General features: G+C 45.8%; 1 protein-coding gene and 1 long non-coding RNA gene across 4 annotated transcripts; one reads left to right on the forward strand and one right to left on the reverse strand.

Moving 5' to 3' along the window:
- Positions 1-24,387: 24,387 nt before the first annotated feature.
- On the reverse strand, positions 24,388-40,872 carry LOC144175773 (uncharacterized). Of its 3 annotated transcripts, none has more exons than XR_013323680.1 (6): positions 40,591-40,872; positions 39,789-39,840; positions 35,730-35,880; positions 28,688-28,779; positions 25,157-25,319; positions 24,388-24,587 (listed from the first exon to the last, which is right to left on the reverse strand). XR_013323680.1 is itself a non-coding variant. In XM_077704787.1 (5 exons), exons 2-5 carry the CDS (start codon positions 39,803-39,805, stop codon positions 24,530-24,532), a joined length of 330 nt encoding a protein of 109 aa, XP_077560913.1. In that variant the 5' UTR covers positions 39,806-39,840; positions 40,591-40,871; the 3' UTR covers positions 24,388-24,529. The 3 variants fall into 3 exon arrangements, 1 of the variants encoding a protein (XP_077560913.1); XR_013323681.1 differs by having other exon boundaries at positions 35,730-35,840; positions 40,591-40,871; XM_077704787.1 differs by lacking the exon at positions 35,730-35,880 and having other exon boundaries at positions 40,591-40,871.
- Positions 40,873-65,241: 24,369 nt separating this feature from the next.
- Positions 65,242-69,066, forward strand: LOC144175774 (uncharacterized). Its single transcript, XR_013323682.1, has 3 exons — positions 65,242-65,381; positions 67,453-67,712; positions 68,978-69,066. It is a non-coding gene; the product is annotated as an uncharacterized LOC144175774 (long non-coding RNA).
- The last annotated feature ends 3,023 nt before the right edge of the window (positions 69,067-72,089 follow it).

A 72,089-nucleotide genomic window follows, 5' to 3' on the forward strand; every position in this document is an offset into this window, starting at 1 on the left:
TAGTCCCTAGGATAACATAAGGGTTAAGTGAGAAAGTAGCTGGTAAATCGTCACTACTTCGGCTCTTTTCTTGAATATATACTCTGATTGCTTAGTGTTGTCTTTAAAATTGCACAACTTGTATTAAAAAAAGCAGTATTTCGAATGCACCAAAAATTGCATTTAGTTTCTATGGTTATAACTACAAACATTTTCTCGCATTGCGGTAATATAACTCGCCAAACCGGTTCGCGAACCGGTTCAAGCTTGAAAACCGGATCGCTAGTCGGTTCGGGTTGTGATTTTTGAAAAAGAATTAACGATTTCTGAATCCGTATTTTTTTCGGTTCGACACACTGCCAAGGTAAATATAACTGGTAGCGAAGCTTCCATAGAAGCCCATACGTTCAGAAAATGGCGGCTCTTAAGCTGCTCATGGGGCTTAGCGCCATCTGTGTGAGGAGGGAACACTTCCGGCGGAACAAAAAATAAACAGGATGTGACGCAAGATCCGGTCAGAAAGTGACGTCATTTTGGTGGCATTAGCGGGAAAATTTGTACTTCAAATAGCCTTAGCAGGCCTCTGATCGCTTAGGGCTCATGTCATTGCCATCTGACGCAAGTTGGCGAGCCCTTGGCGTGTGCTTCAAGTCAACGCCAGCTTATACTCGTGACTAGAGAAACGTACTTTAGCATTCTGTCGTATGATTCGCCTCGGTGTTTATAAAAACATCTTGCAACTTCTCTGAACCTTTATTCTGTATTCATGCCTTCCACTGCTGTATAAAAGCAATCAGTTGTTTATTTTGATTGCAGTAGGTGGCAAACGTAGCCCCCCCCACCCCCCCGCCCCCCGACCGGAATTTTTTTTCTGCCTTGGGATACAGAGCACAAAATGACACTTGACAACTCTCAACGGCCCCCCTTTCATATAAAAAACGTGCCCACTTCTTACCCCGATACCAATTTCTACCGACGTCACTGCTGGGTTTAATTGCGTCCCACATACGCAGGTTGCGTGCGCGCCTTAAAGGGACCCAGAAAAGCCTTCTTTAAAAGTTACGAAAGGCCTGTATTGTCACGTAGCACCAATATAGCGATGCAATGCCGTTGGAATTATTGATCTACATTCAGTATTAGCTGCGCCAGAAGCAATTAAGTGCACCTCTCCCCACTTGCCGATCGACTCCTCCTCCCTCTCTGCCTCCTTCAAAGCAGCTAGCTACATTCCTGCGCCTAGGCTCGCATCAATCACTGCGGACTCGCCTTTGCCGCCTTTGCCTCGGGATCGCGCAGGAAGGAGGAAGAGCAGCCGGAAGCCAATGGCAGTGACGCCGCCGGCGGCCGACCTTGCCGGCGATTGGGCGAATCAGGGGGCGCCTTCGCCGTTGCGTCAGCAGCGATCGCCGTTGCGTCACCCGCGGTCGCTGTTGCGTCAGCCGCGATCGGCTCGCTGCGGCGTCGCGCTCATCGGCTGACAAAGGCGATCTTCAAAAATTGTTTACAAATTATCTGCACAACGTATGGGGCTCACACTTGGCTCAAAAATCCCCCGTTATGTGTTCTACCACCTGAATGCATTTGATTGCCACCTTCACAAAGCTTTTCGGGGTCCCTTTAAGTATAGATCAAGGTTATATAATGCTTGCTCAGTTTGTGTACTTCTGTTCTAAGAGAAGAAATAACGCATAGTCATGCTATAATCAAGACATTTGAATTTTATTCCAGGATAAACATAAAACAAATTTACCACACTGCACAAAATCAGCACGTATACAATAAGTACGAAATGTTCGTGGGCACTTCATGCATTATGATTTTCCTTACGCACCGAAAAATTGACTTTACCCGTAACACATAGCGTTATGAGCAATGAAAGCGTCGACAGCAGAAATACTTCGAAACAAGAGAAAAGAACTAGGCACTGCATCTTGACGCAGAAAACCGGGCCGCAGGAATGCCGATTCACGAAAGTGCAGCGAGCACACCGCAGCTGTCCCGGCGTCTTATCAAGTAGACATGGGTTTCTACAGAACTTCACTAAGCATTCGCGCCTGCAATTTCCTGGTTGCATTACTAGGCAAGTGTCGCAACAGATAAGTAAAAAGAGGAAAAATGGATCAATGCAAAGGAAAGCGACGGCAGTATGTAAAAGCAGCAGGAAAGATCTGGAAGCAGCGCAGCACGGAGCAGCACAACACAGTACTGCGATGGAAATAATGCTTGCGCATACAAGTGCGGGAAGCAACGAGCACTACAAGCGTTGTAATGCAAAAGAGAAGACACTGAGATCGACAATTAAAGCGACTCGTTTAAATTCGAGTGGTACGACGCTGAGAAGTCCTAGAAAAATAGACACCACTTGCCCCGAGCCAGCCTGAGGTGAAATCAAGAGATAACTGTGACATAACAAAGACCCATTTTTTTTTCGAAGCACCACCACGTCCCCTTACACAACCCCCGTGCACGTATTAACAGTACTATAGTTTCGCGTTACCTGTGGAAATGAGAGGAAAATGGTGCAGTAAAACACCAGGCGTACGGGAGTTGCTGATGCAACCTTGTACAGCACATCGTTTCCGTAGGTACCGAGGAAAGCACTGCGCTCCAACCGTTGGCAGCATCGTCCCGTAGTTCACTGTGCCCGCCGGGCACGATACTGAACGTGTTCACCGAAGATACAACGCACCTCGCAACTCCACGCACAGCAAAAATTAAGTGCACACCAAATTAACAAGGAAAAACGAATGCAAATGCGCACCACCAAAACACGCGAGCGGCGTTTCCTAGCAGACGAACTTTAGGAGCGCCTTTCCGAACACTACAAGGACTTCATCACAGAGCAATGGCATGTGCCATTCTTCAGAGGGCGCTACAAAAAAAGGTTTTTTAGAATGAACAGCATTTTCGTGAATTATTTACACACTGTGCCTAAATAATTGTGATTCAGGAATAAATATTGTTCGTAAAATATAAATGTTGTTTTATTGTTGAACAAAACTTGGTTTTTTGTTACTAGTGTTTGTTCCCTCCTCACCTAGTCGCTCATCAATCGCCACTTTCATAAGCCCCCATGCTGATGTCGCTGGCAATAGGTTCTGAACCGCTTTTCGCCCGAAGCTTCGCTACCATTTATATTTACCTTGACACTGCTTTATTCACATAATATATTCATGGAAACCTTACGAACAGGCATGGCAGAGCATGAAGTAAGAAGGACAGTTGAAGCTACAGGCGGAAAACGCACAAGCATCAGACAGTAAATATGGTACTATGCGCAATTAGAGGTACTAAGTACACGGTGCAATATGCGTAAAAACACGAACGTGTTTTGCTATTAACACAGCAAAAGGGGATACAATTTGGGAAAGAAAACTGCAAGAGAACAACAATTTGCGATAATATGCATGACACCAGATGCACGTGAACCGCACTAAAGGCGTAAGTGCGAATAGCTGATAGCGAAATGTCTGGAGGTAAGATCAGAAGGCTACCGTTATGAGAAAAGTCATCGCAAGGATGAATGGGGCAAGCCAGAGCTTACAAGATAAATGCGAACACGGAAATATTAACCACAACACTCAATATTGAAAAAAAGTGTCCGTGGTGATTTGTATATTTTGAAATCAGATATTCCTACTGTGATACTGTGAGAAAGGAATGCGTCAATTTGACCTGCATGGAAAGAAATCGCACTACTTCTGTGTTTTGGTTCATATTTGCGTGTTCACAGTTCATTTGTCTATGACTGCACGTGAGCATGACACTTACCTTATTATGCAGTCTGCGCGAAAAAGACAGCGATGTTTGAAGTTGCAGCCGGGATCGTTAAATGGTAAACATATATTTGCGGAACATGTACAGCGGTGAATGTTCCACAAATATATAGAGAGATATTGCGGCTCATGTTTCGTGGCGGCAAGAAAGGGTCCCTTGTTATATTTGTCATGATTAAGTTGATATCTTTGTTATACGTGATTTAAATGGGGCTGCTATATTGTGTATACTTTGTCTCACATTGATTAGGTAGTTTTTGTGGATCAGGTAGTTTTCAGGAGGTGAACTCAGATTGTAGCAGAATAAATGTTTCGAAGGCGAGTTTTCAAACGTAAGCAGGGGAGTTTCGCAAGTTCCGGCGTAAATAGCCTAGCCAATGTCATGCTCTGGCACATTTAAACGTCTTGTGTGGGACACATCAAAGACTCGCTGGAAGAATAGCACCAAGGTGGAAGGAGTGGGGCAAAAGTGTGTTTATTTAGTTGATGGGAAACTTCAGAATTTACACCTTTACGGCCGAAGCTCATTACCTCGCATTTTGTATATTTTAATGTCAGCAGCCGTTTGTTAGACACATTGAAAAGAACAATAACTGCTTGAAGCCCCAAGTGACCGTATTATCTATCATCAGAGGATGGCAGATAAATATATGCCGGACAAAAGACACACGCAGTAAGTAATCCGGGTGGGTAAGCCGTTAAGGTAGACTAAGAAACGTAAGTGTCCCAGAACACTAACTTGCGGCACACCCGCGCTATCGAGAGAAACTTCATCAAAAGTACCTAATCCACAAAACTACCTAATCAATGTGAGACAAAGGATACACAATATAGCAGATCGGTTCATATCACGTATAACAAGGATATTAACTTAAGAATAACAAAAAATTGCGGTGCACCTTTTCTTACCGTCATGCTAACTAAAGGGAAGCCATTGCACCTTCTTCATAAAGATGTGCGTTAGAGACGTGCGCTGATGCCCGCAGAAGTAACTTGAGCATGTTGATTACAGAAGCGGCAAAGCACGTTAGCGCAATTCGTGTATAAGAAGAAAAAACAACGGCGATAGGCCAATCCTGCCAGTCACAGCAACCGAAAGAGGAAGAAAGTAACTCCGAAGAAATTATCATGACGATGGTAATGACTGGACACGATCGCGCCACACTGGACACGTTTCTTCTGTCTGTGCTGTCTCGTGTGCGATGAGCATTGAAAGACGGTCACCCACACAATAACGCGTCATACGAAGATGCAAAAGAACACCAAAAATTGGCTGCGTATTAACTCACCTCACTGCAAATATCGTCAAAGGACGTTGTATCTTGCCGCCCCTGCCACACAAACGCCTCTCTTCGCTTTCCCGTCCACCTCGCACTGTTTCCCTCCCGTCTCGCCGTTACCACTATAAAGACAGTGCAGGTGTGATCAAATCAATTCAATTTTACCGCGTTCAACTACTGCCGCGACATCTACGTTAACCTTTCCTTACTATTCGCCCCGAGATCGAACACAGGCGGCCACTGGCGGCGACAGGACGAATCGCTAGTGTGGACGGCGACCTCGCGACGCCTGCTCGTTCACGTTGCGCGTGCCGCAAGAAGCGTGCTGCACACGATAAATAACAAATACGTGCACTTGTTTGGCACTAAGGGGTGGCATAGTTACCTCTGCTTGCGGATTTTATCTACAAACGCAATAGTCAGCGTCTGCTGCGGGATAATGCGCGTGTTTGGTTCCACGAAACATCGTCGCCGTTGCCACCACTTGAGTGTGAAACGTGTCATAAACATTGCTTCGACACATTCACTTTTCTTCAGTCCTCTGCCATTTCGGAAACGACAAAGGATGCTTTTCGATGGTGGCGTGGTGGTTATTTAAAGTATAAAAGTTTACTACATGAAACGGCTAAGAAGCGACAAGAGCTGTGTATACTCGTGCATTTGACACACCCTTGTAAAATTGAGCTGTGTCCATTCAGAAATAAGAAACAAACAAAAAATAATCGAATTCTTCCCGTACGTTTTCCAAAGTAAATACCGTTTTTTGACAGTCGTTGCGTATACGTTGTTGTTAACTTCACGTAATATTTACAATTCGTTTCTGTGGATGCCCAAGACTATTTCAGGGGGATTTCTGGGTAAAATTAGGCAGTTGTAAGTTTGCGTCGGTCTTGTGGCATTTCGTGTGAAATTTTTATATGTCCCATTTTCAAATCACTGCATGAATCACCTTGTCCAGAAATGTGTCTCACTCAGCATAACCAAATGCCTAATGTGGTCCCGTCTTGACTTTTAAAGGTGCACCTAAGTTTAAAGGAGAAAAAATAGCGTAATATAATGCACGTTGCTGCCCAGATGTGTGGAGGGTGTGTGCCACGGCTCGCTGGCTTTTTTTTTTATTTTTTCCCACGATGTTCGATTTAAATACCATTTTGAAAAAGGCGAGCCACACTTCCTAAATAATCTCGGTCCAGAACGGAGGTTAATCAGTTTTGAAAATACTAGCGTCTATTTGTTGCAGTACTTTTAGTTCACCGCTACGGAACACGACGCCTAGCGTACTTTCAATTGCAACTAACACTGATAGCCAACTTTTAGCTTTTCGCGTTACATGCGTTTTCTTCTCGCTGCGTTTGGAACGTTGACAGAACCCCCCCCCCCTCCCCTGAAAAGAAAAAAAGAAAACTAAATGCACAGAAAGCTTTTATCCGTGCCTTTTTTAACCAGCCGTCTAAAATTAAATGCCAAGCCAAAAGCGAGGTTCAGTTTACAACACACAGCAGTTACCGGCAACCCATTGCGCTGTTTTGTAACGAGAAATAAAAAGGAACGTTTTGCTACATCTGCAACAGGGCAACTCCATTTGTCATCTTTATGGTTCGTAAGCGGCATTACGCCAAAATTCAAACACATCTCGCTGTTCTAGGCACCTGTTAGATTTTAAAAGGAACGGAAATGGCCAACAATGGTCAACATAAAATCAAGTCAACTGATTTTCTGGTCTACAGAAAATCTGTGCTCACTCTGAAGTCCCACAAGCTTGGTTTAAACAGTGTTAAACTGCTTGTCACTTTGCAAGTCTAGTTAACATGAGATGTTGATGCGCGCGTTAGCAATTTAATTCGCACATTCACTTGCGATGAAAGCTTTAAATAAGTGATCCGACACCGCTATTCATCAAACCCGCCTTCAGAGTCACTAAAGTTTGATTTAACTAAAGCGGCGCGCAAAAGACCCGCTAGAATGGTTGCACTTATATCTCCGCGCTGGTTAAACTTCAGTAATTTTATTTTGTCTTTCGAACACACAAAAATATCGTGAGCTCTTACAAAAAATGTTGGGGAAGTTAAGTGGTGGTGCCATTTCAGGGCATCCCACAAATGCAAGAATGCGTCACGCTACCACCAATGAGAGCAATTGAAACTGCTGTCGTAAACTCAATTCCAGAGATCATGGCCTCCTGATTTGTCCAGGTTCCTGATGTTATTTTTTATTTACTGTTTCAAAGACATTCTCAAAAAAAAAAAAAAAAAAAAAACGAGCTTGCTGCCAGCCACGGCGTACAAGCTCATTGTCATTATTTCGGCCGTTCTGAGATTCCCAATGAGTCGCCTTTTTTTGTCATAGTAATGAAAAATTATTGCCGCTGTCATGCAATACATTGAACGTTGAGGAACCGAGCCACAGCATATCCCTCTTGTCTGCGGCTTTCATGCTCACATACGGCGCCAGAAAGGCACGGAGCGCGCCCACAGTGTGCATTCTCCCGGGCGGAGCATCCACACCAGCAGCGCGACGCTGTCGTCACCTATATGTAGATCTCGCGTCGAATCGGTCTTGTTGGAATGTCGCTACAAGGTCAAGGGCAGCGCGCGAGCGCTTTTTGTATCCGTAGATGAAAACATTGTCTTCGACAAGTATTTGTTAGTTGCTATTGCAAACATCAAGCAGCCCAGTATTTGTAAATGAAAGAACGTAGAAACTGCCACTTATGTACTGATGTTTAGCATCAAATATGCCTGACGTTTCGTTTTTACTGAACATTGTTAGAAGGGCGAAGTGCGTTTCCAGATTCATTGGTTTGAAAGTTTTGCCTATATAAACTTATCATTCAAGCATTCCATTTATCTTTTGTCCGGACGTCTTAACCGGGGGACAGACACACCTTCAGACAGACAGACCGACAGACAGACAGACAGACAGACAGACGGACGGACGGACGGACAGACGGACGGATGGAGGGACGGACTAAAATATTCGAGTCACTATCATAAACTATCAGAGTCACTATCATAGAGTCACTATCATAGACTATCATAGACTATCAGAAAGACTATCATAAAACTGCCGCATGGCGAGGAAAGAGGCTGACATTTGCTGAACCTAAAACCACCGCCGATCAAGACCACTGCACGCGTTACAACGCGGAAAAACAGACCAGACATACATCCCCATGATGGTGAAGCTATTGTTGCAAAAGAAGGTAACGGAATCCTTACTCTCCTACCTTTACGCATAGAGGATCGTCTAGCTTGAAATAAAATTGAATGCTTCCTCTCCAAAGGCAAGTATTATTCAAGTCTCGTGACTTTTTAGTCACAATGAGCACTGGGATAGGTTTTCGGTGAAGTTTTCACCTAGACGTGTCACAACAGCCTCACAGGTCGACATTTCTACAATTTTGAGTTGGAAGCTGTAATACTGGCTTCCGCTCTTACATACCTGGTTTATACATTTATGTGCACGGCTTTAAAGGAGTGTGGTTTCTTCGCAATGTCCGCAATGGTATTCACTGAGGGGGTGGGAGGCAAGTTGGGGCAGCTGCTCCTCCCGACACCTGTGGCTGTAGTCGGGGTGCAAGCACAAAAAGGACAAGTAGTTTCGGTTAGCTTTGGGCGGAAATGGTAGTAGGTTTTGTATATTGTTCACAATTAGGTGAAAGTTTTTTCTTGTTCCATTTTTTGTTTCAACAAGCGTACGTTATTTCACACCCCGGGCCTTCCCGGGCATCCTTTTCAATGTATGCCTTATCTTTTGGAAAATTTCCGAGGGTTGCCATGGTTCAAAAAAGGCCAGCTTATAAGGTGGTTCCACGATTTTAACGATTCGACTCTAGAAAGGAAAGTACGGTACCGTTATTGTGGTGCCTTACGTGGAGCGTGATGCCGGTTTTGTGGTTCACCACTAGATAACACCACTGCCCTTATTATAACCCGAGGCATGATCTCCTGCATGTACTCAAGGCTGAATCGGATGTGCCTGCGTGCCCTTGGCAGTAGCAGCAATAGTAAACAACGCGTAGGGGTATTTTTGTTTACTATTGCCGCTATTGCCAAGGGCTTGCTCGAGGATTTTTTGTATGCACCTCCGCTGAGCGTGGCGCGTCAATTGAATACACCGCAGGGGGTATACGCGCCCAGGCGTTTTCTCCTTTGAGGAAGACGTCGGGTTGCTGCGCTGTTCGGAACGGACTAAAACGGAATCACCGTGCGCGTGGCTCTCGACGCGTGCACACAAAGGCCGGAAGGCGAAAAAGCCCTCGGCGCAACGGCGGCGAACTCGAGAATGGCTGCCGGGGAAACCCCGTTACACGGGACCGGCCCGTGTTGATCGCTGAGATCCAAGGCCACGAGGTCTTGCAGTCCGTAGGTTTACTTCCGATTTTTTTCCCATTTGCGGCTGCTTGGAACGAATCGCGGGGACCCGAATTGCGTCGTGCGCAGCGACAGAAGGTGACCGCGGAAAGTGACATCGCGGCACACCCACTTCTCACTTTAAAGGGCCCATTAAGACAAAGTTGAGGCTTGTTTAATCTCAAACAGTTAGCCTCTGGTAACTCACTCAGTGCCATTCCATCCCGGAAATACGGTTTATAACTGAAAAAACGAGAAAAGAAATGTCGACAAACTTTTAAATTTCGCGCTTCAGTGACGTCTTACAGGCAGGAGAGACGTTATATTGGCCAGCACTAACCAACGTTTCAGCGACAGACTTGCCTTCGTCAGGGCCTTTTATTTTCACGAAACAAAGGTGATTGGGAAACACAAAAAGAAAATAACTGGACAAATCATTGAGGCCGCAGAGATAGACAATCAAACAGAAAATTTTGTTACTAAACCCTCCTTATCCGTCTCCCAAAGAGAGATTCATTTACTGTCCCACAGATAGTTGTGTACGTGTTTGTGGCATATGATGATGGTATAGTGTGATGACCGCTCGGGGCATCTGCAGCCATCATGTTTGTCTCGTTTTTGCTTTTTATTTTTGCGACTCTCAGCGTATATATGTGACGTGCCAAACAAAATAAAATGCAGTTGTAAGTCAGCGCTGGTCGTTGTCCTTTTTCCTTCGTCTTTTGAATCGTCCGTTTCGCACATTTCTCCTCTTTGTTAATTATGAATCAACTCGCCAAACACTGAGCCATAGCAAGCTCTCTTCAACACCGTTTAAACACGCTGTTTTGATTATCATTTGCAATTGTAAAGAGCCGACGCAACGCGTATTCTTAATTAAAATACCCGGTGTGCTCTCGTTTATGCAATCATATTTGGCTAGGCGAATGCTCGAGGTTTCATTTGATCTGAATAGTGTATACATATACGAGCCACTAGCCGTAGTCCCCGGATAGCCCGGGTGTGTCCCTATGCTACTGACACTAATAGGTAAAACACGTGTTGAGTTATTACTTATCATATTCAGTTAGCTCACCCTGGAGTAGCGCATAGTAACTCCCACCTGCGCTCAATTCACTAGGCGTGTGGTTATGGGAAACGACTCGAACTCGTCTTTTATTTGAACTATCTTGAACCAAATTCTGCAAGCGACAGCTTACCCTCGTCTCTGCGGTGAAGGGGCCACGGTTCTTCCTACACCAACTGTTGGTTTGTTCAGAAGACCCATTCTCTCCTATTAACTACCCCGACTAGTGGTGGATGCAGGCATTGGGCCACTCGTACTCCCAGCACCAGAAGAAGCTTGTTTCTAGAGCAGCTGAAGTCGTCGCGACGCTTAGAATGGCGCTAACCGCGCCAGGATCTTTTATGTAAAAAAGTCTTCTCTCTCTCTCTACACACGGGAAGTGTTATCTCAGTAGTGCAATGAATAACTATGACTCCCCGTTTTATGATAAATAACATGGGATCGTAGGGTAAGCGTGCGTTACGGAAAGTCTCAGGATAGGGCACGTTATTCGAACGCGAAAATTGAAATCTACTGCCTGGGGGGTGTAATTTGAAAAATTGTGCTCACCTCTTCCTGTGTCTGTTAGGACAAGACCGCGAAATTGGATTTTGGAGAATTGTATGGGCAGCATTTGTAAACAAAAACGAATTGCATAGATCAATTGATTGATTTATTGTAGGGTTTAACGCGGCGACGCAACGCGGGCGATGAGGCGCGGCGTAGTGGAGGGTTCCCGATTAATTTTGACTACCTGGGCATTTTTTAACGCGCGCCGAAATCTCGTACGCACGGGCGTTTTCGCTTTTCACCTCCATCACAAAAGCGGCCGGCGCGGCCGGGAATCAAACCCGTGACCTTGCGCCCAGCACCGCAACACATTGCGTAGATCTACAGGCTGAATAGTTAGGGAGAAATCTATATTCATGGCTGTAACTTTTGCGCAACTTTAGACGGAGACAGATACAAAAAGGCAAAGTTGCGCAAAAGTTACAGCCATGAATTCAGAATACCAACTAGCCCCTTTAACCGTGTTATTGGAGAAATCTGTAAAAAAGGCGTAATTTCCCCAACATCCTAATTCTTTCTATCACGTGGCTGTTTCGGAAAAATGCTGTAAATTGCTTTTCAAACATATATATGGGTTACCTATTGAATAAAACCTGTTCGTTGTGTGAACAGAGCCGCGATAAAAAGATACCCGCCCCGGTGACTCAGTGGTTAAGGCGTTGTGCTACTGAGCACGAGGCAAGGCGTTCGATTCCCGGCCGCGGCGGCCGCTTTTGTGATGAGGCGAAAAGCGAAAACGCCCGTGTTTTCGAGATTTCGGCGCACGCTAAAGATCCCCAGGTGGTCAAAATTAATCCGGAGCCCTCCACTACAGCGCGCGTCATTGCCTCCACTGCGTCGCCGCGTTAAACCCCGCAATCAATCAATCAGCGATAAAAAGATTAAAAAAAATTGCGGAAAAATGTTTCAGCGCTTTTCACGCTCTGATGGGGGTAATGTTTTTGAAAAATTCCGCACATATTTAGCTCGTACCCCTTAAAAGAAATGTGCCCCTGAAATTTCAAGCCTCTAGAACCTCAAGCTTGGCTTCACATCACCTGTTAGGCCTTTTCGGCCCGTCAGAGGGGTAATTTCAGAAAACAAATTGCGACCTTTTAGCGGCATCGCAGGACGAAATCCTTAAGGTTTCTTTCGTGCGTTTCACTGAGTAGCAATTACCAGCAAAAACCAAAGGAGTGTATCAATCAGTGAAACATATTTTGGGAAATATTCAAAACTCCCGATTTTCTCCGAAATGCGCAGATTCGCACCAGTAGTGTTGCTTAGGGCAATACCGTAAAGATACTTTTTCGCGATTTTTGCAGGCTACGTATATCAGCACAGATCACTTCGATATCCTAAGACGTGATTGAGATAATAAGAAAATTGCGAAAACACAATTTCGCTCTTTTCCTCTGTGAGGGGCATAATTTTTGTAAATGACGCCATAGTGAGCCCCCACATCATGATAGAAATGTACTCCCGAAGTTTCAAGCCGCTAGTTCCATCAGTCTTGGCTGGGCGTTGATGAATCGGTGGGTCGGTCGGGCACTTCGTTTTATGCTTACAGAGGGCAGCAGTCTTAGTGCTCTAAATATTCTTGCATGTATAATTGGTGTTCAGTCAGTTGTATTTGTTCACTGCTTTTGAAAGAGAATGGTTGAATCAAGTGACAAACTGAAGGATAAACACAGCAAAAGTTTCGCTTTTAGGTAGCCCAAGAAGGACAGTCGTTTCTAAAATACTATTGCAAACAGTTCGAAGTGTTGCCCAAATGCTTTACGGAGTGCGTGAATTCTCTTCCGGTGGAGTGGAAGCCCGGCATGTGCCTCATACTTGCTTTCAGGACACTTGTACGTGCTGGGGTGGAATTCTGCAAAGTCGTCGCACGAACCTTGTGACATTTCTTCTTTTCATGAGGCGGGGGGGCGAGGAAGGAAAGTTAAAATAAGGATTTAAAGCGCCGTAGCTACACATGACGTAATAAGTGCAGCATAGCTTCACGTTATGACGTAATATAACGTGCAGGTGCCGCCATAATTTTAACAACGATTTGTGAATATCACAAAATGTCTGTTTTACTGGCCTAATGACAGCCATTACGGATTTACAAGAAGCTTTATATACTAGGGAGGACTCCTTTAAACGGACACCAATGCTGCCAGGCAGTTTCCGGCAGAAGAAATTCCTCTAAATTTGCAGGAACGCGTCTCGATTAGTTCTGACGGCACCTGCACCTAATATTCTGTTGCGTACGGCGAAATTTACCTTAAAACCGCCTTGTTCGCCTCTGCACGATGGCCAGTCCCCGCACCCCAGTGGGAATTGATCGTGCTCGGCTGAACAAAGCCAGTGACACCATGGTTAGTGTGTTTCCGGCAAATACTCCTTGCTTGGAATCACAAGCCAACGGTTTCAGGCCTGTTTAAGCCATTCAATTATAAGCTAAACAGGTGCCGTTTCATCTGCGTACCTTATGATGACGCCTCACACGGGGTCCTCATTCTACACCATACAGGCGTGTGCCGGGGACATTGTTGGACACTGAACAAGAGACTGCTCATATAAGTCGGTAGGTACCTCCACCACACTGTCTGCTTTGGGTAGCACATTTGTTAATTTGCCAGAAGTAGAACGTGCCTTATACGGCAGCGGGCTGCCCCAGACGGGGATTTAACGGAAAGCTAGAAACGGCCCTTTATTATTAGAGGTGACCTTCAACCCCACAATCAGCATTCACCTACCGTGGTGGTCGTCGTCGCTGCGAAAGACATGACATTAAACGAATAGAAGAGTGACTAATGGCCTTACTGCCTACATATCACCTATTGGCGCGCACTTAAAGTTATTGTGGTACGGTCTCAACTAATGATTGTGATTTTAGGGGTTTTACGCGACGACGCAACGCAGGCGATGAAGTGCGCCGTAGTGAAGGGGTCCGGATTAGTTTTGGCTATCTGGGAATTTTGAACGTGCGCCGAAATCTCGTGCACACGGGCGTTTTCGCTTTTCGCCTCAATCAGAAAAGCGGCCGTTACGGCCGGGAATCGAACCGGCGTCCTTGGGCTCAGCAAATGACCCACCGCGGTGGGTCGGTCTGAAATCACGTGTGAAATCATATTTCTAATGGTAAATTTTATCTGATATCGCTTTAGTCGTAGGTGTGTTGCCTTGTTTTTGGGGGGTGGGCAGGGATGTATGGACGTAGACCAAAAAAAAATCACTGTCAGACAAAGAAAAGAGAAAAGCGCAACGTAAGGACTTTCCAGGCGTAGATTCCCCTTCCAAAGATCCCCCTTTTCTGGACGCTAAGGTGTTCAGCGAGAGCGCTTACAACCGTGCGCATTTCAAGCAGTAACACCACGTCTACTCGATGCTGCATTTTTAGCAGACGTATCTCAAGGAACCGCAGCCATCTAATCGACAGAAATCCTGACATAAAGGCAATCAGCGACAGTCGGATCTATGATTCCCATAGACCTTCGTAATTCACGGCTACATTCGCGTCCCCTTTTGTGACATAACAAATAATTGGTGTTTTTTCGTATGACCTCGACGACGGCGGGTCCGTCCACAAGAATGATGAGGTCACAGGTGGAGAGTCCTTGGTAGTCTCCCGTCGCCGCCGTCACGCCTCGATGAGTATTTCTATTCATCGTCTACTAATCGTGCCGGAAACGAAGATGCGCCGGCTGGCCGAGCGAGAAGATGGAGCTGGCGCTGGCAGGGGAAGGTGACGTCACAATTAAATTTGTACGAAGAAATGACACCAAGACTGAAGTCCAGAACTCCCCTTAGGCCTCTGGGTATCTTTGTATTTTAAGTGTTTTATGTTTCGTGAGATGTGTTTTTCTCATTCTTTTCACCCTCACTCCTGTACAGGGATACACATGTATATAGTCACAAACTTTCCATCCACGTTGCAGAGTTCATTCATTGGTACTACTTTGTGTATAGGACGTGTGTAAAAATGAACATCTGTTTTTGTATTGCTGTGTTTTTGTCCCTAGTCCATGTATTTCTATGTACTTGCTCACTAATCGCTTCCAAACCGCTTCCAGAGTTCAGCTGCCGCGCGGCCGAATCGTCTGCAGAGTGGTGGACCGAGACGAAGGGCAGGTACGATACCTTTCAGGGTATCACCAAATATTATAGAAATTGTAGGAGGGGCTGGCACCGCCTCACCCCGAGCTAATCAGGGAGGAAGTGTCCACGTTCAGACAGCTGCAGACGAATTCACTGATGACCCCGGTCGTCATGAAGCACATACAGCCAGAACTCTATACGGACGACACGTGCGTGTTATGTAGCAATTCTAGGGCCTCAACCGCCCACTTACTCTGGGACTGTGAAGTGCGACCTAACGAGGCGGCAACAACGACAGACCTACCGCCGTGGATTCAGGAAGAAGTGCGCAGTTGTGACAAGGACACCCAACTATCAGCCGTCCAGCAGGTCCTGGCGGCCCTCGAAAAGCAGCACCGGAGCGAAAGCTGCGGGCCGACGCCCTCCCTTACGGGGCAGCGGCGTCCAACCCCGTAGGGAGTAGCGAAGGTGTGGTCCGAGTAGGGGTGACGTCGGGATCGACGAGTGGCTACGTCCGGGCGCAGTGTACACACTGTGTCTGTTGCAGGCACTCAACAAAGTCTTTCTTCCTTCCTTCCTTCCTTCGAGAGTTCAGGCTCCTCGTGGCCTCTTTCGCTTCAGAAAAGAACAAATGAACTTCAAACCTCGAGATAAACACGCTAGACAATGGCAAAGTGAACACCGAAATTTTAGTTCAAGGGAAATAACACTAATATTTTCGAGCGAATACCAAAGAAATTTTTAACAAGAATAACCTGCTTTCAAGATGGACGGGTCGTCCAGGTTACACTGCCAAAGCAAAAAGCGTAACTTGATGGAGTGCTTAAGAACATGTGGATTTATACAGTGCCGAACTTTTGGAATAAAACCAGAAGACGCAGGAAGCATTCCCAAGTGCCTGCCTCCCGTGGCTAAGGCAAGTGATGAGCATCTGCTGTGCAAGTGCATGCGCAGGCGAAAGGAATCGGAATAATGCGCGCCGACAGACTGGTCTAGGATTGAATACGTCGAATGGCTATAAACGCTGCGTGCAGGAGAAGAAACTTTTAACAGGTTGCTACTGAACTATACCTGCACAAAACTGGACGGCATGCCTGCCTATTGACCTGCTTTTGCACTCGACCACTGTTCTTGCTTTCGTCGCTACCTCTGAATTTATAACCCCCCTTTCTCTGACATTCGTGCTCCCTTCGCTTTCCCAATCTTTAAATACTCTTTAGTACCCCGAATATGAAAGACACGGAAGTGAAAGAAAAAGGCTCTGCTGCTTTATAACTTACCAGCCTTTCTAAATTCTAGCAAGAAATCAATACGAATGTAAGAAAAGCAATATAATTTTCCAAGGACCGCAAGAGCATACCTTCAGAGGAGAATGTTCTGCTACTTTGTTTTTTGCACATGCCTTATCTTCCACATCGGGTAAACAGGGTAAAGTACCGGAAATTCCCGCTGATAATTGTCCATCTGTTAACATAATAATTACAATTTGGTAAGTTTTTACAAAACAAAAGTTTATAACTTTCCCGTCCTTCCCACTTAAATAACATAAAAATGGGAAAACACTCTATCCAACAAGATACTATCGATATATCCTTACAATATGTGCTCTTCAGGGTGACTATAAAGTGATGGAAATGGTGACACCCTATATCCTGATAATTGAGGAGCAATGTAGAAATTCATTTACAGAGCTGAAAAAATCCCATCGAGGGAAGTTTGGAAACACTTTACTTTCGCTCAGTATGTAAGTTTTTTACAAAACATTTCCATTTATTGATGCTATGAGGATGTATATGGAAATAAATACACTCAAGCCGAATACACGTGACGTCACCCATCAAGTATTAACCTTTAGAAGTTAGTAAATCTTTCCTTGTTGATTACATCGTTATTGACTTTACTGTAGCCTGCACCACTGCTTATCATAGTACCCTACATTCAAAACTATGTGAGCTCAACCTTCTCCACAACCTTTTAAAATATGTCCAATGGTTTTTGTGTAAAAGCACACTATTTTTTACGTTAATGGTGATGTCTTGGTTATATGCTGCTTTATTTTTCACGTTTACAACGGTGCGTTCTTGAAACGTTACTCTGGCCAAAAAACTTTGGCGTGTTGTCAGGTATCATTTTAGTGAGCAGCACTTTGTCGCCCGCCGCTTTAGTTTGACGGCAGCGTTGTCCACGTTGCCGAGCAAACGAAGGGACAACCGAAGGCAGAAAGAAAACGGAGGAGGAAAAGTGTGGCGAAAGGGGGGGAGAGCGGTATGCCGAAACGGTGCGAGACGCTCCTTGGTGGCGACACATGGCGAATGTGTGAGGGGGAGGCAGTGAGACATGTTGAGCAGTGGCGACGCGCTGCGAGATGACGCTACAGCAGCGCGCGCTGTCATGCACTCGACGATGACGCGTTCACTTCCTGAGACGCAAGTTCCGGTCCCTTCCCGAGGCACAGATTGTGATCACTTCCCGAGACGCAGTTCGCGCAGCCGACGCAGAGGCTGCCGTCGCTGACGTTTGCGCGGGAGGTTCGAACGTAATTTAAAACAAGCTCGGCGGCGGCTACGCGCTGCGAGATATCGGCAGTACAGCTAGCGCCGCCATGCGTTCGCTCATGAGCCGTGACCGAAGAGTCTGCAATTCAGGCTGCACACAAATTTCGCATTAGGGAGCACAGTAGTCGTCAGCCGTTTTCATCTATTAAAGTGCTTGCGGACGCGCTGCCGGTTGGCCACAAGGTATTAACTAGTGGCAACCTCGCAACATCTTTTTCTGTTCTGAATAGTAATTAATGTTAGTGCGATGCCTCCGCAGTGAAGATTGATGTACCTAATTGAAATTTGACCAGAACTGTCCTGTTGCTTCAAGCTGTTACTGGTGAAAACTTACTAAACGATGTTTTCTCACGAAATCACGCCACATGAAAAATTGCAGTTTATGGTTGTTTTTAATACAAAAACTGCATAAATTTAGGTCTTGGCTCACTGTGAGGCGGATGTTTTAAACGACTGAGTTAAAATGGTGACAGAAAGTTTTACAAGCACCACACGTAATAATAAGAACGACAAACAAGAACATCTCGTTCGATAGCCACAGAAAACACACTTACCAAAAGTAAAGTTTTGTGTGCTTGGGTAAAAATACAAGAAACTAAAAACAAAACAAACACATCTCCTCGTAAAATACAGTGAACACATTATTTTCACGGCGTGGGTAAACATACAAGTTAGTAAAAACAAACACCAACGACTCGTTAGAACTCACCAAACAATATTGCCGTATGATCAGAATACTGTGCATTATTGATAAGAAATCTCAGCTATGGAAATACGGCAAAATGCTCTTAAAACGCAATTTCATCAATTAAGACAAAATAATGCGTTTCTAGGGCTATAGGGCGCGGCAGTTATCTCTTAGCGCTTCGAAGGTGTTTATGAATCTCTAATAGTAATAATAGCAGTAGTAACGGTAGTAGTATTAGTAATAGTTGTGGCAGTAGTAGTAGTAATTGCGGAGCAGGATTAAGCGATGTCCACTTAGGAAAGGGAAATTGGACAAGGTTGAGTCTGGCTCGGTGTAAAAGCCTTGCAAGCGAAGCTACACAGGGAGCAGAGTGTCGCTTTGGCGTCGGTAAGCTTTACCAAGTTCCTAGGAAACCGAGACCGCAGGGCGATGGTTTTAGCGGATCGCCCTTAGTTTTGCATTTAAAAAAACGAAGTTATGCACGTTTATTTGTGGTATATGCCTAACACATTACTGGCGGGGGCGATGGTGGGTTGTTGGCGTCGCCGTTGCCACAACCCGATTGTGCGGTCAGTCGTGGCTTAGCCAGAGCTGTCTTGATTGAACAGGACCTGTGCTCTATCGGAGACCATGTCGAGGGCTTGGGGGTGGCAGCCAGGTCGTCTGGTTGACGTTGCTTCAGAAGACCTTTTAACGTTTCATGCCTTTTCGTAGACCACCCGAGTGTGAGTGTTTGTACGCTGTTGATCGTGTTTTGCCTCGCTTGCCAGCTTTAGGGCCTGCTCATTACGTATGGAACAGTACCTAATGGAAAATTCACTGCAATATATGTAAAGAGTAACAATAACCTCACGCTGGGTTGTGTACACAGGAGCTTTCTCCATTTCTCCTACTAAACTGAAAATTCATAGATTGCAGGGGAAGCGTCAACTCGTGTATTATCACCAGTCGTCGAGACTCGTGCGAGATTACTCATAGGTAGGCCAAAAGAAATGCAGGGGTGCTCCCCGCGTTTTATTCGGGGAAACTATTTTTGTAGGCCAAAGCGAGTTCAATAAAATGGAGCGGTAATGTCCGTTTATGCCTTGATTGATTGATTGAATAAACTTTTATTAAGCCTGCAGAACTAACGCTGACGTCGAGACGCTAGCGCTCGTCGATCGGGCCTAGATCATCCTCGAGGGGACGGCTGGGCCGTCCCTTTACGGTCTCCCATCAGGTTCCTCCGGGGCCTGCCTAGCCATTGCCTCTCGGACCTGCTGGATGGCCCAGAGTTGGTCTTCTTGGTTGTATGATGCCAGCGCCGCTTCTAGCCGTGGCGGTAGGAGTCCTGAGTTAGCTTCGTCCGGGTGTGTCTTGCAGTCCCACAGCATGTGCGTTGCATGCTGTGCACTTGCTGTCTGGGTAGGCATCGGGATACATCCTGTTCATCATTTGCGGCGTCGGGACGGTCCTCGTTTGCAGTTGTCGGAATGTAACCGCCTGGGCTCTGTCCAGCTTTTCGCTGGGTGGAGGGACATTCCTTGGAGCCAGGCGGTACGCCTTCGTGATCTCGTTGTATCCGACTAATCTGTCTTTGGCGCTATACCAGAGTCGCGAGGCCTCGTCGTCGCCGTCGGCGCGGAGGGATAGCGCGCGCGCCGCGGCGTGGGCCGACTCGTTCCGATTGATCTTGCTCTCCGACACTTTGCCCTCGTGCGCCGGGAACCAGATGATGCGTTTTTTGGCTCGAGTATGGGCTCGCTCCAGGATGCGAGCAGCCGTCGGTGAAACTTCGCCCTTGGCGAAATTTCGCACTGCTTGACGCGAGTCGCTGAGGACCGCGGTGCATCCCTCGTCGATTATCGCCAAGGCAATGGCCACCTCCTCGGCTTCTTCAGCCTGGTCGCATTTTGCGCTCGCCGCCGATCTCGTGTTGCCCGTGCCGTCGAGCGCGACCGCCACGTAACGGCGTCCGCCCGCGCATTCCGCGGTGTCGACGAAGCCGGCTTTTGGGTCCTCGCCGTACTTGTCGACGGGGGCCTTAGCTCTTGCTTGACGTAGGCCCTTGTTGTGCTCTGGATGTACGTTTCTGGGTATTGGATCCACTCGCAGGTCGCGGCGAATCTCTTCCTTAAGCGAGGTCTTGCGTCCTTGTTGTTGGTGGTACCCAATGCTCAGCTTCTCGAGGATGGTGCGTCCGGCCTTGGTCTTCGACAGTCTCTACAGCTGAGACACTCTCGGTGCCTCGATGATTTCCTCGAGCGTGTTGTGTACGTCCAACTGCAACAGTCTGTCGGTGCTCGCCATTTCCGGCAGGCCGAGCGCGATCTTGTGAGCCCTGCGTATGAGGATGTCAATCTTTTTCTTCTCGTACGCGTGCCAGTGACGAAAAGCTGCCACGTACGCTACGTGGCACACTACGAAAGCTTGTATTAGTCGGATGAGGTTGTCTTCCCTTATGCCGCCGTGTCTCGAGGTCACGCGCTTGACCAGCCTGGTGGCGTTGGTTGCCTTGCTCACAAGTCGGTTCACCGTGTCTCCGTTTCTTCCGTTCGCTTCTATGACCATACCGAGTATCCTTATCTTGGGCACCGTGGGTATGATGGTGCCGTCCTTGGTCCGGATCGTGATCTTGTCGCACTCTCTGCTCGACTTGCTCTTGCGTGTTCTCACCGGATGGTACACTAGTAACTCTGACTTTTTCGCATCTGAGGCCCGTCTCCTTGAGGTAGTACTCTATTTCCTCGACTGAGTTCTGGAGCGTCGACTCGATGTGTCCGTCGCTGCCGCGACACACCCAGAGGGTGATGTCGTCGGCATAGATCGTCTTCTCGACGTCTTTAAGTTTCTCGAGTCTTTTGGCCACGCTAATGATGACTGAGTTGAAGAGCATTGGGGAGATGACCGACCCCTGTGGGGTGCCCCTGTGCCCCATGCTCCTTTCTCCGACCTTGAGGTCCCCCGCCACCAACTCGGCTCTTCTGTCTGTCAGGAAGTCCCTGATGTAGTTGTAGCTCCGTTCGCCTAGGTTGAGCCCGGACACTTGCCTGAGGATTGCGGCGTGCTCGACGTGATCAAAAGCGCTTTGTAGATCAAGCCCCAGGATGGCCTTGTTTCCGCTCGTCTTGCCGTCAATCACGTGGTGCTTGATCTGTAGCGTAGCGTCTTGGGTGCTCAGGCTCTGTCTGCAGCCTATGGTCGTGTGAGGGAAGGCGTCCGTCTTCTCTAGGTACTACCCGCCGCGGTGGCTCAGTGGCTAAGGCGTTGCGCTACTGAGCACGAGGTCGCGGGTTCGATTCCCGGCCGTGGCGGCCGCTTTTCTGATGGAGGCGAAAAGCAAAAACGCCCGTGTGTACGAGATTTCGGCGCACGATAAAGATCCCCAGGTGGTCAAAATTAATCCGGAGCCCTCCACTACGGCGCGCCTCATCGCCTGCGTTGCGTCGGCGCGTTAAACCCCAACAATCAATCAATCAATCAATTCTCTAGGTACTTCTGCCACCGGTTGTGGACGACATGTTCGAGGACCTTTCGTCCCAATATCGTTCCAATCCGTCCAATCCGTCCACCTTATCGTTCCAATCCGTCCACCTTACCTTGCGTTTTTCTTCCTGATGCTTGCCTTGAAATATTTTTAGAGCGCTTATTTTTAGAAGTGTACATTCTGAATCAGTATCCCAGCTCCCTACCAGTTTCGGCTGCCCTAATTTATATAGTAACAAACATATCACGAATAGAAAGGTTATATATCCCACTACTTACAGTCATGATTACGACTCAGTTTTATCAACACCATCATTCTCTGTAACTTTCTCCCTAGCACGGTCGTTTTGATCTAAGTTTCTCAAGTATGCATTTACAACTGCTTGGGGTCTTTTTTTGCTTTAGTGACGTATTTCTCTGAATTTCTTGAGTGACCTACTTAATAGTCTTCCAGAGTTGCTACTGAAGTTCAAGAAAATTATTTGTGGTCATTATGCAGTACAGGAGATGGTTGTACCAGGTACCACAGAGATACAAGCCAGGAGGTGTACGTTTCCGGCAGCAACATACGAGAGCTAATTACACAAAAGATTTTGATACTTCGACAAAACACCCTCGTGAAGATAGCATACAAGGAGAACGCTTTCGGCGTGCACAATATCGTCTTTATAAAAGCGGTTCGACTAAGGTCCTGGGAAACGAGAGAAATGTTGCGTATAGGGTGCATACAACATTCCACTGTTGTAAATCTGCCAGCAGTGTTCAGGCTATAGTTTGCTGCACACATGAAGTGTCAACATCAAATGGGAAGATTTTCCAGTATCCCTTAAACTCAGCAAATAACGTTTTTCACCAACACCATTGCCAAAACCTCATACAGCCTTTACACGGAAAGTCTGCTTTATGTTTTACCAGTGGCCTCATTTCCGGCTTCTAACAGCTAGCGGGCGAAAGAAATTGCCAACGCCTCTGAAGACAGAGAACATCCATCAGTCTCCCGCGGCAATTATGGTGGCAATCGCCTCGTTGCAGCTTCGCGCGCAAGTTGGCTCGCTCGTTCATGGTCGATGTTCAGTGTCCATCTCTGAGTGAAATCCAGGAAAGTGCATTTGCAACGCGGGATTACAGCGGAAAGTCGGTAAAATGATGTATTGACATCACACAGCCCGTTGATTGTAACTGGCGCTTTGAGATGTCGAGACCGCGTCTTATTTATTCCTCGATGAGGCTACTAGACACATGGGTTCAGCCTATGTCCCAGATTTTGAACTTACCAATGAACTTCCTACGAATATGAGTTGAATACCAAGTCGCAGCAGTTAAATATGCAGGGTAAAGGAATTTGCGTAGATATTATTTAGCCCTGGCTGGTCAGCCAACGGTGCAACGCAACCGGCAGAAATCAATTATTCTTACAGCGCGGTTCGTAATGGTACGCTCCTGCCCGCTTGTGACTGTCGAGGCTCAATCATGCAGGTGACTCGGTGACCACCACTAGTAGTATGTAATGACAAAAGTGTTTGTTACTAGAGCAAGACGGTAGCACTGTCATTGCTAAAGTAACCGCGACTAAAAATTGCTAAAGTAAAGGTGACTCGGCAGTGAAGTGCGCTCGACGCAGTGAAGAGTCGTGGTGTGCTAGCGTGGGAGCGTAGTAGAATCAGTTAGCGCACGAAATAACGAAACCTGTTGACTTCGTTGTGGGGCATCAAAGTATTGCGCATAGAATAGAAGCACAACGCAGACGCGGACGGGCGATATGGTCAAATGAAGCATTTCAATAAAATCGTGATCTATTCGGAATAGTGATGCATCTTCGTTCAAACTTCCCCACGGAGTACTAGGTCGTCGCCACAAGTCTTTGGGAGATCGCGCACTTGTACTTGGAACTCCCATTATGAGATGGAACACTGATGTGCCAATTTTTGTTAGTTACAGCAATGAAATGACTCTACAATTTTAGCTGTATTCAATACCCAAGCAGCACAAGCCTGTACGGCTTAAAATCAGCCGAAGAACTTCAGCCAGGTAATTTCTGCCCGGCCTTTCTCCAGTCAAAGTGTAAAGCGCGCACTCAAAGGTGGGCCTCTGCCGTGTGTTTAAAGTTAACTGCTGTACACCCAATGGCCACTCTCCTTTTACCAATTCACTGCAGAGGGGTCCACAACGGTCTCCGGCCGTACAGCTTTGCCGGAGATCAGCCATTACCTTTTGCCGGAGGCTGGCTGATGAACCACTGCCCGAGGCCGGCTGTTAAACTTTTGCAGGAGGTCAGCTGTTGACCTTATGCCGATGGTCGGCCGTTGAAATGTGTCTAATCAATGGCCCATAAGCTTTTGCCGAAGTACGGCCAGTCAGCCTTCCCTGGTGAGCGGCTGGTGCCTGGCTGTTCAACTTTAGGTATATACTAGCTGTTCAACCATAGTAGACATTCTGCCATTTACATCCCGGCTGTCCAACCCCAGCAGCTTTCAGTTCGAATTGCGCACATGGGTTCCTAAAAACGGGACATGCTGTAAATTCGTAATGCATGCATAAGCATTTGTGCCCTTTTAAAGAGCACTGTTTGCCCTTTCAGGGACAAATGTAGTGATTTACAAAGTCTGTGGTGATTAGGTTTTTTGACTTAATTTATTTTGCTCAGTTCATGCTGTCCAGTGTCTTCCGGTTCGTTATTTTGCTCAGTTCATACTGTCCAGTGTCTTCCGCTTCGTGCGGCCGCCATCCCAGTCACCGGCGGAGTATAGCCGTTTCTTAATAACAGCTGCCACAGCGACCTTGTTTGCGTCGGGGTACCTGGGCTGTATTGACACTGAAACAAAATTGAAAACAGACAAATAAGTAACATACTGCACTGTAAAAATGTCCACAGGCTTAGCAATGGCCTTCCTGAAAAAAAAATTCAATTGATTGATTGATTATGAGGTTTAACACGCCGAAACTACGCAGGTTATGAGGTGCGCCGTAGTAGAGGGCTCCGGATTAATTTCGACCACCTGGGGATCTTTCACATGTGCCGAAATCTCAACACACGGGCGTCTTTGTTTTTCGCCTCCGTCAGAAAAACGGCCGCCGCAGCTAGGATCGAACCTGTGACCTTCAGCACAGTAGCACAACGCCTTAGCCACTAAGCCACCGCGACGGGTGAAAAAAAAAAGTATTACAAGCTTGCTTAATGCAATGCCTCTAGTTTTCACAACGTACAACTATTCCGGAGAGCCAATATTTAATACGCATTACCAAACAGTATCCGTATTCATTCCTGTAAACAAGAACATTAAAAATAAGCTCTAATGGTCGAACAAATACCCTGAAATAAAGTAGCCCCTGAAAATATTATAATGAATTCCTTGTGCATAAAATAAAATCAGGGCAGCTTACCAAGAACAAGAGACAATGTTGTCTAGCTCGTAGAAGGCCTCTTTCACCCCCTTGGACCCTGCCCAGCTGCAGGACAATGCCACTGGCTGCCCAATCACCATGCCCAACACCGTGCGGGCCCCGCCTTGAAGTCGTAGCCACCCATGTGGCAGAAGTACTGGGCCTAACAGGAGAAAGGAAATTTGAAATACACTTGTAAGTTGAATGCATCGAGGCTGAACATATGACGCAAAAGCATACCTTTAACGTGAGCACATGAGAAAGCAAACAATTTGTTGTCGTAGATAACACAATCAGTTCTGCTGCCTTTTGGTTATGGCACGGCACAGAGCTCTGGCCTTTTCTTTTTAACAGCAGAGCTGTCAAGCTTGTGCTCCTCGGAGGGATGTTACCAGGGCGCTACAGCACACAGTCCGGCAGCCGAGTTTGTGAGGGGGAGGAGGGAGGAGTGGAGACGAGGACCGGTGCACGTACAAGGGTCCTCGTGCAAAAGGTTTAGCCTTGCCGAGCGCACATGGTATGACGTTAGCAATGACATCAGCATTCCGCGCATAACTTTCGCGAGGCTGTTTGCGACAGCAAGGCCACGCCTTTTCTCGCCTCCAGATCGTTTTCGCGGGTCTGCACCTTGTTTCCCGCAGCGGACTACTTCGATGGCGAGTCCGCCGGGATGATAAACCCCGGGACATTAGTTTCCCTCTCGGAACGCGCTTTGTCGGGCCGCGCTCATGTTTAAGTTGCTCGTCGCAGTTCCGGGTAAATACTACGGCGTTGTCGAGGTAGACTAGGAAGGTGTACCATTTTCTGAGGCTTCCCCCCAGCTCCACTGGTCACTGCTGTTTGCAATAGCAAAGCCACGCCTCAATTTTGTTCATAATGTTTTTGAAGTCCACATTCTATGAAAAAAATTCTACATGCGCAAAAAGAATGATCAAAGCGGCGCAGATATGAGAAAGTTATTCTATTTTTTAGTCTAAAAATACAAGCACATGCAGTACTGGCAACGTCACACTTGAGGCCTCCAGATATGACGACAAAGAGCGGTGGCCCTACAGTTGGCTCAGCTTGAAAGTGTGTATATACCATTATTTTGACCAAACGAGCCTAAATGTTGCCTTACTGCTTGTTTTCTTTAAAGTAAGCATAAAAGCTTAACCGTGGGCTCAAAGAATACAAAAATCTATAGAGACAGTAACAGAGCCACACTATGGATCCGCTTCGAGCACGTGTGCCTTTCCATGGCGTGTTACGATGCACCACTGTTGATATCGCCTGGCGTCAGCGCGCGTCGCCGAAATACACGCGAACTCGTTCATTCGCACGCCGTATGCTGATGTCTATTCACGGCAGATATTGGCATCGATGGTAGAGGAGGCGTGGTCAGGGAGCATAGCAAAAGTGGACGGCAGCTTCCAGGTTATCAGTCCGTCTCTATGTCTGGGGACATGTTTTAGCACTGGGAAATGCTGTTTCGTTCACTGAAAAACAGCAACATTTTTTTCTCTAGCGGTGATTGGCTGCCTTGAGACAAATTGAACCAAACTGTTTTTGTTGGCAAGCTATTATCCCTTGGAGACGGATATAATTCTGTGTGGCACATTCTGTACTTCGCTACCTTTGCTTGCGCCGGAGAGATTGCGATCGGGTGATGCTTGTTATGAGGTAAATATGGAAGCTCTAGCTACATTGCTTCTAGTATTAGCAAGATGGGGGTTGTCTGCAAGATTGGTGCGTGAGACACAAGCATTCTCACTGCCAGAATTTCACAAACATGACAAGAAACAGACACTGCTCAATTTTTGCAAGCCTCACAGCTTGTGTATATGGTCGAGAGGTAAGAAGCTGGAGTACTGGTTTGCAAGTCAGTGGTTCTAATCCCGCGTTTTGTTTTTTTGCTGCGAGCGTTCTATAAGGTTTTTTTTACCAGAATATGCAGCTGTTTCTTTAACCTTTCTTTGAACCCACAAGTGACGTTCACATGAAACCTCAATAGCAAGGCAGCGCTGAACATGGCTTCACACTAAATTAAAGAGAGGTAAAGATGGTACAGAGTTCAGACAAAGAGACATAGCAACACCCATCGACGCAGCAGCAGGCATGTCACTTTGCTAGTCTCGTGTGGCTGCTTGTCCTCTCCTACTTTCCGGCACAGTACCACCGAACGACAGCGTCACGAAGCGCGGAAAGGAGCTTTCCAGGTCAGGCCACCCTGGGCTTAAAACTTCCAGGACGTATTTTTTGCCGCCCTCATTTGTCCCGCCATATGACATCGGGGTCAGTGAGAAAGTGAGCAGCAGATTTCCGGTTTTCGAGAAGAGGGCAGTGCTCTATTTGCTTGTATTTTTAAATTTAAAATTAAACAACTTTTTTATTTCTACAAGGATCTTGGCAATTTTTTTGCATCTATCTCTGCACGACACCAAGAACAGATGTAGTGGACAAAAAGTACCTGAAAGAAATGTGCTCGAGAAATTCACGAGGGACAAACCCACACACAAAAAAAGGAAGCAGACAAAATGAGATTTGACGGACTAGCGATTGAATTTTAATCATGAGTGATAGAAAGATTCCACTTTCCTGCAAAATGTCTTATATAGGCAATTGGGGCGTTGCTTTAATTAAAGGTTTAAAGAGCACCCTGCGCAATGAGTTGAGGGAATGATTATGTGCATCTTGCATCGCACGTACCTTCCATCATAGCGAACATATTTTCATGATTCTTGTGGGAGGTGATTGCTGGGACAATAGACTACCCCAAAATACATTCCGAGTAGACGAGGGAAAGTGCTACGGGTCCCTTTGATAGGCAAGGGTGCGAGAAAAAGCCCACTAATGCCTACGCAAGTTGCTGTGTAGGGACATTGCTTATGAGATACCTCTTTCATGTGGAAAGGTCTGCATTGGGCACACTGGAAGGTGTGTGAACGTGCGATTGCGTGAACATGAACATAACCTCTCAGTTGAGAACTGCACAAGTGGGCATAACCCCATCCATAGCTCTGCAAGCGCATGCATGACGCTCTTAAAAAGCAAGTGAAAATTGTCCAGGTGCAGTGATACATGAGAAAGGGAGATACAGGAAGCTTACCACATAGGAAAGAACGGATGCGATTGTGTCAGTGACATTTCAACAGGTCTCCATATGAAAGAGCGTATTTATTAGGCTGTGAATTTTCCTTATCACAATTTTTTTTTGCATGCAAGTGGAGCCACGTAACTTTGGCCTGCAATTATGTGTTCTTACGCTGCCTAAAAGTTAGTTGCTAGTCATTGCCTGTTATCACCAGCTACTTTCTGTGATTGTCAATATTTCGCGCCAAGTTCAAGTATCGTTAAGATGCACCAACTCGCCAAACACATCTTTCTAAGCTTGGAAGAAAGGATGAAATAACCTAAAACACAAAGCAATCACACTGTGCTTCATGACTATGCTAAAGAACCCACCAGTAACTATTAACAGCAGGTATTGTCTAAAGCCTAATAAACTGCATGTCAATTTCCTTGATTTTAAGATGCAGAAATCCCACAAACCTTGTGAGATTAGCAGCAGTGATGCACAGATTTCACCCACTCTCATCCACAGCGTTTGTGGCAGGATCAGTAGTAAGAGCTCATGCCAGGCACTGCAAGAAAAAACAAGACCACACATAATATACGGTACTTTGAAAATGAAAAACAGACAAGCAACCAAAACGAATAGAAAACCGGGCAAGCATTTTGATTGCTTGAGCAGGGTCACAAACTGTTAAATTGTAAAAACAATTCTTTCTTAACATCTTTGCAGCAGCCAAAAAATTTTGGAATTTGTTAGCACCAGGAAACTAGACTGTAAACAGGTCCTCTCACACAGGGGTTCCCTCTCACAAGTGTTGCAACGTAATGAGAGCATGCTTGCCAATCTTCCCACGAAAACCTGCCTTGAGTTGTTCGCAACACCCAGAAAGTTTCCATAGATGCCACCCATCCCTGTCACAAATGAAGGCATCTAGAACTGACAACCTTAGGTAGTCCTGTGCTTCATGTTCAGACGATATACGAAAATGCTATAAATCAGGGGTTGGCAACCCGCAGCCCATGGGGCAGTATTATGTGGCCCCCGGCACAATGGTAGACCCCTTCTCCTCTGTCACTTTCTACCTGAAGGCTGACATGGCAGTTTTGACCTCAACTGGCATGAAAGCTCGTGACATTCGTGTTGGAAATAAACATGATAATGATTGCTATTCTAGTTTTGTACACTGCTTTCAATTTCCTCCCCAAAATTTATTTGCCTGCAAAGCCCCCCTTCCCCTTCCAACCAATGTGCCCTCCGGCCCCCTTCGTGTCCATTGCATTAAACCCGGCTCTCCGCCTGAAAAGCTTGCTGACCCCTGCTATTCAGCAAAAGTTGCAAATTTTTAACCTGTCACTGCTTGTTCAATTCGAAGTGAATGAAAATAAGTAAGATCTCTCGTTTGTATGCATCACGCAAGCATACAAACCCATTAAACCCTTCGTAATTTCAATGAAGGGCCCATGAAGACTTGCTAGGGTTGAGGCTAGGCCAAGTTGATTCTAAGTTGAAAAAGACGAGACTGCAAAATGGGCGAGATACATCAGACAAAGAAATGAGGAAAAACACAAGGGCTGTTGTTTCTACTTATTTCTTTGTCGTTTGTGCTGCCTGTTTTGGACATTTTTTTAAAGACTGGGCTGTAGCTCATGTCTCTCGGCAATTGTGTTCAATAGAAAACACTGGCGCCATCACTGAAGGATCCGCGTTTTCTCAGAAGGATCAGGCAGAGTAGGCCACCTTGGATTTGCATGGGAGCCCTGACATAGGCAGTTTGGGGAGAGGCACACATGGCATCACACTGATGTCGATGTCGAAAGGAAATCCATCCTTAACTTTTTCGAGCATGCACATATTAAAATTGACTTAAAATATGTTCTTCCGAACACTTAAAGGTTAACCTTACTGAGGGGTATCTCTATTTAAAAAGAAAGCTTTTTATGTAGTCATCTGTGCTTTGAAATTTTGTGCCAGCACTCCTTTAAGGGTCAGATTGAAGTTTTCACTATTCTCCACACTATAACGTGGCAAGGGCCCTGTGACACACTGGAAGGCAGCAGCAAAAAAATGGGCAGTCAGCAAACTAGATTCCACACCATTGTGATGAAACCAAATCTTTGGAATCGCTGATCAAACAACCTTGCGGAGCTTATCAGTGTTTTAAGTGCTAACTGATATAGCCATGGTGTTCGTTCTTGCTTTAGGTGCTGACTCTGAGTAGAAGCAGGCAACTGAAGCTCACCTGAACCCTCAGGGAGTTCCAAGGGAATGCCAGGCATGATTTACATGATTTTTCTTTCAACTTTAAAAGCTGCCATGCAGTTGAAGAGCCATCCAAAGAATGGTGCAACATCCTACCATTTGCAAAACAGCTTTCTTTCATTTTATGCTGCTCTCCTTATGCAACTGCATTGCAGCTGTTTGTCCTTCATGTTATCATTAGAAAATATTGTTAATTTTGACATGGAGCCCTAGAAGTTCTGGCAAAAAGTCAACACAACTGTTTTAACTCTTTCGGGACCGCTCCATAGGCCTTCGATCACATATGATCGATGGTTTCGCGAGCCTGCAGAATACACATTTTCGCTCGATGGAACACCTAGCGACATCTAGGAGATAGTTTGAAAACTGGAGTTTTCTCTTTTGTGAAGTTTCGTTTTTTATCGCCAGGCGGCAACGCGTCAGATATTTTATTCTGACGGGCAGTAGTTTCAAATGTAAACAAACATGGCGTCATACTCGCGCGAGCGCGATAAGAAATCCGCCTCGTCTCGTCTCGCACATCTTCGCCTCCTACTGTGGATTTTAACGATGAGAGAGGCAGTGAAGAGTCGGAATGTGGCTTTAGAGATTGGATTTCAGCTCGAGTGAGGATTCGGGTGTCGATCAGCCTGAACATCAAATCGCGCTCAAAGGTGGGTGTTGGTTTCGGTTTCAATTGGCTCTGGAGTAAATATGTGCGCTCGAAATATGTTCTGGCTGGTTTATATTTGTTCGCTAGGGTGTTAACTACCTATGGTGGTGATCTCCTGCCACCAGTGCAGAAACGGATGAAGTTTTCGCCGGGACGAGAGCCCGGCGTGTACCTGGGCGACGACGAGCCATGGCCTTAGTGCCAAAAAGATCACACACAAAACAAAAAACCAGTTACACCTAGCCGCATCAAACTTTTGCGATGAAGAAACAAAGCATTGTGTTAGATTTTGTATATCCTGAAATAATTTTATTATGTTTTAATATTTTATATTTACGCTTTTTTCTATCTTTTTCTGTAGTTTTTTTACAAAGTTCTTACTTTCAGATTTTTTCATGGTTCTATCGCCAGTGTTGAAGTAAAACTTGGTATTGTATGTCAAAGAGCATATAATTAGCTGCATTTTGGTATATGCTAAGGCAGGATGGTGCCTTTGCTTTATGTAATAAAAAATTTGTACCGCGACCTCCCTTTTTCATCACTTTTTCCGGCGGTCCCGAAACAGTTAATATTCAAATATTTTGGTTGTCCCCACACCATACCTTAATTAAGATTAATACCCTAGTTACATGGCGGAAGTAACTGTAGTTACGTTTAACGGTGGTTACTAAATTTTAACTGCGGTTATCGCAAACTGCGGTTTTGGCTGTTACATGCGAAATTCCAAGTGTGTCGACAGCGGTCACTTGGTTGTGAGCGCAACAAAAATAAAGTAACAAACTTTTAACCTCACGATAAAAACCAAAGGCGAAGCAGTGTAGACAAAAAATATCGTTAGACAGTTGCTTCAGACCCAAACGCGACGCACTCGCGCACGCCGAAAAAGGGGCTTCCCCAGCAGCTCGCGAGCGGCTTGTTCTCGGGTCAGTTTGGTGTTGGGAACTTAGGAGCGTGGTAGATATTTGACCGGCGCTATCTCTACAACTGCAAATTACGATACATAGCACAATTTTTAACCTTTATAATATCCACTTTGTCGCATGTGGAACTTCTTTTCCGCGATTGATTTCGAAGAGGGGCGACAAGCTGTTGCTACCGTGGTCTGGGCTGGTTCGAGCCGCTTTCAGTGCCGTGCGGACAGACGCGCCGGCATGTTTGCAGGAACGGCCGACGTGCGCACGGATCGTTTCCGAGTGCTGAAAACGCTTCATGATTGCCTGCTTTGTCTATTTTTTTTGGCAAACGATCAGCAGAATTTACAAATTTAGGCTTTTCTCATAGTTGATCGGGTGAACCGGGAAACGAGCTGCTGCTCACGCGCGGTCGTGCCGACTGCGAGAGCGACGCAAAGAGCACAAGCTCCTCTTGGGGGCAGCTTCGAGGGCTCCCGCTATTTCAGGTCTTCGTCTTCTGCGAACGCCAGGTGATTTTTTTCGCCTACGCTGATGCGCCGCCACTTGTGTGCAAACTGAACACTGCGGCAGCAGCAACTGCGGTTAGCGTAACCGAACTGAGGTGGCCAAGCTCAGTTTGCATTAACCATGGTTAGCGGGGTAACTGTGCCCGTGTAACTAGGGTATAAGGGTCCCAGTCGACTGTGGGAAACTAGCAGGCGAGTTTTACTCATTACATAACAAACTGAAGTGTGTGTTAAAATAGGCCATTTCAATCTCTCATTTGGAAAAACAAAGCCCATGAAATGTGTATTTTGAGAACACTTATTGATACAGTTCTGTCATTATTAAGCATCATACTACATTTCCCCACCTGTAACTTTATCAAATTAAAGCAGTGCATCTCAGCCGCGCTGCAGTACATTAGCATTTATTCGAATAATCACTAAGATCAAAAAGCCTCATAGCAGCCACTGAGTAAAAATGTTTGTGCGAATGACGGGAAAGGAATGCTTCTATCATGAAAATACAAAACCTGGACCTCGTACTTATATTATTGCACTTTTTACAGCCTACAAACCGTTGGCTTTATTTCAGTTGTCTCAACTACGACATAGTACCGCATTTCCTCTTTAGTCTTGTGTAATAAAGCAAGGATATTGGAAGAAGCACACGCCGCAAAATTCTGCGCATAGGTGTCCTCGCAGTGTTGAACCTCAAAAAAAAAAAAAAAGCACACGCAATAAGAAACAAACAAGCCCAATTTTTTGCACTACGGCTATGAATGGTCAGTTGCCTAGATTGTAAAACTCTGCTGCCCCAATATTGTTGAGGCCACGGAAATGGCAGGGGACAAACTCAGTACGCTCGCACAAGCTTGGCAGCCACAGAAATTGCAGCGTGCAGTCGTAGTTGACAAAGAAAGATGCCAAAAAAAGGTGCGTATGTGTGTGTAGGGGGGGGTGAGGAGGGGGCATCAGTAGTTGCTCACTAAAGCCACCAGCGGTTGTCTTACAACTAAAGGTAGAAAAACTATTTTCTGCCAAAAAAAAAAAATGTGTGAATGCATTTGACTTCTCACTGTTTAGCCGTACAGCACTTTCCAAGCTCACTGACGACTTATTTATAAGAGGTTCACAGCACTGTAGAAAGCCACGGCTTCTTTCTTAATAACTACGACTTATTTATCTAAAATTACAGCCAGGCTGCATTCTGAACTTCTCTATCAGAAATACTGTTTTGCGAAGAACAAACTATTTGCCGCAGTGTTTCACTCAGCCTCATCTTTACTGCTTTCAAAACAGCGGTTTATTTGTACTGCAGAAACGGCTTCCTTGAATGTTTCTTTTTTTATATTAGCTTTCTAAGGAAGCTTTGCAACCTTCATTTAAAGGTTAGCAGTGTACTGTGTTCGCAATAGGAAAAAAAAAAAAAAAAAACGGCAATATTTATGTCTTTGCTGCGGTGCTCACAGGATAGCGGCGGCCCATGCACTAGCCCAAAGCTGGGAAACATGCACGCACCACCGTGTGCAAGCAAAATGCCTACAAGCTCCTAGAGCAAAATCTTCTGAGAAATGTCATCACATCTAAAAATACTTTTTTCGTTTCGTGCAAGAAAATGCACTACAATTTCCTACTATCTTAACTGGACCTTTACAAACCGATACCTACCTCGACATCTTAGAAGCTCTTGATTGAGGAATGCATTGTGATAATTGCTTAACGTTGTCAAACTCAGCACTGATTCATTACTTCAGGCACCCCTGTCTCCAGGGACCTGCCAGGAGAAATGCACACATTGCTTTTTCCACATTGGCATAGTGAATGGCAAAAAAGCCGCTGCCTCTTGAGCTACTGCCGCAGCACTGACAGGAACATTGTCAGCTTGTTCTTTTCCACGGTTATTAACACAGTAAGCTTCTAGCCAACAACAGAGGTTAGAAACTTGCACAGGATACTAAAAAAACTGAGCAAGCCTTGTCTATACAGTACAAGAACTTCTGAACTTGTGCTTGGTTGCTGCAGTGAAGTTTCTGAGGAAGCATAAATAAATGCTGCTTAGGAGACAATAAAGACGAATTTCTGTTGAATTTACATTGGCAATATTTAGTTCTTTGTATGATTATAATTTATGTTTCATCCAGCTGCCCCCAAGTAAGGAAGTTTTTAAGCGCAGACTCGATTTAAGAGCACACATCGTGAACTTGTGCGAGAAGCTGCATCTTTCACGGTTTTCGATAATGCTATGAACTTTCTAAAAATAAAGCACCGATGAGCTTAGATAGTGCCATTACCATCAAACAGTGCTTACTCAATTGCATTCCAGACGATTTGTCTCAGCACCAAGGTTTTGGCAAGTACAATTTTATTCAACGAGTCAGCACCCTACAGTTTAACAGTGCACTAGAGAGCGCACTCATGGTGAGCGAGAACTAACTGCACGGCGGGTTTGCCCATGCTGTGCACAGGCTGCAAATGCCCCGTGTTGCATGTTGTCTTATCAGATTCGTGGCCTCTGAGTGGTACATTTTGTCATGGCAGTCCTCTTGAATATAACAGCTGTACCCACATTTTTCAGACTTTTTTTTTTCCTCCAGCATGCAGGTCGGCATGCCTTGGGTGAAAATGTGCAAAGGCTGCTTGTTTGAGCGTCACTGCACAGTTGTTGAGTACATAAAAAAATAACAAACACAAGATCGTTATGCATTAAAAACCATAACTAAGATTTTGGGGGTCCCTGAGTGCTTCCGCAAATAGATTATCACGCCAAATTGAACATATTTGAATGTAGCACCTTTGCAACAATACGCGCTGTCGTATGCTGTTTTTAGAGCCCAGTTATTGATTCCAATCCCATTATCTATCGCTAATTTCTGTTCGCTACAGGTTAGCAGTGTTCATTTTATAGACGAGAAACAAACAAAAATCAACCCTTTTCTAATGCTACAGCTCAGCTCTGCGGGGACGGTGAGACGCACAGCTAATTCGTAGGGTATAGGAGTCGGGTGCAGCAATTGACTGGAAAAAGTGTGGCACAGAGAAATATAGCTCCACAAACCGCGATTTCGGTGAGAACCACGCAAAGCATGGTCCATTTGCAGCCTGTGTACAGCATACGCAATCCTCGCATGCAACTAGCTTTCACTCGCCTTTAACCCACTTTCTACTGCACTGTAAACTGTGGGTTGCAAACTGTTGAATATGAACTTACCAATTTTCAAATCAGATTAGGTGTCCGAATCGGCCACACGATACGCAGTCCAATGCGGCTGGTGGCATGTGGCTGGGGCCGTGGCTGCTCCCGCTGTCCCCCGAGAAATGCCTGCACAGCTCCACACCAATCCCAGGCAAATGGCGCCACCCTGAGAAGGTTGTAAAATTGTGGTCTATAGTCAGGGCACCTACCAAACTGATGCGTCAAAATTTCCCTAGTTTTTGCTTCAGCAAATTGCCATGAGCAACATGAGTTCATTCATCTCTAGGCAGTCTCAAAACGTCACGATGCTGTCATGATCAAGTATGCTGAACAATCAAAACAATAGAGGAGGTGAACAAATATCATACATTTCTTAAATTGAATTTAAATAGTTAAATACAAATACGAATGTTACTGTATTTAGTCGATTATAACACGTTTTATTTTTGCAACCTGAAGTCAACCCTCGCGTTACAATCTGCCTAAAATTGCAATGATGCACCCATTTGTCATCAATGGCTACATTTCTGACCATTTCGCAATCTATGTCAGCAAGATGTGTCAGAGTTGTTCGGGTCCACTACAAGCTAAGATCAACTTTTTTCGTTTCCTTGCTTTTTTTCTGTGGTGGTTGACAGCGTGCGCAACTTTTTTCCTTTGTTTTCGCGCCGTACTTTAGTATTGAGGCATAGGTAACTTTCATTGCCCTGAAGTGTTTCAACACCGCTTCAGCTCCCCTTGTTACGGCAACGTGTTGCACTCAGTATGACCCATGCTATTTTAATGGCTCAAGAAATCGGGAATTCGGCAGCTCCCCGAAGAGTCAACATCGACCGTCTGTGGATGGCAGCTACTGCGGGAGCGCCTTTTTACATGCGAACCCTGCCAAAAAAGTTTCCGAGGGCCTTGCTACAGCTGCCACGTCGAATTACAAAAGGGTGTTGCTGATTTCGTCACCAAACAGTGTAACCGCCTTTTGGCGGTCAGTGTTGAGCTGATACAGCTCAAAACAAGTGATATCGCTCGACAGATGGGCTTCCTGCGAAGTTATAAGTGTCAAAGGTGGGCGCCTAGCCCAAGTGTTTGAAAAATAAATGTGCTTTTCCATAATTCCACTGGCCTCACGTGAGTACTTTGGCGGCTCTTCTTTTTTTTTTTTGGCACAACAGAAAGTTACCCTTTGAGTTACTTTAGTGGTTTTAATTTTTCTTTTTTATGCGATGAAGTCACCCCTCACGCTACAATCGTGGTCACATTACAATCCAGTAAACACGGTACGGGGTTGTCTTTGGCATTATTATTGGAAGGGCAAAATTCAAAATTAGCATACACTATGTTCTCTGTGCTTTTTTAGACCGATCTTGATCAGAAGAGCAAGACTATAAGCAACAACGAAATGAAATCTTATTTGTGCCCGATCACCAATGAGAGAAGCTTTTGAGGTATTAAAAAATGATGGAAAGTTTCAGGTACCCCTGCTTGGTACACAGGGGGTTGCGGCCAAATCATTAGGGAGCACTGCCTTGCTGCCCCAACATCTACCTATAGTAGACCATGCAGGAGCACAAGCCAGCATGGGCTACTTTAGGTAAACCTACCCATCCGTACCTGCCGCAGTGGCTAAGTGGCTAAGGCATTGCGCTGCTGAGCACGAGGTTGCGGGTTCGATTCCCGGCTGCTGCGGCCGCTTTTCTGATGGAGGCGAAAAGCAAAAACGCACGCGTGTACGAGATTTCGGCGCACGTTAAAGATCCCCAGGTGGCCAAAATTAATCCGGAGCCCTCCACTGCGGCGCGCCTTATTGCCGGCGTTGCGTCAACGCGTTAAACCCCCCAATCAATCAATCATCATCATTATCTACCTATCCGTACCATTGATGCATTTTATTTGCCAGGGCTATCGACGTTTGCCCCCTCATCCCACCAAAAGGCTCTGATAAAAATCACGTGATTACGTTACGCCGTCGGATTGACTGATTGCAGGGTTTAACACGCTGAAGCTGCACATGGGCTATGAGGCGTGCAGTAGTGGAGGGCTCCGGATTAATTTTGAGCACCTGGCAAACTAACTTATGCTGAATCTCGAGACAAGGGTGTTTTCGCTTTTCGCCTCCATCAGAAAAGCAGCCACCGTGGCCAAGATCAAACCAGCATATATGGGCTCAGCACCACACCTTAGCCACTGAGCCTAGCTGCGGGTGCATTATGCTGTCAGTGTCTCAAGCTTGTGAATACAGTAAATGCTGCTTAGGTACTAACATTACCCTATAGTGCAAAGAACAAAACTTTTGACTGCACCTAATTTACATTGTTTTGGTACAATTTGTTTTTTTCACATCCTTCGCACACTATCTAGCCAAATATATGTTCAATATGATGACCAGGCGGTTGATGCCTCGCCAGAATTACCACCCCATCAACATGTGCAGTCACTTTACTGGCCCGAAAGAATCTAAATTGTCAATTCTTACGATTCGAGAAAGCGAACTCATGATCTTGAGTAGCATGTGGCTATGCCTCATTTAAAAACAGAACCCAGCATGTAAACGTTTGTCTGCACACATTTAGAGGCACTAAAGCCATTTTATATAGATGAAAAAAAAAACATTTTTAATTAATGAGCAAGAATAAACAAAATATGGCAAAGAAAGCCCAACGGTTCGTTTTGCTCCGACAAAAATCTATTTGGTTGAAATGATTGATTGATTGTAGGGTTTAACACGCCGACGCAACGCAGGCAATGAGGCGCGCCGTAGTGGAGGGCTCCGGATTAATTTTGACCACCTGGGGATCTTTAACGTGCGCCGAAATCTTGCACACACGGGCATTTTTGCTTTTCGCCTCCATCAGAAAAGCGGCCGCCGCAGCCGAAAATCGAACCCGCGACCTCGTGCTCAGCAGCGCAACGCCTTGCCACTGAGCCACCTCGGCAGGTTATTTGGTTGAAATGAATTTGAACTCACACAACTGAGCCTGTGCGCATAATGTAAGCACTGTGCTTACAGCATTTTGAGCAGTCACAGTATGCCGTCGACATAAAGAAATGAAGCATAAAGATGCCTCACTCCAGGTGCCACCAACAGTGCAGCTCAGTAGCATAGACATGATCTTATTTCAGAGAAAGGGGTGGCTGAGCTTGAATGCAAAAAAAGGGAAAGAAATTCAATTGACAGATCAATTTACAACTCAAGTTCACAAATAACTTTGGGACCTTGCACGCACACCCAGCATAACCTCCCCACTGTTTTTTTATTTTATTTTGCTTAACCCATCGCAAAACAGCCGGCTGATTAACTGACCACTGACAAGGAAGCCATGTAAATTCAGTGCATAGGTAGCGCGAAAGGATGTCAGGAGTCTGTATTCAGAGAAAAGAACAGTGCCTTCCTGTATCTGCAAGAGATTCAGCTTGACTAGCTCACATTCACTGGAAGCATGCAGGCTATGCTGCCAGAAGTGTCTGCTGAGAGCACCATCACTCCACTGGCGCGGCATCCAACATCCAATGCATAATGCTCAGTGACACGGTAATACAGAAGGGTCCATAGGTATAGAGGGGATATTGTGGCCGATATGCATGTGTATATGATATGCTGCTGTCAGTTACCGCTGGTGCAGCTACACAGACCCGAGTTTGGCCCCAGCTCCAGCATTCCAATTACTTCTTGCGGCACTGGGACTGCACCTGCAAGATCTAGTGCTTACTCACATTACTAGCATTATGACATAACAGCTGCCCAGCCTCAAGCAGATGTTGAAGGACTCTTCACCCAGAAAACCTGGTTTGCACAGGCACTACATCGTGTGCAAAAGAAATATAAAACAGGAATTCACTTTCTGCACGTATAAAAAGCTACATTCAACATAATTCAACTGTCCTAAACATGCAGAGCATCCTACCGCTGAAAGGGCTACCTACTACTATTATTCCTGTGGTAATGCAAGAATAAACAACTCCCACAAGTTAGGTGGGCATAATTCCTGCTGCAAAGGCCCCACATCACTCAAACGCATACTTATAGGTCCAGTTTCTATTTCTGGGTTCCTATATCGGCAACATAAATGCAGTACGTACCTGTTATTGCTTTTCATCTTGCCAGACAGCCCCCGTCCTGAAGCTCCAGCCACTTTTAAATGAAAAGGTTGCAAAGAAAAGTTACATAAGCACAAACGTCGTTACCTGCCAAAGTTAAAAGCTCACAGTACACTACACATTCCGAGAAGTAAGAACACTCACTCAATGATTGTTTTATTATCAAGACAGTTATGTCAAAAGACCTAACCACAGAATTGCTATGTAAGCGTAGATAGCGTTTACAGCAATGTGAAATATACTCCGCCTATGTGCTCCTGAACTACAAACCGTTTGAAGAAAACAAATAGTTTTCAGCCAGTAACAAGACGATAAAAAAATATCAAAACACTTTTATTGCCAAGTTAAGATTCTCAAACTATTTAAGGTTTTCATTTTTCTCAAGGGAAGTTTTACGTCCGATAAGTTAAGCAGTCGCACATTGTATTTTGCTTTGTTCAAAGTGGCACAGCTATCGAAATAAAACAAAAGCACGGTGAAACCGCACGGCCGCATATAGAAATAGACCTAATGCGATAAAAACCGCATACGAAACAAAACACGTCGATTCCTCACGATGTTATCAAGAGCACCGGCAATTATTTCAAGCTTCCTAAGGCCCTCCGCTGCGCCCACCACCTGTCCGTCAGCAACGCTAGACATATCGAGCAGCGCCAGCAAATTGCATTTAGCTTGCACGAACCACAGCGTGAGACTGACGCGGAAACGAGAAATCAAGCCAATAACACGTTTCTGGCACCGAACCTTAGTCGCGCTACAAAAGGTCCAGCAAAAAAGAACTTACCGAACTTCTTTGTCCGGGCACAGGAAAACGCCGCCGTTCTTCGATCGTTTGCCGCTGTATTTCAGCTTATCCTTAACCGCACGTGTTTCCAACGTGGCAAGCAGGCTTTATCCACAAAGGGCGAACACATTTTACGACGGTATATCGCACAAAAAACATGAATAACAACACGGACAACGCGCAACCACGGCCGACCTCGCCGCCACCACTTGATGGAAAAATTACATCGGAAACGACCGCAGCGCCGAAACGGCCAAATACATGAGCAGAGTTACGACTTTAAATTTTAATTCAAAGTGATCATAGAACATTTCCAAATTTTTCAATCTTCAAAGAATCATTTATTAAAAATTGTCATTGCTTTTGGTGTTCACCAGTATTTCAGTTTAAATAGAATCCTGATCGGAAGCGACTGCAGCGCCGAACAAAAGAGCAGAGTTCCCTCTTTGTATTTTTATGCAAAGTGATCACACAACATTGCGAAATTAATCAATCTTTAAGGAATCATTCATTCAAAATTATTATTGCTTTTTGTGTTCACAAGTATTTCAGGTTTAATGGGCTCCTGATTGCAATTTTCCCGATCGCTGCCTTCTTGCTCCCGGTCTTTTCCGATTGGCTGCCAGTTTTGTCCAGAAGATCTAAGCCAATCAGGCTGTATTTTTGGCGCATGGCAGCGCCCTGAAAAAACCTTGAACGGGGATGATGATGGCGAGTAAAAGTCTTTGAATCGGAGTGACGGCATGTTCCATTTCACCTGTCTTAGCTATTTATTTTACCTCGGACTTGTCTTAGCTGCCGCTATCTCTGGCTCTGATTCCCTGCGCCGTACGCGGTCTCGTGGACTTGTCTCGGTCATAACCAGACAAATAAAAATTCACGTGTGCCTTACAATGCTTTTCAGCTCGGACAAAATTTGGCGTTCGGCCTGCTTCAGCGCAGGCTTGCACGGGAGTCCTGAATCATTCGGCTCGCGCGTTTGCAGATCGTGATGTTGCATTAATCATTTGAAGGTGTGATCTGAGACTTCAGGGTGCGTAATCATTACCGAGGGAAATCTTTGTCGCAGGTGTCGCTAGCCTTACGCTTTTTCAACCACTTGGTTGGTAAATCTATAACTTCTCGTAAAAGGTACAGCGTTTATGTGAGTCTTTACTGTACTCGCACAGGACTATTCACTAGCATTTCTTTTTTTTTTTTGTCGGGTGTTTTCTTCGTAACTTCTGCGAGGAAAACTGGGAGGGAGGAATACCTTTATGATACGGAATGAAAATGACGACAAGGAATGAATACACCAGCACAGAAAAACGTACGCAGACACTATAAGTACTCTAGAAACGCAAATCTGAAAGACGCACAAACGCGCACACAGTGCAAACGTTCACAGAATTTCCTCAAAGCCGGTCACGGAGAAAGGCAAGGCCTTCGCAGCCCTTGTCGCAGACGCAGTCGAGGGCTGTGAGCCTATGCTAACGCTGAGTTTCAGCACACAGTGCAGGTTCAATGTCCTATCGAACACTACAAGAGTGACAGAGTGGTGATACTCGTCTCGTCTTATGCATGCAGGTAGTCGTTGGCGAAAGCGATGTTGAAGCTTCCTCACGTTTCCGTAGGTCATGCTGAAGTAACTGGAACTGGCCCATGCAGCATTCGGGGAGCCCAGGCGGGGTCATTTCTGTAGTGGTCGGTTGGCAGTTGTAGCTGCAGCGGCGGCTAGCTGTGGCTTTTTGTGTGCGCGTGACAGCTTACTCACCCCGTAATGGCGCATATTAGGTAATAGACCCCAAGCGAACGAGTTCCTCTAAACAATTACCTTTGGTTAAAGCTAGTTTTGTATAAACGAAGTTATATGCTGTCAATCAAAAGTATTAGAAATCAAACATAAAGAGCTAGCTCTTCTCAAACATTGAAACTGCATTGCTGACGCTGTCATACAACTACACTTCTGATGAAGGCCAAAAACGAAAACGCCCGTGTGTTCGAGATTTCGGCGCACATTGAAGATTCCCAGGTAACCGAAATTAATCCGGAGCCCTCCACTACAGCGCGCCTCGTCGCTTGCGTATCTGTAGCGTCAGCGAGTTAAGCCACATAATAATAAATCAACCAATCTCAGAAATTTACGTAACAGTTTATTTTTTTTTCAGGGCTATAACAAAATACGCTCAAATTATGCACCGTTCTTACTGGTCACGTCTGAGGGGTTGTAAAGATAAGATTGGGACCACTTCGCCTTCCACAGAAACAATGAGGGAACTAAAATTTAGGATGCCCACGTGGTCTAATTAATGAATCGTTGCCTTCATATTTAGACTGCTATCATGGCTTCGGCTGGTGAAATCCTCGTTTTCTTGACGCGTGAAAAAAAAAAAAAAACGTTATCTCTAACCTGAATTTCGGCAATTTTTTTAGTGGGAGGTCTTATCGGTACACAGATCTGCTGTCATGTTTAGCGTCCGCTGAGCGGCACATTTGTTTGCACATAGCTGCTGTCCTTTTCTCAGTCCAGGAAGCCACGAGCTTTCGCCACTGTTCGGGCCCATGTTAGTGCATTTCTTGACTGCTACTTAGGTGCTAAAGCCTGGAGCTGGTTCAATAGCACATACGATTTTTGCTTCTTTCCATCAACACAGACGGCGAATGAAAAGGGTTGCTTGATGGCACGACATGGGCCAGTTGCATGTAATTACTGCTATCGCGATGAATGCTCCAAAATACAGATTCTATAGAATACACATTTCCGCATAGTAGTATTAGGTCGCTTGTACGAGCAAGGAAACTTGCTGACAAACGTTCTGCGTACAGTGATTTTGACGTCCCAAGGAAAAAAGAATGCCAAGAGACCGCCAAAAGGGCGGTCTTTTTTACTCTAGGTAATATGCGTTGTGCGCCCGGAGCATTGATCCTTAATCTCCTCGGCGTCGCGGTTCGTCACAAAGCTTACGTTTTTAACTTGTATCAAAAATTGCAATACCAATGAGGTCAGCGTCTGTACCAATGCGGTCAGTGTCTATGCAGGCTCGCAAAGCACGAGTTGTTTTACGCGCACTTCTTCTTTAGTCCAAAAAAGTGACATTTATTTTTGGTTTCAAGTCTAAAGAATGGCCTAAAACGTATAATGGACAAATGAAACGCGAACACGAAATTATGAACCGGAACACACAAATAGCGCGATTTCTTTCCATGCAAGTGAAATAATCGCGCCGCTATATAACAGCAGAGTCTAAAACATTGAAGGACTCTGATAACAGTAACAAAGATTGAAAATGTGTCTTTCCAAATATACCACTAGCGAGCCATTGTTTTGCATTCACTATCCATATTCTTTCCTCTAGAGCGTTCGGTTTAATATTTTCGTGTTTTCATTCATTCGTCCATGAGTGTACATGTATATACAGCACACTGTGTTCGGTGGCTAAGCGCTCGCCCACGCATGACCTTCGGAACTCCGGTGATTGGGCAGGGGTGGTGCTAGACCTGTGACAGACATCAGCCATTCACCTTTCGAAGAGCAGGAGCGTGATTTGGTTCCGACTGGATTAATGCGATCGGGAGCCAGACGTTTTCTTGTCGACTTTTGAGCATTAACTGCCATAGGAAAAACGAGTACTCGGCTACGGCATCATAGCCGTTCATCTTTTATACTCCGGCAGGCGAAAAGAGGTTGGCCGCTCGGAAGACGTGTACGTGCTGCTCATCTTTTGATGAGCGGCTTTCAAAGAAAAAAAGAGTACTCGGCAGCCGCAAGCTTGCCGCACGTCTTGTGATCAATGTTGCGGGAGCAAGCGCCGTTCCTCGGCGGCGGGTGACTTACCAGAGAATTTATAAGCAACCCGCCCCGGGCAGAAACCGTGGTTACGGCAAACCAGTGAAAGGCGACCAACATATGAGCATTGGCTGCCGAAAACGTTCGAAGGTGACGGCAGCCGGATTCGTATCGTCCATTTTATTATCAACGGCAGCCAATTCGTTGCCTCTTGCCGAGCATGCCGGAGAACAGCCATAGGATGGCCGGTCAAGAAACGGACTTTCCGTGCTGCCTGGGTACATCTATACGCTGGCTGACATACCCGCCTAAAGTTGCGGTCAAATTGCGTCTTATATCATTTATTCCATAGTACGCATATAAGGTTTTGCTACATATTCGCTATATATGTTCGCTATATATTCGCTAAATGTATTCGCTGTATATTCGCTACACATACATGGTTCCTGGAAAAAGACAATACCAGCACGATCAGAAACAACATATGTCCGCGCGGCAAAGTCGTGGGTAGTTTCAAATACCTCATACATAGGAAAGCATTTATTCATGTCTTTATCCTTGAACCTAGCTTTGTTTGCCTCTGCGTCAAAAACAATTAGCTTCGACGGAACAATAAAAACTGGGAATATTTCCCGCAGCTTCCCTGTAATGGGACCGTAAATACCAAGTAGAATCTTGCTTTACTTGAAAGAGCTTGCATGAGATAACACTCACCTCTATGTAGGGCGCGATGGACGCTATCACCATAAAATAAGAAAAATACTGACAAACGTTTGAACTTCGCGCCAGGCAACGTCAGCAGTGACGTCTTAGGGGAAATACAAAACAAGTTTGTGGGTGTTATTATTCAACTGGTATTGTCAAACGAAACTAGTGTCGCTACTATAACCGCATAGTCATGGTTCTTTACGGTGGTTTTGGTCAGCCGCCACCAACTGCACCAACGAGTCCTTCTGACGTCACAAGGGCAGGGCGAGAGAATGGCGGGTGAATCGCTACTACTTCATCTCTTTTTCGAATGATTCAGATTTACTCTTCGAAGCTTGCGCTAAAACTGGCATGGTTGTTGTTGGTGAATAGCAGTGTTTTGTATGCACCAAACTTGTATTTTGTCCTCAATGTGCCTTAAAAGTCCTTGAACTGTAAACACGAAACACTCTTTGCAAAAATATAAATCGCAATCACAATAAAAACATTGGTGTGCTCACCTGGGCAGTATGGTCCCTGTTTACTGTATGTCACCTGCATTACCCTGTAATTAATCTCATGTACTAGCGCCAGCACGAACTATTTGTGAAAGGGACTATTTACCTGTTTCGGGAGCTCAGTTTAATCTATGCGTCGCAGTATACTCTCTCCGGGAATGTACTGCTGTGTTTGTGGCCTCGAGGCCTGGTCTCGTTGAATATATGAATTAGTAATTGGGCGTAATGATTTGCATTGAAATTATTGTGCTTTTCTTGGTGGGCGCTGCCCTAGAGTTTGCCGTCCAGTTTTAATAATGAACAAATTCTTGGCTGAGGTGTCACGCTGTGCACATTAGCATACCGGCGTAGCGCCTTCGCAAAGCTCACCCTCGCGTTGGAGAAAACTGCGTATCTTGTGGTTTTGTGTTTATATTTAACAAAACTCCCATCTTGCCAGAAAAACTACTTAGTTCGCGGACAATCTGAAAGGCCTACAGTAAAATTTAAAAACACCAATCCGACGTAAGGGAACAGCTCTAAGCGTTAAAAAATTAGAAATGTTTAAATTTCTTTAAAAACATCCAATTTCCCGTGTGGTAACGTGTGATGTTAATTTAATTTCTCATGGGATTACGTTTACTTGGCCGAAAGTGGTAGAGAATATTTCTTTGCAACTCCAACCGTTGAAGCAGAACCAGCAACAACGAACAGAACCGTCAAACATTTCAAAGCTCAGGATACCGATAGTGGCGAATTTCAATAATTTAAATGTATGGTTGACTTATTAGCAGCCTGTTAGTTTCTGTTCGTATACTTTCACTAACTACTGGGTATTTTAGCCGGCAAATGCATATCGCACAATATGTCGTTGCATATGAAAGTGGCAGCACTTTTTATTCGTCAACTTCTAGGCAAATGTTGATCCTTCAAGCATTATATCGAAGTGCTCTAAAAAGTTGATTTGGATGAGGAGGAACAGGTACTCTGCTAAGCACTCGGGACATTAAGATGGAGCTTAGATTACAGACAAAGAATGTTCTTGTATAAATGTATAGTAATTTATACAATACCATTATTTTAGCTCCTTTGTACTATAAATTTATTACACAGTTTTAAGCATTATGGTACCCGAAGCAATGATGTGGTACTTACGTGGTGGTACTGAAAAGACCGTCAGTGATATACCACTCATAGGCCCATAATAGTACCTCAGAATTACAGGCGCATCAGTCAACTGCCTGTTGAATACAGGTTGCTTTCCACGATAATAGTTACATTAGTCAGAGATAATTGCACGGAATCTAATAAACACCTTCGCATGGAATTATTAACATAAGAATGCTTTTGAAGCAGAAGGCGTGGCTGCAGTGAGTAAATCGGCAAGAACCGAGGAATGAAGTGAGACATACACAGAGATCTTAGAAGGTCTACAATGACTGCACGGCACCACTGGCGTAAGCAGGGAGGGGGGGGGGAGGCGAGAGGCCACGACTTCTACTAAAAGTTTGGTGCTTAGGAGGAAATTCAAGATCACTGAATCCACCTACCATCAAATAACGATTGCAATTAAACTTATAATTCTGTGGCCCGCTATGCACAGTGGTTACATGGCGTCGATGTCAGCTTTGGCACCGACGACCATCATCCATTTTGCGATATCCAGGAAAGCAACCAAAGCTGAAAACAACAGTCCGGACGTGTCCCAGAGTACGCCATCGCCATCCGGAAGCTTACATTTTTTTAAATTGTAACAGTTGGACGTTTGCTTCCTTTTTTTAAATTTTCACTCAGTTCGTATAATTGTACTCCTCTTTGCCAGGCCTGGCGCCCCTCGAAACAAAATCCTGCCTATGCCACTGCACGGCATGATAAACCTTCGAAACTAGAGTGGACGTTCCCGACACTATCTTTCCGAAGCTCTTTACAGCATGTCTAGAGGTGGAGGTAGGTACACTCGAAGCGGGGACACGAGTAAACGGAGTATGCTGGAGCCGCTAACATTGCTTGATTCAATTAATTAAGGCAATATCAACCGAAAAGGTTTCAGACATTGTACCCATAAACCCAGTGGCAGGGTTAAAGATGAATACGAATCAATAAAGCGCTATTTTGAACAGACCAGCTGAAAGCTTTCTCTTCAGTGTAGGCAGTGAAACACTACAATAGATGAGGGAATATAGGCATCTCCAAAATGTGATGGTATTGGCTGCTCCAGCGTAACAACACGGAAAGCGGAGGGTAAAAAGATTGGCTGCAATCCACGCTGTGAAGGTGGTTGGAAAGCAAAAATGTAAACGACACCCACAACAATTGCCCATGAGACGTCACTTCAATTCAGACACGTGGCCCTACAAAGAGTGAAACCAGAGATTCTGCCAGCCATTACCTGGAATTCGTGTGGTTGGCGTCCGGAACGCAGCAGCGTCGGCCACGGCTGGGCTAGAGCGGCGGATGCCTCCGCTGTAGCCCGGCCGTGGCCGTGAGTCGGGAGGAATAAAACAAAGAGGAGCGTCTTTGGAAGGGTGAGACAGCGGAAACTAGCCATCAGCTGATGTGCTAGCTCGGAGCTACACCACCGTGCGACACAAGCGCAGACACCAAAACAATTCGGAACGTGAGCATAGTGATCCCCATTTATGCCGATTGGAACTCGTTAGATTAGTAAGTTTGAGAATTGCAAGAAAGCTGAGGAAACTTTTATAATCGCTATTTATTAGAACCAGTTGCTCCTGTCACATTTTGCAATACCTGTTAAAACACAACCGAATTGATATTCACCAATTTAGAAAACGGAGTCCCATTCGTGGAAAGCAGTGCGCAGAAGGTAGCGTTTTTCTAGCGGTCAGATGTCTGTATGTGCCCTCTGCATTTTGTTTTCCCGCCGTGCAAATTAACCCTTAACGTATCTTTGCCGTGCGACCACTTAATTCCGTCCGCCCGTCGCTAAAGCAGACGACAAAGCCGACGGAATGGGTCCCGCCGACGAGCCCGCCGGAGGGAGCAGGCTCCGGTCCACGGGTAATGCTGGGTAATAGCTTTGGGTAATTTCCCACACCTACACGGTGCCCAGGGAGTTAAAAGCGCCCTCCCTCCCCCCGCAGCCGCGTTGGGAGTTGTGCCGCACGCCACGACGAAACCGCCTGCTAATAGCGGTAGAAAGCTTCGATTTAAAAACAGATGTTCTTACCTAGGAACCCTCGCACAAACCCCGTCGGGGTGTTTTTGATATGGGCTGCACGAACTGCGCTCTGCCGGGCCCCAACCACCCTTTGACAATAGCAAAAGGACCGAGAGTGCGGAAGGTACCCAAACCTTACGACCGCCGACACTGCGCTACTGTAGAATGATTTGGCGGTCGCTGCTGTGAATGTCCAAACACACACTGCCTCAGGCGCTTCCTGCCCCTGCGGAGGGGATACATTACTCAGCTGTGACATGAGAGCCTTCTGAATCGCCCGCTCTGATCCTGGAGTTTCCTCCGGGCACAACCTACATCCACCGTAAACATTAGTCACGAAGCACGGGTGGCAGTGTTGTAATACGTGAGTAACCAGCTCGGCGCAAAGCCACTCAGGATGCGTGATTTTGCAAACTTGGCCCCGTAGATGCAACCCCCCCCCCCCCCCCAGCAGCATCTACTGGTTCGCTTGGAACGCTCTTTCTGCTCTTTTGAGCAATTGCTAGACAGGCTCTGCCGTTCGGCCTTATCTCTCGGTGAAGAGGATGGGGTGCCTTAGGATTTATTCATAACACTGGAACTCCACAGGATATGGCGCTCTCGCATAGCAAGGCTGTACAACGACGTTGATGCCCGTTCTGCGAAGCGGTGTTTCAGGGAAAGCGTAGGTCACTATGTGGAAGATATATCTCAAGAGGTAATGTCCGTGCAGCAGCCAGAAACAGAGCAGCTCACGGCAATGAGGGGATATCAAATGACATCGCTACCCCTCAGTTGGGCAGCCTCACCACGCTATTGGGTGATGTTTTACACTGTTTATCTGTAATGTGTTGTGTATTGTCAAAGTCAGGCAATAAAAAATGCCTCGGTGGTGTAGGGGTAGAGTCGTAGGTTTTCAAATTAACGGCCCGTGGCTCTAATTTTTTTCGTAAGCTAACCCGGCAAATTTTTTTTGGTGCAACCTGTTCTCTTAGGTCAATACTGAAGGGGGGGGGGGGGGGGCGCAGGCTTTGTCAAGCTGCTATTGCGCAGCTTATTTCCGCAGTCCTCCCTTTCTTCCTTTCGAAGAACAAATAAAAAAGATTGATTGGTTGAGTGATGTTTGTTTGATTGATTGATTGATTGATTGATTGATTGATTGATTGATTGATTGATTGATTGATTGATTGATTGATTGATTGATTGATTGATTGATTGATTGATTGATTGATTGATTGATTGATTGAATTTACGCACTCGTGCCGAAAATAAGGATACTTTGGCAACTTTTAGGTCGGTGTAGCGTACAACACGTTTGGTTGTTCGATTATTTTAGTTCGACTCGAAAACGAGGCACACGTGGGATGTGTCTAGGCGTTCAGGTTTGTCAAACATGTACCCGGCATTGCTCGAAGGAAGAGTTCCTGGATAACTCGAGTGTATTTAAGCAAGCCCTGTCGACGGTGTTGTACGTATGAAGTCCCGGTGGATGTAGTACTCGTAGTCGATAAGCTAACACTCAGCGCGGCAACGCGACTACAAGTCGGCGCAATATGCGAACGGTGTCTCGAGACAGCACCAGCGCGCGGTGGAGCACTCCAAGGCAACAGCCCCGTCTTATTAACCTTGAGGTCTCACAAGAAGTCTATTACAGACTTGAGGTCATCGTATAGCCATCGAAGCTCTACGCATCGACGCTTGAGTGGAATGATAGCACGCGCTCACGTACAGCGCGCTGCAGTCGATGATCAGCCAGCCGATTTCGAAGGTTTCGGCTGAGATAAGTGGTCGGGCAAAGCGCGTCGACGAGCCAAGGTGCATCCCCGTCTCGGCACGCTCACATGAATCGACCGAGAGGCGCCGACGGGCACAGGTTTCACAGCGAGACATGGCGGCGGTGATGCAGTTGCCTCGAACACAAAGCGAAACGACAAAACGACACCAGAAAAAGCGTTAGTAGCATCAATAAAGCCATGACCAAATTGTTAAAACGCCACAAATATACCAAAGACCCGACGATACGGTAATAGGTCAATTAAATCATGTGCAAATGTATATTTTCGATGGAGAACCCCTAAGGACGGTCTTTTAGGACTAGACAAGCGTAATGATTTGAAATGAGCACTGCTAAATGATGCAGGGCTAAATCTCATTTCGACATTTCTGGCTGCATTTTTGGTCCATAGCCAACTATTTCGTTTGTTATTTCCCGCGTATTAGTTGTGGCATTAATCCAATGCAGTTAATACAGAAAAATATAAGGTAATATGGAGAAGGAACCACAGGCGGACCGTCCCGATGACACAATGACCACACGAGAAAAGGGTCAAGAATAAAAAGACGGATAATATGATAGTTAGGCGAGATAAGAGCCTCCCGGGAAAGGGGTTAATTCGGGCAGTTCAGGACTCCAAGTGTGGGCAGTCTATGGGAGAATGCTTCGTCCTGCAATACACACAAGAAAAGGTTTTTGTTATGATGCACATGATGACGATGATGGTGACGAACATTTTTTTACCCGCGTAGTTTGAAAACCGTTACACCCCCAGTGGTCCTTTTGGTCACTAGTAGATCACTTCAACATTCAACATTCTTTCCAACATCACTTCCACCTGCTTTCACCCCAATGCAAATATTTGAGCAAGCAAAAGGGAAAAAAATCCTTTCAAAGTTGTAACAGTCAGCCAGCAGAAACGTGAATTTTTTAAAAAGTGCCTCGGTTGTTCAAATCCGACTACGTGTTTTGAAATCAACAGCCTAGCGATTATTACGCTTATCTACTGTCACATGGTGTCCGCCTATCTTTTTTCACTTCCGTTTCTTCATTTTTGACACCATTTGGTTAGAGAAGTACAAAGGTCGCACTTCGCGCGACAGTTCCTCCAGAAAAAGAGCTCTTCGCAGCTTGCGGGCACCCGTTCTACTCCCGTGTCGTCACGTTCATTTGTCACACGGCACCCCTCACGCTAATTCTGGTTCCTGCTCTTGCAAGGTGCCGAAGTAGAGCAGTGGCGATGCACCCAGCTGCTACTCTAGGGACCAGGGTTCAAATTCCAGAACCCAGATATGTTTTTATTTATTTATTTTCTCTTTGCAGCGGTGGCCATTTTGTTACCGTTTGTGTTGACGCCAAAGACGGTCGCGTTTTGCATTTGATGAGACATTTAAGGCTTTCTCCTTATAATAAACATCACCGCAAGAAATTATTTACGCTTCACGTGAGTCGCCGCTTTCCCCCGACACGAATGAAAAGGTGTTTTACGAAGAAGTCTAGCAGACAGCCCGGGCAGACACAATTCCCCTTCCCATTTTTGAACGCCACCTTGCAGACGAAATACCCCACGCCTCCGACTTTCACTCGGCGAATTCCTCTGAGAAACTTTCACGCGCCCAATCTTTCCGATCAGCCAAGTGAGACACGCGGCGCTGGAACGTGCGCTGAAATACGAATCCTCAAGGATGCTATGAATTGAACCTCGCTACGTACCTTGAAAAGCGCATATCTTCAATACGACGCTACCGACCATCTGACTGGGATCGGCTACCGGCATGACCGGTGTATACAAGGCCGCTGTGCGATGTCTGCACACATGAACGGGTCGACAGAGAGGGGAAACAGGACGAAAAAAAAAATCTCGCCGGATCCTGAAAACCGCTTAGAGAGGAAGTGTGGACGCAGCCGTTTCAGCGTTGACTGGCCATGCCAACGGGGGTCCGGTCCAGCACCGATTGCCTCCTTATTTTGGTTCGAACCCAATTTTGCTGTTCAATTGATTCAATTTAAATCTAGGGTACACACGATGCAGACCAGGACTGATTGGCTAGTATCCTTCCCCTCAATGACCACGCGTCACACCCCTACCCTAACTCTTGCCTTTAACTTAACCATGTACAACAGGTACTGAACGTTCGACTTGCTCCCGTTGCAACGCCCCAGCCGCCTAGCTGCTTGGCTCTGAGTTTCCCGATGTCTCGCTCCGCCGAAATCTTGGTAAACAAAACTAGCGACAACGCAGCCTCGCAGCCGACATCAGTAGAAAATGGTGCGTGGCACAGAGGCCAAGACATCGTGCTTCTGAGCCCAAGGACGTGGGTTAGATCCCGGCCGCGCTAGGATGGAGGTGAAAAACGAGAATGCGCATGTGTCAGGATATCGGCGCGCGATAATGATCACCTGGTGGTACATATTAATCCGGAGCCGTTCACTACGGCGTGCCTCAAAACCCAAGTGTGCCATCGGGCACCGAAAATTACTGCAAAATCACAGGAGTTGGGTTATTTGAAAACGGCTTCATTCGACAGGACCACCTCTTCCTCGCTCTCATTATTGTCAGACGTCGGTATTTGCCTTACTCGTACACTTATTCTCGCACTGCTCTGAGGTGTCTCTCTGCTCCCTACCTGCCCACCAGCATCGAGTGTCGAGCCAAAAAAATAAAAACTTGAATATGATTGAGTGGTGGTTGAAAACCCCTTCCTAAAACCATGTTGGAAAGGGGATAGAATCTGGTGTTCGTAAAGAAAATGTAAGAAAAGGGTGCCTACGGTATGCTGCAGAAGTTTTCATGAGGAAGTCAGAATAGAAATTGGACGATAGTTCGCAAAAGAAAGAGGGTCACCTCGTTTAAAAACAGAAACAACACACGCCAGTCTCACATCCTGAGGTATAACAGCAGATATGACAAAATCCTGAGAAATAATAACAAGCAAATTGCCTAAGGGTTCAGTACAACGACGCAAGAAAACCATGGGATCCTGGAGAAGATTTTAGCTTGAAATTGAGGAGCATGTTAAGAACGCCATAGTTAGACACTACATTAATATCACGGAAACGATTTATTCGGACGGTGCAAACCTGAGCTAGAAAATACGCTTGTAAAAATATCGCTTAAACCGGCAAGCTACATCCGAGGGGTTATCTGACAGTGAGCCATTGTGTGAAATATTAGTATTCGTCTTTTTACGTTCGTTGAAAAAAACTCCAAAATTTCTGGGTGTCCTCTTTTATAAATGTTGGCAGAGTAGTAATTACATAAAACTTTTAGCGTGGTGGATTTCCTGCGCAAGCGCAGAGGGGATTAGGTTGAAAGGCGGCACAACGCTTATAGCGCAGCACTTGGCTTAGCACTTTACCTAAATTATCTTTCGATTGACTCAGGAGGGTACTTGTTCGTTTTCTTATTCTTGTTGGGTATGGAACGATCTAGGCAAATTAACACATGTTTTTAAATGTGTTCCAAATTACACAGACATCATTGTGATCGAAGTTTACATGTTGGACAATGAGGTAATGAAGAACCGCGACGTCATTGGCGCCTGAGAAATATTTCAGTTTCTTAATACTGTATGCCCTATTCATATGCTTGCAGTCTAAAAAAAGGCTACAGAGACAATGCTATGGTCAGATAACCCAGGCTCAACCGAAACATCGTACTGCGGGATAGAATGCGGAAGAAAAACCAAGATCAAGTAAGGAACGTCTAGGGCCGATAAAACGTGCTAAACAGGTGGTTGGTTACCGTAGCTGCTGTAAATATGCAAGTACTCATGGTATTCATGCCTTGTAATTTATCAATACTGTCAAGCTTGTTTCCTACCTTTAATGTCCCTTCAAGATTTTCATAGATGTACCATTCCTGTGCGTGAAAATTCTGTGGCATTGGGATTTTGCCAATAATAAAGAAATTTACCAAGCTTTTGGGAAGTAAAATGTCACTTTCGTTCATGCGACCATCTAAAAAAGTGCACGTGACAGATAATATGTCTGTGAAATTACACAAGCAGAAATGCCCGAAATCAGACCAGATAACTGTGATCTGCCCAAGCGCTGGCCATTACGTTTGTTGCTCGCGGATGTCGAGGACCGAGCGAAGTGCGCGAAAACAGCCTGGTATGCACACCGACGGTAACGTCGTAGTATAGACCCCATACAAGGTATATTTTAGGAGGGCGCAGTTCCGTCAACAACTTCGGGCCTGCGGCGGCGGAGCGTAACCGTCGCGGCAGATACGTCTAAGTCATAAACCACAATTACCACGGCCGGCACCCAAGCAGTACGAGATATTTTCGTGACGCGCGTCGTAAGCCTACATGGTTGAGTACACAGGGCAGTAAAGACGACCATACTTTCGTAAAAGTAAAGACGGGCGTCCCGTGTTAGCACTCGGCTGAGACGATAAGAGCGCGTGGAATAGTGTGCAAACATAACCGTGCATTCCGCTTGGAGTTCATTCCCCTCGATAGTTACGCGATAACCGTTACGAATCCCAGGTAATAGCCGATGTACACGCGTCTACCATATATAGCTAGAAAATGAGTAGGCGCCAATGGCATTGTACAGTCCATGGCAATTTTTTTTTATTACTTCTTACCCTAGTAGTTATTTGGAGCTGCGAGTGTGGTCGCTGTGTGTGAAATTCCCTTACCTTAACTATAAATTCTATCAGTTTGGGCCATTTAAATTGCAAGGCTAATCAAGATATTTAAAATGAAAAAGCCATTTGAGGGGTCACCAAGCTTTGTCGTGACTGTGTGCTAAGTGTTGGGCTAATTTTATTTGTATAACAGCTCCGGATGTTCGAAGACTTCGATTACTGCTACAATTTAGGAGCCTGGCACAATTCCCAAAGTAATTTATTTTGGAGCCAGGAAGAGCGTATCCCCACCGTGGTCCGATAGTGGTGTCTTCAGACTTGCCAGAGAGATGGTAGAAATGTGCCTTGCTACACTTTAGAAGCCCTAATACTGAGAGTAGTAAGCATATTCCTCGACAGTGAGTACATTTGACCGCTGCATTTGTAGCACTTGCGTAAAAAAATTAAAGCCGTTCCAATCAACGTGAAAGCTGTAGGAAGTGCAGGGAAGTGAGTCCTCATAATGGGCTGTAGCGCCGTTATCGACTCACTGCTACCACCCAATGGAATTCAAGTTTCCCGCCTTAGCAGTGCTCGCGCGCCCCTGCCTGAAACAGCGCCACCGAAAGTCCCGTTCCTTTTGTGCTTGCTGTTCCTACCTGCATAGCATGCGACGAGCAGTGGGAGGGGGCGCTGGGTAGCTCGGATCCGGGGATCCAAATCTACCTGGTGAACCGAGCCAACGCAGCTGTCGCCGTCAGGCTCATGCCACCGGCCACCCCGCCCTCTTAACTGCCTTGTACAATGAAGTTTCTCTCTATCTCTCCGCCCGCACGTGCCGGCGTTACAATGGCACTTTTTTAAAGACGATAGTCTTTCTTGGGCTACTTAAACCCAGACATTTTGGTCTGTCTGTATGTCTGTATGTCTGTCCGTCTGTCTGTCTGTGACTCGATTCAGCCACCCGGCCAAAGCAAAAGAATGCCTGCGCAATAGTCCTATATAGTCACAGCTAAATCTACCCGTCTTGGTCCGGTGTAATGTTCATACTTGTCAACATTGTTGAAGAAGAACAAGACATTACGCAATTATGAGACAATAAATCAATACAGAAGTGATATTTGCAGTGTTCCTTTATAAAAATTCAAACATGCTGTACTTTTGCGAAATTAAATACTTGATCAACTTCAGAAAAAGAATTCACTCCACCGTCGCCTGCTGTCGCCCGCGCCACTATAGCTTCTGGCGCCATTTTAAGAAATCAACCGGCAACAGTTACGCAAGGTTCCACTAGATAGTTTCCGCGTTCTGCTTGCAACGCACGTGGAGTAGGGAAACGCGGTTCTATAAACGTTGAAGTAGGGTACCTCGATTAACGCGCGTCTTCGCCGTACGGCAGCGTTCGCATCGAGAGACCCGGTTTGGAGCAGTGGAACGCGCGAAATTTAAAATGATTTAAGCAAACATTTGGCATCTTTACCTTGGGAGGAGCGCGACGCAAGAGGAACAACATCAGATGTGAGCGGTAAAGCGAAGGGAGGCATTTACTTCGCAAAAGCCGATAAAGACTATCGTCTTTTGACGTAATTTGCAAAGAAAGGAGCAGATACGCGGCCAATTTTTTTTCGCTTGCTGTTGTAAAAAACAACACAACCAGCGTTCCTAACTAAATGAACGAGGGCGCTCGGGTTAATTACGTATATATTGCCTAAAATGTACCTGCAGTTTTCTTTGCGCTATAAACAACGGGGACACGTATGCCATGCGCCAGCGGATCACGAGTTTTGAACGGTTATGACTGTTTAAGCCGCTTGGTTTTCGAAGCCTCTGCGGGCCGCCCTACGGCGGGTACGCCGGGTTATACTTGAGTTCGTTATCTCGCTTCGCCGCCTGATTCTTGCAGTCGCTTGACATCGGGCATTGTAGTGAGCTGCGACGACAAGGGCAGCCTTTAAAGTGCTCTGCACTGAAAAAAAAAGCAATAAAGAAGAAATGTGCCTGTTTATGGGTAAAAAAATTGGAGGCGCAACGGGTAACCAGCCAGACATGAAGTGACCGGCTGCAGGCGGCCTGATTGTTGTGGGGCATTGTGTTTCTGCTGTTTTCCATGTGATCCCGTGCATGCTAGCTTGCATGTGGTGAGAAAAAATCCGGGAATATCGCTCCGTGCGGTGTTGTTCGACTTTGTGTTTCTATTCATCTGGTCGTTTGCGGATATTTTCAATTATGCACTGATAATTATGACTCAGTGATGTGGTCAAAATTAATCCAGAGCCATTCCACTACGGAGCGCCTCATCGCCTTTGTTGCGTCGGCGCTTCAAACCCTACAATCAATCAATCAATCAATCAATCAATCAATCAATCAATCAATCAATCAATCAATCAACCAATCAATCAATCAATCAATCAATCAATCAATCAATCAATCAATCAATCAATCAATCAATCAATCAATGACTCAGTGATACCAAAAGTGACTAACAAGGTACCTGTGTTAATGGTTTGCTCTTCATCAGTCCCTGCTTTGTCTGCCCTATGTACCAGAGCTGGCTTCTAGAGTGTTCTTGCTGTTTTTTTGTACTGATTTTATGCATTATTGTTTTTTTCGCTTTATATGACTTGCTAACCCCACTTCGGCTTGGGCCTCAGAAACAACCTGCAGAATATTGTAAATAAAAATAAGTAATATGAAGGCAATTAGACTTATCCCTGCTGTGTAAAAGGAACGGAAAACAGGTATGTTAGAATTATTTTATAGATTGCCACCTTAGAATCGCAATAATGTCAATTGAAGGCAAACTTTACCTATGATGGATAATAGGGACGATATCTGGACAATACCTGGACCAGCCTCTTGCACTGCCCTTAGGATGTCACAGAGACAAGTTGGTGCGTTCGGTGGCCAACGAATTCAGCTACCGCCAATCAATATGATTGTATATTGGTGTTGGTGCCGTTGGCGCCATTAAACCACGCCGCTCCAATGCTAGCAGAGAGGTAGGGCACTGATTTTTCAGTTGTCAGTGCCTCTCCAACGGCGTCACTGCTGATGTTGTGTAGCGATAAATTTGCCAGGCAGAAAATATTATGGATTTTTTTGTGAAAAAATTGTCGCGATGTTTCAGATTTATTCATAAGGTTTTACAAAGAGCACATACGTAAACAAATGCCAGAACAAACACAAATACTGTTACTTTCTACTGAAATGATTTATATTTGGGAACAGAAAATGTGCGCAAGTGTGGCGTAATGTTGAGCGGGTTATATAAAACCAGTTTTTAAATAAAACAAGCAGGTGTGTCGTCTTTTGTGTTTCTTTAAACAGAGAAGAATGCCAAGTAAACTGAAGTGGCTACACCTGTATGGTGACCATATTATGAGATTTCAAAATGCCTGAAGATTCCTCCACTGCTCGGCTGCAATTGGTTACGGCTACGGCTGGTTTCAGCTACGGCTGGTTTCGTGAACAAAACCAGCGTTTCAGAACTATGCGAAATTTTAATTTAGGCTTTGCGGACCGAAGTCACACAACGCCCATAATTGACCGCCGTAATGGTGAGATACGGATGAGTTCGAACATTTCTGAAAATATAACGTCTGTTCAAACCTATGGGTTGTATTCACTGGCGTCGCACGAATGCGGGTCACAGTGCACATGCGCAGCCATGATTTGGCACAAGCGTCTGTGTTGCTAAGGCGACGCCACGCTATATACGTCGGGCGTCACGAGATGGCAGTACTTGTCCGCGCTGGCGCCCGTTAAAAAACAGCGCATGACAACGGCAAGCTGTTCGATGTTCCAAACTATGCCCCTCTGAACGTGAAGTAATGACTTGACGCCAAATACTGTTATGTGCAGCACCCTACGGTTTACTTATCGCCAAACATGTTTGAAGTCGTCGCACGACTAGGTAGAGCGGTAAAACCTTCGTAGGCGTGCAACTGCGTCGTGATGGACCAAGTCACGTGCGTATGCAAGTGAAAGCTGATTGCCACTTAAGGCCTGTCGCCTGTTCAAGGACAATAACAGAAGTACTGTTGCATAAAATTTTGACACGCGGGAGCCAAGCTTAAGTGATTTGTTCAGAGGTCGCTTGCGATTCGCCCGCGCTTGTGCCGGCTGGGCACCGCGAGCACAGCGCGGATTGTGAGACGGCCTCGCATGCACCCGCTGCTACTCTACGATCGTGTATAAATTGGCGTACGCGTGAAACATTTCTTCAAAGCCATTATTTGGTTTCTGTACTCAACCTCACATCAGGGGCAGTTGTGGCAACATCCGTGGTCGCAGGGAACTGCAGCGTCGCAATATTGCGCGCCATGTGGCTTTCGTTCGCAACCATGGTTTCATTCTCCGGGGATGCGAAGGGCTCGAAGGCAAGTAGAGCGCCACCACATAATATGAGGGCGTTTAATGATAGATGTGTTTACGCCACCGCTGAGAATCGGGTTGAAACGTGGCAGACGATGAACGCCGGTGTTTTGTTAAAGCAAACCTTTCTGCCTCTACCAGCCAACGTTTTCGTCCTGGCGTGCGCCACAAGAAACTCCCAACGCGACTGGGGAGGGCGGAGGCGCTTTTCACGCACCGAGCACAGTGTTGATGGTGAGGTGAATGGGCGCTATTACCCAGCGTTCCCCGCCCGCCGGAGCATGCTCACCCCGGCGGGCGCGTCGGCAGGACCCATTCCGTCGGCTTTGTCGTCTGCTTTAGCGACGGTTGTTTTGGGCTTGTTTTGACGCAGCTTTGCGTCCATTGCGCGTTTCCTTTGCACAGCTTGATTAACTTGTGCCACAGCGCCTCTTGGGTAACCCGTACCGGGCGGAATTAAGTGGTCGTACGTCCAAGATACGTTAAGGATTGGTTTGTAGGGCGGGAAAACAAAACGTGCGGAGCACATAAAGACATCTGGCCGGTACCAAAACACTACCTGCTGGGCACTGCTTACCTCGAATGGGAGTCCATTTTCTAAATTGGTGAATACCAATCCGGTTGTGTTTTATGAGGTATTACAAAGGGCGAAAGGAGCAACTGGTTCTGATAAATGGAGATTATAAATGTTCCCTCATCTTTCTCGCAATTTTCAAACTCACTAAACTAACTAGTTTAAATCGGCATAAATGGGAATAACTAAGCTCACATGCCGAATTATTTCGGTGTCTGCGCTTGTGTCACGCGGTGGTATAGGCCCGAACTAGCACACCAGGATGACTAGGTTCCGGTGTCTTACCCTTCCAAAGACGCTCCTTTCCGTTTTCTTTTTGCCGACGCACGGCCGAGCTTCAGTGGCGGCGTCCGCCGCTCTAGCCCGGCTGCGGCCGACGCTGCTGGGTTCGGGACGCCGCCCCCGCGAATTATGGGCAACGGCTGGCAGAATCTCTGGTTTCACTCTTTCATGAGCCACGTGTGTGAATTCAAGTGGCGTCGCATGGGCAATTGTTGTGGGTGTCGTTTACAGCTTTTTTTCTTTAGCACTTTCACCGTGTGGATTGGAGCCAATTTTTTTCTCTTGGAGATGCGGAAGCAAAGCGCATGCGCTGGCACGACGGGCACGATCATGGCGGTTTTCAGTGTGGCCAAGCGAAGAAATCGCGAGCTAATTTTTTTAGTGAATACCTTTTATACGTATAATATGGACTGGGTTATTTTTCGCCACAATTCGAAAAACGTCACCTCGACTTTGTGTTAAGCAGCACACTTTAGCAACTGAGACAAACAAAGAGTAAGTATGTGAAATATGTAAATAATGCGATTGTATTTCACGAGAAATTCGCCTACGGAGTGGGCAAAAATAAAATTTTCCGGCTGACCAAACCAACCAGAAAACAAATCTGCAAGAGAGCTAGCTGGCCGTGAACCAATTTATAGCCGACCATTCACCAACACGATGTTAGTAGGGCAACCTATTATTGTGGTATCCCCGAAAAGGTATGTGCCGTTGGTATCGGCCAGAGGCAGTTTTCCTTTCTTGACCCCTGCATTAATTTAGAGGCGCAGCCCACAAATATTTACTATCACACTTCCTCCCCCGCACTTCCTAACAGTACCCGAAAGTTGTTCTTAAGACTCCGAAGTTGCATTTTGATAATAGAGGGAACTTTTGCCTGGGTAGAAATGATTGCCGTTAAAAAAAAGATGGCCGTCGGAACTACGTCAAGAGAAAGCGGTATTTGAATTCTCGAATCTGGGCTGAAATTGGTGGGGTGGCTGCGGGCCTATCGCACCTGTTCATTTGCTTGACTGGGAATTTTCAAACACGGGCAGTTTTAGGAGTAAACATTGCCGTGGCAAGGATGGCAACATCGTTAACGAAGTTTTGTGACTAAATTTTGGCGTATTCCTAAGGGTTACGAAATCAATGCGTAAAAATGTGATGCGAGACATCGCAAAACGACTGCGGGGGCGTCAGGCTGTTCCTGCACTCCTGAACGGAGGGAGACGCCAGTCGGCCCGCCCGGCCTCGGCTGACAACCGCATATTCGGCTCGGTGTGCACGCTGTCGCACTCCCGATCAATTCGTGCCTTCCCACACCGCCTGAGGCACCCGTCCCCCCTGCTCACGAATGCGAACAAAGCGGCCAACGGGCTATACCAGCCACTCAACCCAACACGTAGAAAGCCCTCTAACTCCCGGGAAAGGACAAGGCTACCGCCTCGCGATAGAATCAGCGCTGTCCTCGCCGGAAAACTTTAGCGTCGCCTCCCTGTGGCAGTTCTGGGCCACTTCACCCAGTGTCTGCTTTTTTGGTGTCTGTATGACCGTTATCACGCTGAAGGGTGTCCCTCTTGCCACCAAACGCCGTAGGGTGGAGGCATGGAGACGTGGAGCTGGAAGGATAGGGATAGAAGTGGTGGGAACAGGTAGGATTCTTAACAAAGTGTACTGTTGGGCGAGTTGGTAGTTCATCGTCAAAACTACTCGAGAAATTATTGAAGCGCACGATATTCTGAGGCATGGCAGTAAATGTGTAAGCCCGGCGTCTATTGCGTTGTCAAAAAAAAAGAGATAGATTTTCATTTAAACACCTGCTGCACTTTGGGCATGACGTGATTTGTTGTTTGTATAGATTGTGCCAAGTGCATTGAACTCGTGCTGATATGGTGGTAATAAATGAAGAATGTGTATAAAAGGTGCAAGGTTCATCGTATTAAATTTAGTTGGAAGTCAGCGCTCGTCCCGTCGTCTTTGTGTGTCCGTGTTTTATTTCGCGCTGTATCACCTTTTACAAGGTATGATGCGTCAAGTGAATTCCATTTGCCAAGGCCAAATGTGCTACACAATCGCGTCACACACACTAAACTTTTTTACACCCTTTTAGCCAAAAAGAGTGTAGCATAAGTGAAAAAAGGGTGTTAGGAGGCCTTTACACCCTTTTTCTTGAGTCTCAACACCCTTTACCTAGCTCTACACCCTTTTTGTTTGAAAAAAAAGGGTGTTGGTCAACTTCAACACACTTGGTTTTTCTTAGGGTGTTGAAAGGATGTGGAAAAGGTGTTCAGCTGTTCATTGAATGAGGCCGTGTTTGGAATCTTTGGATGCATAATAACGCTATGAAGAATAAGACATCCCCTCAAATACTCCTCTACTCCCAAGAAATTTCCAAACGCAAAAAAAAAAAAATAATAATTGCTCTTATGCAATGATCGCTCGTTTCCTTATTCCGTGCACCACATGCCCCAAGCTAAGCTTTGGCACGTGAAACACCAATTTGAACCTTCAAAATTAAAAGACTGTAGTCGTGTGGCGAAAAGGATATTTACCGACTGCAACACGCTCGGCTTTCTGTAGGTTTTTGAAATGGTGTGAAATAGGTGTGCAGTTGCAAAAAAAGAACAGCGGAGCTGGGGGTCGACCCAGTTTCTTCCAGTGTTGATAAGTTTGTTAAGTTTGCTAAGCTTTACAATGTTCTTGCTAAGCTAGGATGACCGCTGAGGGGTGAGGCCAAGTTTAACCGGATTTTACAAGGCTGTTCCAGTGTGCCCCCCTTGATTTAGAATCTAGATTTAGGATTTGCGCGCGGACGAGACATTTTGGGCTACGGACCGCGTCGTAGTGAAAGGTTGTAGATTGAGATAACCAGGGAACTTTGCGAGCCCTCATTGCGACAAACTGGCATGTTTGTCCTTCGCCTTTCTAACAGGTTGCGATTCTAACAAGTTTCTAGTGAACCAGTTGCGATTTCGCCCATTGGATTTGGCCTCAATGTAAGGGCCAAGTTTTTACCTAACGAACACGTTTACAGCCTTAACCTACGAACTGCGAACACGAGTGGTCTCGGCTGGAGGAAAGAGCGAGGGAAGCAGTTTCGTTTGAAGCATTCGGACTTTTGTAATAAAATATTTGTAATTTTTGACTGCGGTCGATCGAATATGTGTTTTCTCTGTCAAGACGCTTTTTTGTAGCTTAGTCACTCTTGTTAGGTACATTGATTGTACTTATGGCCATGTACTCAGAAATTGGAGCTCCCGATGCGCCGTATGGTTGTAAGACCTCCATTTGCGGATTATGTGACCATTACGGTAAAAGCTCGTTTATTCGAACTCGAAGGGAACCATAAAATTGTTCAAATTGAGCGGAGTTCGAATTAGCGGAAGGGCGCTGCAATAAATGGAAATCGCGCCGCACTGCGCGGGCTCTGGACTCGTAATCGCGAATTAGGCGTTACAACACGTTTGTGGCTGGTGATTTCGTGAATAATGTTTCGTAAATAATAATGGCAATCACCGGATCACTGGCGCCGGTGGCGCGGCGCCCTTTGTAGAAGTGAAATAAGCTGTTGCAGGAGCGTAGCGCGCGCGCCGCGCTGTTGTTTTTCCGTTTAGTTGTTTTGCATCTCTCGTGAATTTCGTTTGGTTTGGGTTTGCACCACATTGTAATCACTCTGGGCCGACTTCTTCTGCGAGGAGCGATGGAAACCAATGGATCATAGTTCGAAATAACCGTTCTGGATACCGACGCATTCGAATTATCAGGAGTTTTCCCCCTTTGAAATACACACGGCGCTGCCGGGACCAGGGCGTAAGGTCGAATTAACCGGAAGTTCGAATTAACCGAGTTCTAATTAACGAGCTTTTACTGTACTTGCACATACAAACCATTAGTCCGCTCTGATTCAGCAAGACACCTTAAATGCATCGAAAACAACGACGAAGCCGTGCGAGGACGGGATTGGCGCGCGTTTCACCATATTATGACTTTCGATGAAATCTCACACACGGAAAAGTCACCTGGATAACACCAGGAAACAAATAGCGCCACACGAGAGGGCCGCTACGAGGAAGGGCGTTTCCAATCCACACGCTCGTGCCGGTCGTGAGCCGCCCCCAAAATGGAGTGGTTTGTCGGAGACAGAAACAAAGTGATCTTAGAGATGCCTGGTTCCGGCAAGCTTTAAAGCAGAGAACGTGCGTTTCACCAAAAGCACGCAACTCTAGGGACATGCATGGTGGCTGGAAAAAACACGTTGTTCGTGACAGCGCGTGCACGCTCGTGTTCATCATGGCCAAGTGCTTCCTTGATGGAAGCACTTGGTTGTCAGCGGGAAAAGAGCACGTGTTTGATTGAACAACTTGGCTTCTTAATAGAACAACAAAAGAAAGGCAAAGAGAGTGGAATTGAAGGGGAGTGTTTGTTGACCGCTGAAGTACTGGGAGAACCCCGCAAGTGGGACGGTACGAGCCCTAGCTCAACGAAGGTGTTCTCTGAGTAGGGTAACCTCGTCATTCAAGCGCGCCCGGAAGCTGTGCCACTCGGAGAAACAAAACACGGTCAACCGAGCGCGATCAGACAACTGCGAGAGGCGTGCCCGAGCATTTGTGAAACGGGCGTGACGGCTCGGCGGAGCGCCGCAATCTATTTATACGCCCGCGGCTTCAACTTTCGCGTGTCCGGTCATCGGTTACGTTACGGGCAGTCCTTGACCGCATGAGGCTGGCCGGGATGACAGTTACGAAGCTGCAAGAGCAGAGCGAACACTAATCGTAAAATAAGCGACGGCGGAGACCTTGAAGCCGGAGAAGAGGTCCCCCGACAAAGACAACACTGGGGAGGAGGCGTAACCGGCGGCGAGGGAAGGGGACGCATCACATAAGGCCGTAGACCCGGGAAAGGCCACGCCATAGCGCTCTGCCATAAAGGCTGCAGCGGAGTCGCAGGCGGGTTGACAACACACACCACGTAGTAGCAGGCTAAAAGGGGGTGTCACAGGGGAGGGAGGGGGATGTTGGTGACGTATCTTCGGGGTGAGTGTGTCGCACACTATATAAGGATGAGGTCGCTGTTGTGACCCAACTGTCACCGGAACACTTTCGCTTCCACATTTCAGGTAAGCGACTCGTCCGTCCGCGTGGTACTGGGACTAGTGATCGAAGTAATTGGGGTGGCCTGTGCTCGGTGGTGTTCTCCATGACGGCGATAATTGGGGCTAGTGTTTGGACAGCCAATCTCGAGGAGAGTCAACGCGCTTCCTAGAAGTTTGATCGGACGTTTTCCGGCTATGTTTGTGAGGGTAGCCAAGAAACGTGCGGGCTGGCTTGGTACGGCGCCAGGTGTTTTGAAGAAAGGAGCCAGCACCAGCGATTATGCGGGCTTGCGGCGATATAAATAGGACTGCGGAGGACCTACTTGATATTTGTCTACCCCTCAGGTTTAACTAAGTGCGTTCAAGTCCTAGTAACCTTTAATTACGTTCATCGATGACCTATTGCCATCAACGAAGTGTTTACGTGTAGATGCCAGATGGGCAAGTAGGTGCTATTCCGGCAAAAAAAAACACGACTGTTTTGGAGCTCTGTGCCGATCTATGTCGCAGATTTTAATCTTGTAAAGCGTTTGAGGAAGCCAAAGACACTTGGAGCTAAGTAAGCGCGATTACTTACATGGTATGTACCAGGCGTGCCTAGGGCAGCGACCCCGAATGGCTTGTGAAGCCTGTTGTGCTCTTAAAAATTAACGAGAAACACTGCAGTGGTTTCTTTGCCGTAATTACGATGACTGCAATGCAGAAAGTATCCGTTGTGACGCCCACGGCCACAATTTGAAGGAAGGCGCTATCAGCAGTGGTCTTATTGCAGCTCATTCGTTGGTAAATTATTGGAAGCCATTTTTGAGTCGTAGAAATTTTAACAAGGCTCAATTGGAGCGTCTTAGTAAAATAAATGCTGGTTAAACTTGAAAATTTCCACCAATTATGATTATACACCGGCCTAAGAGGGACGCAGCGAAATCGGTTAAAGTCCCCTCGGGTGCGTTGACAACAACTGAAATCTCACATGCAGGTGTGTATGTTTACTTCGTATTTATCAGAATTATATCCTCTGGCAGGAGCTAGTTGATACCAGCGTTGACTGTGTTCGAGGAATATAATGCATCAACGTTTCTACTGTGTTCAAGGAATGTAATACATTATGTTTCGAAATTAAGTACAGGACAGAGGGAATAAAACCATAATTTGGGAGTTATGTCTCCGCCGGGTGCTCGGCGAACAAACAATGACATTTCTTTTTTCGGTGGAGCAAGGAAATAGATCAGGCTAAGCTGAAGAGAGGCGTGAAACAAGCCTATTTTTGAGCAGTGTTATTGCCGTCCTAAGTGCGCGCATAATAAATACAAGTAACACTTATCTGAACCATTTTATTTTCATATAGCCAGTTAAGATGAAATTACGGGCTCCGCTACATAAGAATTGATGTTTGGGCAAGTTGGTATTTGTTTAAAATCTTGACGGCCTGCGTAGTAGACGAACGCACGAGAAAATGAAGAAGGCAGGCAGGCACTCGTAGTCTTGTGTTCCTTTTGTGCATTCACTGAATTCCGCTCGTCAAGGTAATTAATCAGCTACATAAGACATTATAAGTTTCCTGAAACAAACAAGCAAGAAACAGCATGCATATATTGCTCCCAACTGCCTAAGTCTTGCATCCCGGAAAGTTTTCTTTACGTATATCACGAAGTTCACAATTTTCTGGAATTTCTGTTTACTCGCGAACTGTGCACAGGGACTGCGAGACGATGACCGCGGCGCGTTCCAAGTCAATTTTCTTTCCCTCTCATTTCCAATTTAAGCAGACTGCGATTCCGGTCAGTTTTAGAGAAACACGTTTTTTTGTGTGAATAGTCAACATTTTTATATTACAAAGTTCTGCACCAGGTTCAAGAAAGTCTAAAAGAAGTGAACATGTTAGTGTCAAGTCCTTCCGCGGCAGTAATTTGAGTCACTAGGTATTTAACAATTATTTCAAGGGAAAACCAAATTACGTTTGTTTCGAAGCATTGTTATTTAACTGAACTTAGTAGCCCCACTTTTATAGTGAAACTGCAAAAAAGGAAAAAAAATATAACTAAAGTAAATATTATGGTTGTGGGTCTAAAAAACGCCTTTGCAAATGTATCTGCAGCGGCCACCCAAGCAGAGACATGCTGAAGAACGTGCTCCTCGTCGCGCTCCTGCTCGCCGCAGTCCTCTGCCTTGCTTCTGCCCAGTTTGGCTTTTACCCTGGCTACGGCTACGGCCGTGGGTTCGGGTATGGGCGTGGCTTCGGCTACGGACGTGGATTCTATGGAGGCTACGGCCGCGGCTTTTACGGAGGCTATGGCCGTGGCTTCGGATTCGGCAGGGGATTCTACGGATAAATGACGCTACAAGTATTCATCGTGGGTAAGCACTGTCAACTGCCTAATCTTGAAGTTCAATGGCGATGGTAGTGAGACAATAAACCGGAGGGGTATTGCGTTTTTGTAACAGTTTAGAGTGTGAGGCACAGTATTTTCTGCGAAGCTTCTCTTGGATTACAGAATGCCCTTGAGAACAGCCCGCAGAAAATTCTGTCTCAAAATAAACAGGACCATCTAAGAAGAATGCCATACATAAGTTCACAATTTTATCGTGTACAGTTCTAGCATCACTTGAAATCGCTTGCGGTCGATCGTGACTCTTTTCAGATCTCTCGCCATTAGCACACGAAGCATTACTTACCGGAACGTTAAAATATGAAATAATGTGAGTGAGGTAGCAAGCAGATTGGGCGAACCTGCAAAACGCAGAGAAGTGGTCTCCCGTTTGGCTACATAATAACAACGAAAAATAAAGGAAATCACACTTAAATTGCAAAAGTTCTAGCTACGCCAGTCGAAGTGCTGAAGCTACGTGGCTCAAAAATGTTTAGAAGTCTCTTTATGAGATGATTCAAAGCACTTTGTAACAACAGTTTTATCATAAACAATTTAGTGCTGTATACCCGCCTTAGAACGATATTGTTGAACGCGTCATGGCATACGCACTAAGATTTCAAATAACAAACACGTTTCCCCCGCGTGATACAATCTGCGAGCAGATATCTCCAAGTGATGTGCATTTGTGGGGTAGTGTTATGTCGCCAGAAAAGCATTTGAATGCGCATTCAATAATGTTGAGTGGCCTGAAATTACGATTATATAACTGCCATGAACGAAAAAAAAAAAACCGCTGCCCCTTATGTTTCCTCCACACAAAAAAGATGTCATTGCTCAAGCCGATAGTGAACCTTCAAACGAAACTGCTCCCGTTCGCCTTTTCTTCGAAACCGCTCGCCCGAACCGAGACCGCTCGCCTTCGCTGTTTGTAGTTTAAGGCTGTAAACGTGTTGGTTAGGTAAACGTTTGGATAACTCCCGCACTTTGAAGCCAAATTAAATTGTAACGGGTCCACTAGGAACAACCGGTTAGAAAAGCGTATGCCTCAAGTGTAGTTACAGCATTGATGTTGCAGCGAGCAAACAAAACACAGACACAAGAAATAGCGAAAAATTGGCGGGGTTTCTTAACCAATTGTAGAGAAGAATCTTACGCGCAGCGGACAACTTGCTTTTACTTGTGTAGCAAGCGTGTATTACTGTAGTGAAGAGCTTAAACTTTCATAAGAAATTCTGGTTGTTTTTCTTTCAGATGCCGCTTTACTCGGCCATGTCCACAGCAGCACAATCTCAAGCAACGCCCACATATCATAACTTCAAATAAAGCATACAAACTTTCTATATAGTCTTATTTATTTTATTGCGTATTGCTTACACACAATGCTCACTGTGCATTAAACGTAAAACTGAGTCATATGACCACACATGAAGATAAAATGCTGAAATTCCAGGGGAATACAACGAAACGCTGCGGTCGAAATACCCGTATTTTCATCATGCGACGCTCGGTAAGTGGCGCAATAAAATTGAAGTGCCGGGAAACATATTTGATGGGACATCCTAAGATATTACATTAGAAACCATTAATTGTAAAAACAGGGCTTGGGAATAACGCAGTAATAAAAGGCGCATATTAATTCGGGATCGTGGGAAATTCTTAGAAGATTTTTTGTACGTTGGTCACAAACAGCTTTTGTCGTTTTGAAAGAACTTCACATATGAAAAATCAGCGCCAATGCATAACATGTGCATGTCCCTGAGCATTAAAAAGTTGAATCATAATCAGCTGTTCTCAGACTTATTTGATCCACCCGTATGTATTCCTATTAACTTCATTGTTTTGCAGTCGCATTATCTTCAACCTTACTAAGTACTTTTTTTGTTCAGCGTGAAGAGCTTTATTGAAGTGAAGCTTCAAATGTTTGAGCACGCCTCGTGTTGAAAGATTTATAATGAGGTAAAAGATAAAATACGTGTTAGTGTAGGTATTAAGCCCGGGTAATTTAGTTTAGACTTCACTGCTCTACTGGGGACTCACGACTATGAGCCGTATTTAGGGCTTTACATGATATATAACATTGTGTACAAGAACACACGAGCAGAAGAACCGCCTTTTTATGTTGTTAGCGTGAGTGAAGCACGGGGCCACCGATTAGATTCGTGTACGCTAGTCCCAATTTATGCGCCGTGTGGACACAAGGTTTCTGCCTAAATTACACTTGTCGAAGTTATCGCTTACGTCTATGCGCGGTCGCGTGTTCCCACTAAATGTAGTAAGATGCTCTACGAGGCTTAAACTTTCCTCTTCAAATACAAGACAATCTATGACGATCTTTGCCGGTTTATCGAAATCAGCACAGCACTGAGCAAGTCGGTGCAGCTAAATCGTGGTCCAAACCGGAACTGTTAAAGACGCCTATACCGCCGGTATCATCAGAGGTTAGCCGCAACAACATTCTGATTGATTTGATTTATTGATTGATTAATTGTAGGGTTTAACGGGCCGACGCCACGTACTACAACATACTACACATCATAGAGAACGGCCTGCAACTTCTACAAATTTGTGTGGCCGGGGCACTTCGCAGTGGGTTTGGGGTACATCATGTTTTTGGCAACGTTATTTTAACCAGGAAGGGCGAGGGTGGCCATCCTTTAGTTTAACGTTTACCTATTTTCTCCGAATCATTTTAATGAAGAGGACGCCACCCACAAGCCATTTGAATGTCATTGTTCTGTTAGCAACACAGTCAATGCTGCTGGCTTGTCCCTCATCTATGCACTTTTAAATGATCGGATGATCGGAGGGCGCGAAAGCGTCTTTCTCTGTTGTGAGTCACTTTACTGTTTCCTATCGCACACGGACAAGCGGGACAAGTAAATATGAGGCGTTCTCAGATAAAACGAACGCGTTTTGGCGGCGTGTCTCATAGATCGGAGCACGAGGAGCTTAAGGAAGCCAAACCTATTGTGATAAGCGAAAGCACAAATACAAAAGCGGAAAAATTCACCATTATGGTATGTATGGTTTGTGTTGACCAGTTCCTGATAACATATCTGGTGTGATAAGAACCGCGACCAAAAGTGGATCGGGCCAGGTGAAATTGCTGCGAACTAAAGTTTAACCAGTAAAAATTTGCCGTATAATAGAAGCCGTATATCGTCGCAAGTGTGTGCGTTAGACAGCAGTGTCGAAATGGCTGCCAATGTTTCAGTCAGGAAGTAAGGAAACGAAATAACTCCCATTACCTGCAACGGGCGTACTTTTACGACGAGCGAAGGCATCGATGAGGTGTGCATGAAGGCCGTTTTTAGGGCTTAGTTGGTTAAGTCGTTTGAAACGTTCCCGGGCAAACCGCTCGAAGTAGACGTTGAGCTGATCGCATTGGACCATAGGGATTCAGACCAGATGTGCTTCCGTTTGGTGTTAGCCTGTTGCGCGGCAGTGGTCGTGATGATGTTCGAATTATTGCGCTGGATTCGTTGCCGCCGAAGCAATGGTAAGGTCTGCCCTACGGAGTGTAATATGTCATTTTGATTTAAAAATAATATATATATGGGGAATGCTCCTACACTGATGCGGACGTCATGATTGCGATTACCTAGTGGTTCAAAGAAAAGCCACTACCCTCTTTCGTGGAAAGTGTCTGCCGCATTCCGAGTCAGTGGGACGCTTGAGTAAAATGCGGTCGGTGACTTCTAAGAAAAACAAGCGTACGTTACTTTCTCATATAATTCATCGTTTATTTTTACTTGGCCTCCGGTTACACTTTTTTTGTTGGTCGTAATAAAGGCACACGAAAGCTACACATTTGGTACCGCCTCGTGCAATATTTGCTGTCGATGGAAGTCCCGCAACTATAGTTTGCGAAAGAAATAATTCATTAGGGCTAACTTAAAATAATATGTAGGTCCACGATAGGAGCCGAATTGTCAAATGAAAATGTGATAAAGCAGGCCACTCATATTCACAGTGGCCTACGCAGTTCATATTGCATATTCGTGCGATCTAAATTAAAGAGTTTGAAGTTGTAACAAAAGCCAGACGGTCACATTGCTTATTTGAAGCAGTTTTGCTCTGTCTATAAGGTTTATGGCTTTAAACGGGCCTAAAGTAGGACACCATCCACCCAATATCGCGGTACATTTTTACTTTCCATGAAAGACAAGAAAGTACGCTGTGACTAATTCGACGCACACAGGCAAGCTCCCGTGCAGTTTCGGTAGCACTAAGAACTGGGGCTACGTTTCTTGGCTACCATATTCCAAAGTATGCAACAAAAATATTCTACACTCCAACAATCTGTCAAATGCATATAAATACAGCGGACCTGCGCCCTGTGCAGAAATATACTATCAAGGTT

This window comes from Haemaphysalis longicornis, unplaced genomic scaffold (genome assembly GCF_048455015.1).
Source record: "Haemaphysalis longicornis isolate Haplotype H1 unplaced genomic scaffold, Haemaphysalis longicornis Haplotype H1 scaffold_3, whole genome shotgun sequence".
Lineage (NCBI taxonomy): Eukaryota > Metazoa > Arthropoda > Arachnida > Ixodida > Ixodidae > Haemaphysalis > Haemaphysalis longicornis.

Bases quoted from the DNA above. Each gene is read 5' to 3' on its own strand.
- LOC144175773 (XM_077704787.1), bottom strand. The intron at 25,320-28,687 runs GTTTGTGGGATT...TTCTCCTGTTAG, and splicing joins ACTGCTGCTAATCTCACAAG to GCCCAGTACTTCTGCCACAT. The intron at 24,588-25,156 runs GTAAGCTGCCCT...ATTTTGTTTCAG, and splicing joins AACATTGTCTCTTGTTCTTG to TGTCAATACAGCCCAGGTAC.